We start from the raw sequence: 71933 nt of genomic DNA, 5'->3' as shown, positions 1-71933 counted from the left end.
AGGCACGTTCTGCACGGCTGGAAGTCACCATACAGCAGCAACACAACCTGCCACCCTCCTCCCAGAGGGCATTTTATCCCTTGCCATGAACTGAACGATAATAAGCAGACAGGTCAGTTGGCTGTAGGACAGCACCAAGGAACAAGGATACAGAAGATGTTGCGGGATTGTTTCAGGGAGAATTATCTGTGCAAATCTTTACTGCACATGAACAATGCAATTTAATTTGACAGTGATAAATTCAGGTCATGTATTTTGAGTGTAAAGCTCTCAACATCCTATCATCCTTCTCTGTAAGAGCCCAAATGTCTGAAACGCTACACTACAACCTCTTTCCTGGTTAAAAATCAAGGCTAAAGCATGCCTCAGACAGTGCCAGCAGAGCCTTAGGAAATGCCATGACAGGGTTCAGGAGAACAAGTATTCAAGCTCCAGTTTCTGGCATCACTCGCTTCCTCACTGCAGCAAAAAAGTGAGGCACCTTTGCCTATAAGGCTGATGGACAGGAGGAAGAGCAATATGGGAAAAAGAAATGAAACAAAGCACCACATGGAAGAGGATCTTGTAGCTTAACTAACCGAACATTGGGATGCTACACGTCGGCATTGCTCTGGAGTAGCACCCACCTTGTCAGCTGGGCATGCAGCTTCGACTCTGGACAACAGGAGCTGGAGTCACGCGTGAAACGTAGCCAAGGGTGTACTTGAGAAGGAAGCAGAAGCACAGGGTTGAACTAGACATAAAGAAGATTAATTAAGAAACATGAATCAAATGAGACGCTGCACTTGATTGACACGTTCATGATGGGGGGGGAACATCCCCATCATAGAAAAGCCCAACACTCCCCAAAATGCAAGGTCACGTGGCTCTCCAACAACATCCATCTTTCTTGTAAGGCCTTCTTTTTGTTGCATCCAAAAGACTCCGTGTTTTGCATCCATGCAACCCACACAGGTTTGTTACAAAATATCCCATCACCTGAGTTTTCCACTTCAGGCTTGACATATCCTAGTCAGCAGTGCCATTCTCCCCTCCATGTCTGCAATATTTTCAGCCCTGGGGAGGTGGGTGGGAAATGGCAGTGAATCAGAGAAGCCTGGCACAAAACATCCATGCAAAGCAAAACCCCATTGGTTCTGGAGCCAACAGTGCTAAGGGCAGAAAGGCAAACAGAAGGGAATGTAGGCCTTGTTGCTAGATAGATCATTTATTAAAGTGAAATTCAGCATTTTATCTTTGTCAGACAGTACAGAGTTAAAGTCTCATACACAGTGGAAGCAGGACATTTCCTACACCTCAGAGAAATGAGTTCTACAGTTTTTGCTATAAGTTACTAAGTTGCTTTAACAATACACAGCTATATTACACAGTTAAAAATACAAGGTGTCCAAAACATTTGGCATAAGATCAGCACAATACATGGAGGCCAGAAACAGAAGAGGGAACACAGTTTTTCTCTCCCAGTAAGCCCGCTAAGACTCCAAGCCATTCTGCAAGTTACCTGCTATTCCCCTGCCCTGCACTCTAGCTGCCGAGCAGAGAGCTGTGGCCAGGACAGAAGCAAACCCAGCCCCGACAGGGCTCAGCTAAGTAAGAGGCTCCTGGAGCCTGCTGATGTACAGGATGGCCTGCAGAGTTGCTTGCAAGGGAAGTTCAGGTTTAAGGCAGGAGCCCCCCCCTCTCCCCACACTTTCTTCAACCATTTAATTCATTCCAAACAGATGTGTTCACAGGCAAGTCAAAGACGCGAGACCAGGGATAGCTGTGAAAAGTGCAAGGAGTATCTTGCATCGTAACAGTACATTTGCGCTTTGAAAGTGGAAAATGAGAACTCCCTAACTTGGTAAGCTAGAGATGGCTAAAGGGCACCAGTGACAAGAGGAGTGAGGCACAAGAACATTCCTTCACCTTTGGGACTCTTCAGTCAATACTCTGGGCAGTACAAGGACTCCTTTTGTACAGGAGGCTAGCTTGCCTTACCCACTCTTTTAAACTGTAGAGGCAAAGTGACTCTAGTGCTCTGGGGAAGTATAACGATCTGCAAATTTAAATAAACAGTCCCCCAGCAGACCATTTCTCTCCCGTCCAACTCCCTCTTACTGCTGAAGATCTCCCATTGCTATTTACATTTGGCTCAACCAAAAGACGTAAAGTGCACAGCTCCCCCCTTCTTCCCCCTCTCATAAAACATCCATTACAAGAGCTAACACAGAACAAATCTTCCTCCACGTTGCTAACCGTGGAAGTGTGTTTTGTTCAGTCTCTGTGGCCCGTGTCCTGTTTCATCTTCTCTGTGCCATCGTGACCCGCTTGAAAACTTGCACTTACTGTGGATTATTTTGGCTCTTGATTTCAAAGCCTCTCTGAAGCCAGCTTGCACTTAAAAGTAACTTTAAATGCCAGACTTGATATGTTTTGGTCAAGTCTTGCACTCTAGACTATCTAGTGGTTTACAGCCACGTTTCTAAGGAAAACTGGGACACCAGAGTACTGGGGACAAGTGGTACAAACCTGCCCGCTCTGCTTTTCTCAGGCTGAGCATCTGAAGTGCCTGGCAAAAGAAACATTAGCTTTTAACGCAATTGTTTACTTCAGTTGATATACAATGTTCTTTCATATGCAGAAATTTAAAAAAACCTGCATTCTAACACATCCTCCTTGGATATATTTGCACTTTTCAGCCATCAGATTGCCACCAACTCAGGTCTTCGCATGCTTCCAACTCCCTTCAGTTGAGCTCAAGCCAATAACTACCAGCAATGATTTTTTCTTCTTCTTCCCTTAAAGTGAGCAGAGGGTCAGCATACAGGATGAAATTAACCCCGGAAGAGATGTTTCCGCATTATTTGGATTTCATACTAATGGCTTTGGATCTATTCAGAAGTGTAATTAAGTTAATGCAACTCTTCAATGAGAATTGAATTAGGCTATGTAATTGAATTAGGCTATATAATGGCTGGAGGGCTTCAAAGATGATTCCTCTGCCCTAGGGTGAATGTCACCTATGCAGGCTTGTAATAAATAAGCTTCCACTATTATAAATGGAAGATGACATCTGGTCATTCTCCATGCCCCCAAGGCTTGTGCTCCATGGTTCAAAGCTAGACAGAATTTAAGGCCCATCTGTGAAAAGCAAAATGTAAAGGAAAAAAAAAATCTTATCATACCAGCCAAAGCGATTTGGGTCTTCCACCTTTCCAACAAGTTCCATCTAAAAGTGCTGAGAAAATGTCCCACCTCATAGCTTCACAAGTGTGAGGTTCAAACACATTTACTTTGAAGTTTAAACCAAAAAGTTGGAAAGTCTTTTTTAATTGGCATGCAGCATAAGGAATCAAATACACAGAATGGTATTATACAGAACGACAATTGCATTGTTGCGTTTTCTGGTTATTTAGACACTAAATGCTTTTCAAGAATCACAGGCACCCTGAACATGGATATTGCTACTGAATTGACATGTGATTTCAGTTTATAGCATGGGAGCCAGAAAGTGGCTAACCCTTCCAACAAGACATCGGCTTTCTTTTGCTCAAGGCGTTTTGCTCTAGCTAAGTTGAGAACAAGGTAATAAGGCATTTGCAAAGGTTTATAAGGCCATGGGGTCCGACAGCCAAAGATTCTTCTGCTTCTTTGGTGTCTTCCACCTTATAAACAACTGCTAATGGCTGGTAAACATCTCTTCATCATCACGCTTCACTAAGAATTTTTTCAAAAAAGTATAATTGCTTTAAGAGTGAAACCAACAAGGATCACATTTCATATCAATTGACCATTTTCAGGAAAAAAAAAAAGTTTCCTGGATACCACCTCTGCACAAAAGCATTCCAGTGAATACACCTGAACAGATGGAACCTGCCACCATATTTCCTTGAAAACAATCATTTTGCTGCTGGCTGCTAAAACACCCCAACAGATTTATTTACTCTTAGAAATAAAAGAAAACAAAATACAAGAACAAAAAAGTAAACCCCAAACAAACTACATTTTTACAGTTTTGGTCTAGAAGTTACAATGAGGCATAACCCTCTCAACTCAGAAACTCATTTTCCCTTGGTAATATCCTCTGATTACATGAGCACTTTGAAGATTAACATGCAGTCAGAGAACATACCCTTTTAGCTATCTGTCCTGAATGAGAGAAGCCAGATCATGTCGACTGATGTGGGAATTACTCCATCCTTTCAATAAGGAAAGGACCAGTGTAATTAGGAAATTTTTAAACATTCATGGAATACCGACGCAAAACATTCTCTCCTCATTCCTTGAACCTCTCTCCTGGCTGATGTTCTTAAAATCCATACAGAATCGAACAAGGAAATGCTGAAACAATCACACTCCCCAAAACTTCACAAATGGGACGTGTACCATAACGGAGTATTTCTGCCTATGACACAGGACTTAGACATGTTGAAGTTTGTTGAACATGTTTTTGGAGTATTAGCAAACACTTCAGAGCTGATGTGAACAGCTTGCTTTAAACTGTGACTTGATTTTTAAAGAGACCCTGGGAGAGCTTCAACAAGAGCTTCACTACGTGAACCCTTCAGGCCTTACAAAACATGATGCAGTACTAAGCTGGGATCATGATCTGTGTGTTTAGCTCTTCAACAAAGCTTCATCCAGTTTTGGAATATTAAAACCTGCCATTGACAAAATGCTAGCCAAAGTTTTCTACTGTTCAGTTCGTTGATTAAGGCTTAAGTAATACTCTCTATGTGGAGTCTTGGCATCTTGTAACAGAATGGAGACATTGGTTAGGACAGCAAAGAAATAGAGTGGTGCTCTAAATCATGAGATCCCCTTGAATAGAATTTGAGGTCACTGGAGAACAGTCAGTCACGACCAACACTTTTATAAGCTCCTTTTGCCAAAATAACCACTGTGTTATTTGTAAGGACACCTTGGCTTTAAATAACAAAATCAGAGCGATCTCCTCCTACAGCGTCCCGTTAAAGAGTACCAGCGTGCCACCCTCCACTCACACAGCTCTTACGAAAGCACACGTAATGCTCACAAAAGGCAAGTGCTTCAATACTTTTTGCCCTCTGCAAAGACAGGTGAAATGCATCATGCTCCAGTCAGTTCACTACCCCAGTTATGGGGCACACCCATTAGCATTAGTCTGCTTTATACTAAACAGAGACTGCTGAGCCCACTAATCCACACAGCAGTTTTGTGACACCTGCTAAAGACTAGCTTCAGTATAAAATTCACATTACTTGTGACTGATACCTGATCTGACACAGAGATTAACAGACAGATGTCTTAAGCCATTGTTTCACCTACTATCACCGAGCCTTGAATACAAGGGAAATACATATAAGTGAATTAAATGAGCATTTCTACCAACATGATCAAACCCAGCAAATAAGCTGTATTTGCCTTAATACCACATTCTGAGGAAATGCAGAAGTTTTTAAATGCTGACAGACAATTAGTGAGTTCTTAAATAAAAGAAATTAGAAAAAGAGATTGCAGAGAGTTGTTTGGCATCCATGTCGGAAGGGGGCGGGAGGAAAAATGGTTAAAAAAAAAATCTCAATTTTGGACTAGTCAAGTAGTGTACACTGGAGTAGATTTGGTGAGCTGGAGCATTTGTAGAAGTTTGGGACTTGAAGCACTGACTCAAGGCAAGACAGAGCATGTGTAGGTGGGGAGCAAGCTTCAGACAAACTTCTGACCCATGCACCTCAATAATGAATTTTATCTCTGCTACTATTCCAGTCCTGCGCCAAGACAAACTGCATGGTGGTTTGTGATGCAGTCTGAATTCAGTGAAAAATTTCCATCTGTGATCTGAATTGCACTGAGATGCAGATTTCCAGAAATGGTTTAAAACACTGAGTTGACAAACTCCACAGTCCTACAGGTTTACTTGGTTTCCCCATTATCCTCATTTCTTTATTCCAATGCGACTTTGAAATGAGGGGAAGAAGTCTTCAGAAACATGCTGGGCACATGTTTTCAAATAATCCTGATAAGAATGTCTGTATCTTTTTTGTATCCAGACTTACTGCATTTTAAAAAAAATTTACAATATACTTCAACAGTTTTTATATACCTAAAATGCACAATACCATCTGTTCCTTCAAGGTCTCTCTTATTCCAAGTTATGTTAATCTTCATTCTAGTTGCTTGCTACCTTCTGATTTCTGGTCCAGCCTGCTCTTGTTGTTCTTCACCATATAGATGAAATATGCAAGCGTCTCTTTCTCATTCACAGGAATATTCCTGAAGTGACGACTGACAGTCTAGAAGGACAACATGTAAAGAGACAGAAATTCTGAAATTAAAAAGTAGAAATAATCAGAACAGGGTTTCTCTTCACTTTCCAAAAACGATTTTATGGTCACTGAGCGTAATATACTTTTAGTCAAACATGCACCAATTCAAACTGTCAGTCCTCATTTGCCTCTCTCTCTTTACAGCTGGAATGTGTGTATGAACATAGCACAGTCTTGCTATGTCAGCAGTATTTGCAGCCAACCTACAAGCGGAATTTGGAAGCCAGAATGTCCTCCTGCCAAAGCAGCATAGCCTCTCCTAAGCGGCATTTCATGCTGAGATTATTTGGAGAGCAAGTTTTCCCTGCATCTCAGTATTTTAAAGGAGAGTGTCAGAAATATTGAAACACTCTGCTGTGTGAACCAGATGTAGCAAAGTTTTAGAGTCCAAAGGAAAACACACTGGATAAGTTTTCACTGGAAGGAACACCAGGGGCTTTGCAATGGGAGGGTTAGGATTTGGTTAGGGCTACCCCTCTCTGACACTAGCATAAGCCCTAAACCATTAGCTGCTTTTTCCTCAGAAAATGAACGTAGAAAACATGTTGGAGCTGGATGAGATCTGCTTCTCATATGGAAGCAGTTCTTTTTTGGTACCCAACACAGCTCCAGAACTGGATGTTGATGCAGGCTGAGCAATAAGTCACTCCAAGAAGATTTATGGAAGTTTGAGTTTTCCTTACGGTGGGGTAGCAGCAGGAGTCTAAGAGCCTCAGGCAGCAGTGATTCAAGCATGGGAGCTGGACGAGGATCCAGCGTAGGGTCAAAGCTGCTCAGACTTCACAGGAAATCTGGGAAGTGTGTGACAACTTTAAGTTAGGCTCCCTTTATTTTCCGCTTGCATAGTAGTTTTTTTTTTTTTTTCCACTCCTCCTGGGCACATTCATGGTAAATTGCCTAAGTAAGTAGTCCTTTTCGGCAGGAGGTAGCTGAGAGACTATGAACTGGTTAGTTAGAACATGACAAATCAGAACTACTAATGAGGACATACACCCACCCTGCTTCATTCAACTTACTCCTAATGCACTACACTACGCATTCTCTATATTCTGTATATTCATTCCCTAGTTTACTTTGAAAGGGAGCAAGACAGTGTCTTGCTGTCTTTTTTGGTCTGCCGATTGTTGTTCTTTAAAGCAAAAGCAAAACAGTTAGTTTTGGGCAGACAGTTGTGAAAGCCTCAGCTTACAAAAACAACCTCGTTACCATTCAGTAACTGCTACAGTTTTTTCAAGTTTAGAGAAGACTTTTCCCACAGAATGCCTTCAGATCAAGTCAGGAAAGAGAGCAGAGCAGATGCACACCAAGCACAACTAGCCCAAATAACAAAGAGTTACAGAGAGTTCCTTTTTAACAAGTACCCCATATGGTGAGAAAGCAGCAGTAGAGGCCGTTAAGGAAAGGGCCTTTTATTGACTTAATACAGAATCATAATACATCAGGACAAGGTAGGGAAATAAGGAATCTGAAGTCATGGTCAGTGGTTTTGCCTTTAATAAGAAGCAATTCCAACCAGTTCAAGTGCCTGTGAGGAAAGAAAAACTAATAGGGGCACTTAAAGTGACTAGTAGTGCGTAAGTCTGAATTTCACTACAACAGCCATCTTCAGTTAACACCTAAGCCACTAAAAACTAGGTTCTGCTTCTGCTCCCTAAAGGTAATGGATTGTGGCTATGAACAAGGAGGGAAAGGAAGCAGAGAAAAGCAAGTTACTAAAACATGCTTTCAAAAGCCAGCTTCCATGTATTCCATGACTGTCTCAGGTGAAAGAAAGCACTTAGCTTTCTGTTGGCGTCATCCCCTGACACCTTTCGCAGAGCACACAGTACATACTAGCGAGAGAGTCACTACAAGTATTAGCGTCCAAGAAATGTGCACTTCAGCAGACGAGATAAAAAGTTTTTCAATAACAGAGATGATACTACCTCTGTCGTCACTTACTTCTGCTAGCTGAGCCTTGTTGAGTCCAGGCCTAGTCTGCAACTTATAATGTCTCTTGTAACGTCGCAGAGTGTTCACTTGGAGCTGGAACAAGTCAACCTGGAAGTGATGCAGAGAAGAGGGGATGAGCACTACCTTTATCTTCTATTAGGCAGAAATGTAGAATTATCTAAAAATAACTATTTCTTCCTCAACAGGACTGCTCCTTGCCTGCATTCAGAACCACATCAGCTTGCCTTACTGACAAATCTAAGTATATTTTGTATTTGTTAGTGCTAGAGGACCAAAATAGCCTCAGGGAAATACAAAATTTTGTTCTGGTTCACATGCTGTCAACAGAATTGCTGGCCAATTTCTGCTCTCAATTACACCTCTGCAACCTCCAAGCAGAGGGAAACCTTTTGTTCCCACAAGGTTTAAAAAGCTCACACATGAAATACCAATTTAGCAGGCACTGAACAAATGGCTTTTGACATAAAACAGAGTACAGAGACAGAGAAGAAATGAAATTCAAATACTTCAATGGGAAGTGCACTGTTTAAAAGCAAGGGTGGTGGTGGGGGAGGTTACAGGAAGGAAGATGAAGATCATGTGGAAAACGCCAGGTTTCAAAGACAAAAGGAATCTCTGCTGAAAACCAAGAAGAAAATGACATTAAAACTGACACACTGCAGAGTTCCCTATTCACCCTATAGGTGACATGCATCCCTCAGTCTTTAACTAACAAATACCCTGCATGCTCTACAGCACTAACATTGTTAGATGCCAGCTGGGTTTTCACCAATCATCCCGGCAACTAAACGTAAAGCCTGTATGGGAAAGTTTTGACAGATAACCTTGTAGAATGGAAACACAAACAGCTACAACAAAAGGTCAGGTATCCTTAAAAAAAAATGAATCAAAAACTTGCTACTCTTTCAACACCTCCACACAGCAGGTGTGTGGACACAGCTTTGCTGGTAAAACGATTCTTGGTGGCTTTTTTTTCCAGAAATAAAACGCTTTTTGCCAATAGGGGTGGCATTTCCAGCAGAGGGCTCTGCTGACATGGCCAGAGCTCAGCTCCTCCATGAACATCACCTCTGCACAACTTTTTGCAGCGTCAACAGTACCAGAAACATCACCAAAGAAAATACAGAACACAGTGGCACAGAGAAGAGATTATTCTAGAGTTCTGCAACACAGAAAAAAAAACCAAAACAAAACAGGCCTATTTCCTGAAAAAAAAAAAGATGTTACGAATTATTTGAATGTAGTTTTAAATAGTGCCAAAAATACCATATAGGCGAAGGTCTGGAAAAGCTTAATAACTCTGGATATCATATACCCAAACATAGAGAGACTGACCTATTGGATTCTCTAGTGCATTTGCAAAATGATGCATGCTAGGTAACAAAGAACCATATCAGGGCCTCAGTCACCACTGAAAATAACTTATTTTTACTTTTAAAAAAGAATTAGTATCAAATACTGTTTTAACAGCTCTCTGTTTGGAAGCAGTACATACATGAAGCTGTGCAGTTACCTTATCATACCTCTTTTTATAGAAAACTTTACATGGGCAAAGAACTCATACAGAGATGAAGGAGAAAACTAGGATATTACACAACAGAAAAAAGTCATCTTGAAAACCGGGAGAAACTCCATAGCAGTTTCAGTGGAGTTGCAATTTAAAATTTAAATATTTCCCAAAACATGAAAACATCCAAGTCAAAATTCAACATGCTCAAAATTGGTAAAGCATCCTACGCTCACTTGGCACCTACTAACCTCTGGGACATCTGTTTCGTGCTCAGGAGAGTCACCTCCATCATCACTTGTCTTCCTCTTTCTTTTGTTTCGGACACTTTGAATGAAGTTCTTGTGAAAGTCACAAATATACAGATGTCTCACCTAAGAATCAGAAGTGGTGAAAAAGCAATCAGAACAGGTACTGTAGAAACAGCATTCAACAGCAGCCACTTAGACACCAGTATCAGAGAGTGCATCCCTCATGACAGGCATGATTGACTGCCTCATGACATTAAGGAATTTCTAATCTTGAACTCCAGGACTGATATCATACTCTTGTGTTAGAAATAATTTACATTACAAAGACTAAAGGCAAGGAAAATGAAGGACTCAAGAGCTCCAGTTGAACCTGAACCTTTGTAGATAATATATTTCTTTTTTATGGTTGCAATCACATGTCAGAAAAAAAATAGGTAATTGTCTGGAGGAAGTGCATTTGCTTCAGGACTTACTATCAGGTAACTACCAAGAAAAACATCATTCTGTTCCACTCTTGTGAACTTTCTGGTTTAAATAGTACATAGATATTAATGCAAGTGTTTCAAAATCTAGATAAAATAAAAGTTGGCTAATTACCTCAATTAAAGCAAGCAAACCAAAAGCAGAAATCTCTTTCCTATAGCTTATCCTGCCATGGAACCCCCTTTTTAAGAGATACTATCTCACTAGAATTAGCATATATACAACAAAGGACCACAAAAGATCAAAATTATTTGGTACCTGTAAGGCAAAAATGTCTTCAGATGACACAGGCACCCTACATTTGAAATCACTTTATGCAGCCCGCTTCATACTTACCCTTCATTTTGAGTTCATTAGTCTGATTTCCTCTTTTTATTTCCAAAGCCTTACATCTGTCAACAAGGAATTATTTCTAAAATGAAAGAAATGACTATACCACTAGACAAATCTGCTGAGGACTACAACCAGGAGAAATACTCCATTTTTTAAGAATAAGTTTATATTTCAAATCGAGTCACTCTCTTCCCGTGACATGATGTATTTCAGCTGTGCAAAAGGGACCTAATCAACTGGGGAAGCTGCCAGACAGGCTGACTCAAAACTTCACCTTTTTTTTGTTTTTAATGGTTTTAATCTTTAAAGATCAGGTACGAAAAGCATGCAGAGCAGAATTCCATTAACCGAGTCACTTCTGAGACACTCCTTCTGTAGTCTTGACAGGCTGCTCTGCTCTAACTATTTCATTACTCAGCAAACAACCTGTTTCTATCTTGAGCTGACAGCTGTCACTTAATGTCATTGAGCGGTCAGCAGCAAATTGGGCTGTTTAGTGCCAACCAGTAAACAAGCGTGCAAGTGCCCTCTTTAGGAGGAAGCACACCTCGCCTTTCCAGTTAGATGCAATAGTTCATTTTTAATAACCTGCTTCACTAGAACATGAATTCTTACCAATTCAAAAAGTAACATCAGTGACACCTAACTGAAATAGTAACCCATATCGTTGATTTCACCTAGGAGCATCAGCGGTTTTCAATACGAAATTGAAATTAAAATACTACTGCTGCCTCTGAAACAAAGACGCTCCTTTGCTCCCCTGAACAGCACCTGCTCCCCACCGCATGAGAGCTTTCCTCCAAACACGGTTTTTAGTGCTGCTTCATTCAGCCTCACGAGATAATCAGTGCCATGAGGAAAAGCCGCATCTTTACCCAGGCATGTTCTCCTCTTACCCTAGCGTAATATCACTGAAGATAGGAAAACGGGGTCCAGAGGAACCGAGTTTGCAACACAAACCACCGCACCACGCACCCCCTCTCCCCGCAGCTTGTAGGGATTAGCGAACCCCCAGGGCAATCGGAAAGCTCAACTCGCCCGGCGATCAGCAACTTTCCGCCGCCCGCCCGCGGCGCACGGAGCGCGGCCTCCCCGGGAGGGACCGCAGTGCGGTGGCGGGCCGGGGACGGCGAGGCGCGCCCGGCCGGCCCCTCGGCGGGGCTCGGCGGCGGCGGGCAGGACCGGCGGAGGCCGCAACTCACACTTTTGTCGATGTCCAGCTTCAGCTTCTTCTGCGAGATGCTCTTCTGGATCCTCTTGCTGAAGGACGCGTTGCCGGCCGGGCGCACGCAGCGGTCCCCGTCGTCGATGAGGCAGCAGCTCTGGCCGTAAAAGGGGGCGGCGGGCGGCCCATCCCGGCTGTCCTCCTCGGTGCTGAAACCATTCATCGCCCACCTGCCCGCCCCTCACCCCGCCCGGGGAGCCGAGAACCGGGGAAACAGCCGTCGCCACCGCCGGGCCGCCCCGCGCCCTAGGGGGGACCCCGCCGCCCGGCGCCCCCGCGGGGGCCCCCCACTCTTGCAGGGGCCCCCTCAAGGGGGGACCCCCCTCAGCGCCGGCGGAAGGGGCCGCGCCGCCGGGAGGGACGGAGGGAAGGCGGGCCGCCCGCCGCCGCCCCTCAGCGGTGGCCGCGGAGGCCGGGCCAGGCCGGGCCGCCCAAGCGCCGCCGCCCGCGGGGGAGCCGGGACCCCGCTCGCAGCGCTCACACACACACACAAAAAACCGCCTCCCCGGCAGCGGAAGTCCCGCCCCCCCGCCTGCAGCCGGAGCGCTGGTTGGGCGGGGCGGGGCGCTCTGCCGCCATTCCGCGCGTCTATTGGGGGGAGGCTCTGCCAGTCTGCCGCCACCGCTCGGCCCCGGCCCGCCTCCGCGTTGGCACGGCAGCCGGAAGGTCGCCGGCAGAGTGGCGCGCGAGCGCGGGGAGGGGGGGCGCGCGCCGTTGCCAGGGCACCGCAGTGTGTGTGTGTGGTGTCCCGACCGCGGCGGGCCTGGCGGGGAGCGGCGAGCCCCGGCCGCTCGCCCGCCTCCTGTGAGGAGGGCTGGGGAAACTCGGCGTCTCCCTTCGCCCCGGGCGCTGCCGGAGAGGGTGCCCGGCCTTGGCCGTCGGGGACCGTCCCCGGCCCCGCCGGTCTTCGGGCTTCCTCTGCTCCCCGGGGGCCCGCATAGCGAAACACAAGCCTCCGGCCGCCACACTCCCCCGCCTCAGCCTCTGCACCACGGGCTCCTAACCCGGGTTTCTCCAACCGACCAAAGCTGAAGCAGTATCGCTCCGGTAACAGCGCGACAGCCAGCCAACGGCCAGCCTGGAGCGGCGGCTCCCGCCCGGTCCCTTGTAGGTAACTCATGTCGACACACTCCACAAATGCCTGTTCTTGGCTACATCATCACATAAGGCTCCTGACGCCGTGTAGGTAGGAGTCCCTGGCTGAAATATTGCTAAAGATTTTTTTTTTTCCTAATTACAAGGCAGGGATAGTGAAAAGAGTGGACCTGGAAAAGTGTTTCCTAAAGCAATCTGACTTGAAGCTTTGCATTTCTTTCACCTTCAGGAAAAAAAAAAGTAAAAAAGGGGGAAAAAGGGTGGGGGGGAGAGAAGTGAGGGGAAAAAGAAAGAAATTCCTGCTGATCTGTGGAGAAAACATGCTACTTCTGGAAATGCTGTCACCTCTGTAATACCAGACAGCATATGCTATTGTCAAAGGTGCGTGGGCAGCTGTAAAAGGAAAAGGATTTTATCTTCCTGAAGAAAAGACTTTCTGCACAAACAGAAAAAAGGTTCTATAAACTAAAATTACTTCAAAGTCTGAAATCCCGCACGTGGAACAATGCGTGTTAGCACGGGATGAACTGCTGAATCACACACACAAAATACCTTTGCAAGAAAGACTCCTCAAAGCCCTTGGTCATCAGATCAGCCTGCTCCACGGTAACACTGACACAGGCGTCTTGCAGCTGTTCTGCCTGCCCCACAAGAAGACTAAGAAAAGCTAAAACATATATTTTCCAGGCAGTCCTTGCAATACCAAACATGTCTCAGAATAAGTCTGGAGGGCAGGGACTTAATACTCTTCCTCAACAGTTCTGCCTCTTAGTTTTTATTGCTGGTACACTCAAGCAATTACCTATTCCTGTTTGTCCGCGTGACTACTAGAGAACCACAGTGCTCTCTCCTGGGGACACTGCTCCCAGAAGTCAGCCACTCCAACGGGAAGGTGGTGGAAACAAATGACTTTATCGACAGACCAACAAGCAGTTAGCGAAGAACAAAGAGATTTAAAAAAAGCAAGATGCTTAAGCCCCTGGCCAAATTGCCTGGGATCTGCCTGCCTGAAGTAATACCCTCCTGGCAAAAACCGTACAGATATTCCCTTGGTTTTGGGAAAGGGAAAACACCAGGAGGCTGACAGTGATAGAGCTCCCGATAGCAAGCTTTCTAGGTTTATCTTAACATTACAAATAAAAATCAAATGGCAGGCTGAGGAAGTCTTGCAGAAGGACATTCGGGAAGCTGAAAGCACAGACTGTAGGGACAGATGATAATAGCCGCAAGCAAGAAGATAAAAAGGAACATGATCATGGTGTTCCCTGGACTATTCTTTGGGAGCTGGGAGTGGCTGGAGAAACAGGCACCATCAGTGCCAGAACAGGTTGGGACTTAACCATCAGATTGTATTTCATCTTTGGCTGCAAACTCTCATCCCATGCAAATGAAAAGATTTTAAGTTGTTTTGCAATGCCTACTAAGAAGAAAAAAAACACCTGCTTTTGTCACTGTCTGTTTGCTAATTCAATGCTAAGTACCTCTAGCTCAGGCTAACACAATGACACCTTTTTTCAGTTTTTCAAAAAAGAAGTGCATGGAGGTGTTCATATGATTGCAGTTTATTTCAGCATATTTATCCTCATGGGAACCCCAAGATTTCACAGTCTGCTAGTCCGGAACTAGCTTGCTGTGAAATAAACTGCCTCATAGAGACATTCTTTGTTAGGTATCCATCACTAACCTGATCTAATAATTCTTTGTGGGAGCTGCAATGAAGTGAGAAACAATGTTTCATAAACCCATCAGCACCCAGGCAGCTTTAGTGCCTTTGAAGCTGTAATAGCCTGCCCATCCAAGCCAGCCCTCTAATCAAATTAGGGGAACCTGCACAGGCCTTTAAATCTCAGCTGCAGCAGCACTACCCTCTAAAGAGAAGTCTGCAATGTAGCTGTCATCTGGAACTTTTTTTTAGTGGAGCCGTTCAGGGTTCTTGGGACAGAAATGCTACTCTCCAAAAGGTCTGTGCTGCCAGAGATGTCCTGGGAAGAAGCCCTTTTTATTTTTTATTTTTTTATACCTCCAGTCAGAAATTAGACCGTTTCTTTTCTGTACCTTGGGGGCCAATGGAGACTCTGCCCTAGCGCCTTCCGCCAGACTCCCACTCTCCTCAGCATTTTCTAGGGTGGCACGTATTGAACCTGCTAAAATGCTTAAACTGTCACAGCTTTTGGCACATATTCCCCCTGGGAAATGTTCCGGTGGCCAAGAATCACAGCACAGTCTTCCCTTAGGAGCATGCCCTGCAGTTATCTGCTGGTCCCCCAGGAAAGAGCCTTTCCGTTCCTTCACACATGCTGATTTTCACACATGCAGATCTTCACACATGCTATTGTTTGTCTCCCCCCTGTTTATTTCACTGTTTTTCACCCCATGGAGTTAAGTAAAAGGGAGTGCTGGGAAGGCCACAAAAGAAATGAAGTGGCGACAGTAGAAAGTGCTGAGGGTCCTAAATGGGAACATGGGACAGGGCCATGAGCAATGCTTACAAACTTACCTTGTCTTGGGCTAAAAGAACGCTCTCCCTGCCCAAAGACTAGAACACAAAAAGGGCAGCGAGCTGTTACTCTTCCTTGAAAACCAAGGTGTAGGATGGATCTACCAGCAGTTGCTCTCAAGGCAGACACGCAGAGAAAGGAGAGTTGACAGCTTTGTCCTGCCCTAAGCTGGGCAACAGCTGTGTGATGCTGAGCTCCCTCAAACGATAGGAAAAGGTAGTTCAGACAAGATGCATGTATAGGCTTGGGTGATTTTACCATTTTATTCTCATGGCTGTATCTCTCAGCAGGAAATGCACAAACTGCCTTTGAGAAAAGCTTTTTGTGTTGCTTTGAATACATGGCTGGTGACACTCAGGGAGGGAAGTGTCCTGGGCATGGTGGCTCAGGTGTCAGCTCTCAGAGGGCCTCACCCGCAAGGCCCATGCTCCAAGGGTTACCATCTAGGTGTGACAGGAAGGAGGACAGCAAGAGGGCCACCATCCACACTTAAGAACATTGCAGTGTTTGGTCAGGGGGACAAGAGTGCCTGAGACTCCACCCCAGCCCCTCCTCTGAAGTACTCACCCACACATAGCTCCTCTCTATGTCCACATGTCCTTACATTTCTCCTCACGTGTCTCCTCCCCTCGGGGCTGCCGCTCTTTGTTCAACTTGTCTGAGCTGAAGTGCTGCAGGGTCCTCTGACGGGCTGGAGTTTTGGGGCATGGTGGGTTGTTCCCGTTGATTTCAGAGCTGGCTGGAAGCAGCTCTGAGGGGCAGATGGGAGTTGACAGCTCCTGCCCCACAGGCATCTCTGCAGCCCCCAGTTGCCTGAACCTGCCACGTACGCCCAACACAGCACTCAGTAATGAGCTTGGTGGCTGCTTGTGCCTGAACACAGTAAACCCTGCAATTTATACCAAATACCTTCAAAGGGCAGCTGGGAAAGATGTTTCCCAAAGGGCCTGGAGGAGAGCAGTGCGTGACGTGGCAGGAAGCCTATGCTGAGGAAACACCAGACCAGGGTAACTAAGCTTATTCTCATACGTAGTAGAGAGAAGGGAAATCAATCACTGGAGCAAAACAGGCAGGGACAGTCATTTCTGCACACACAGTTTCAGAAAACACATTAAAAATTTATTTTAAATATATTATAAAAGGAAGTCCATTCAACTTTAAAAACACTAGGCATTCTATTAATGATTCCCAATTTATGAAAGCTACTACATTAAAGTGCTACAAGTCCTTTACCACCCCCAGATATTAGGCTGTTTGTCCTAATACGCACAGAAATAAATATACACTGACTCAAGAGGCACCATCCAGTTTTACAGATAAAATGCATGCAGTATAAGGAATAGACAAACTTAGACCTTATCACCAAGATCCTGGAGAATGCATTTTGAAACCAATTCCCTTCTCCACCCTAGAGGCTAAAGCTATTTGTTATTGTTATCATAAGGGCTACCGTTTTAGCCTATGAGCTTGATCAGTTTTTATCTCGTTTTGTGGTTGAAGTTCACATTTGCTCACTCACTAATTGGGATTAGGACTTTTTTCTTAGAGTTGAACTAGTAGATTTAAGACCACATAGATCCAGTGGCTTTATATAAAACTCCCAAATCTCTCACATCTGCTGAAATCATTGAAGCCTTTTGGGTCATACAGAAGCATCAAGAAAGCTCAAATGCAGCAAATAAAGAAGCATACTCAGCTAGCAGAGGCAGAGTCAAAAAACAGACATAGGATTTTTATTAGGATTTCCATAATCTATCATTGCCTAATTTCATACACAGATCTCCAAGTTAAAGTGTGACACTACAAAGGAGCAATTGGAGCAGGAGGTGAGGTTATTTTAGTTACATTTTAAATTTATAATGTGAATAAATCAATCTGGTTAATGAGGAATATGAGATGAACTGACAACTGTGTGTTGAATGCTGATAGATATTTCAGATCTCAGCTTTCTCACTCTCCACCCATTGCATCTCTCCCCTCCACTCCAACCAGATGAGGACTTGCAGCTTGTTTTAAAATACGGACTCAATGCTCATTAAGTCAACAAATAAAGCACTTAAAGTCTTACACAGGTTGGGAAATTGCAGCACACAGACTTTCCTTGCTTAAGATCAAGTAATAGGCCACTGGTAGACTGGGAGCAGGACCCAGTGCTCCTGAGTCCCAGCCCAGCTCCCCTTTTGCTGTGAAAGGCCTTTTAATCCTACCCCCACAGACTCAGACATTAACCTAAAGCTACTCACCATGGTGGCAACAGTTTGCTAACTAGAAGCTTCTCATGCTAAATGATTGTTAAAGTGGAAACCTAGATTGCCGCTTGTCAGATAAGGACCGACTTAGGCACCACCAGACTCCTTTGTTGCAAGTGGTTAGAAATACAGCAGGTGAGTAGGAACATGAACCACAGCAGCTGGGAGTGAACGTGGGATGCAAGGCACACTTGAATCCCTTGTGCTAGCAGAGCCAGACTGTTTCAGACACAACTTTACCAGGGCTCTTTTGACTGAAAGCATGACAGGCTGACTGCTAGAGGCTGGCTGTTCTCTCCAGTCAAAACCATTCAAGTGTCTGTCCATATCTTGAAAGACAATTTAAAATAAAAGCTTCTCTCTTTTTACCCAGCAGTTACGTGATTGCCCAGTATGACTTTTAGGAGATCTCTCTCCTCTCCCCTCAGTGATGTAAGCCAGCATAGCTGCTATAACGATCCTACAGTAGCTATGAGAGCACTGTGTTCTTGCAATGCTGGTCGCTGGTGGTGCCTGTTTGATTTTCAGTACATTGATGTCTCAGTGCAGCAGGGAGGAGGAAAGTTTGCTGACTGGAACTCTCCAGCAAAGGAGAGCAAAGCCCCGTGCATAGACTACCGTAAAATAAACCAGGAATAAAGTTAAGCTGAGAAATTGCTTTCTTGCTACTTCTGCATTAGAGATTTGAACACACCCTTTAAAAGTTTCCCAGTGATGGAAGGCATCAACTTTCAGACAGACACTTCTGCTACAGATTTTATATCCCTTTGGGACTATTTGTGATTTCTGATTTGGATACTTAGAAAATAAAATGCAGGATCTTGCATGCTGGTGAAATGCATGAGCCTTCACCACAAGGTGAAACATCCAACAGCTAACCAAGACATCCTCTGGTCTAGCTTTAGTTGTTCCAATGTACCAAGAAGAAACTGTCATCCTTTACCAAGAAGAAACTGTCATCCTTTCCAAGTCCTCCTATTAGGAATGACACCCGACCCCCCGACCCCCCCCCCCCCCGAGTCATTAATGATATCCATTTAAACAGAGGAAACCCAGGAGCTTTTGAATTACTGTAGTTCACACAAATTTTGCACTTAAAGTCAGACATTTTAAAAAACACACACAAACACAAACACTGCACCAGTCAAGCTTTCTCTTACATCCTTATCTCCCAACTCCTTCCCCTCTTCTCTCTTGTCCAGCAAGGCACTAGGAAATGGTTCAAGTTTAAGCATTTGCTGTACATTTACATTTAAAAAGGCACATCTTTATTTTAATGACGCTGTATTCCCCCTTCAGTAAGGCCCACACATTCTTCTGTTACGGTCTGGAAAAGAAAGTTAATTTCCCAGGCATGAAAAAAGACATCTTGCACACATAAGAGCCCCAAACCTATTACTCTGTTTGTAGGCCTTAGAGATTAGCACCAGTATAAATCAACAAGAGCTTCAAGAGCAAATCAAAGTAGTATTATGCGACATAACACACATCCAGGGATCCCCCTGTTGTCTGGGATTCTGATACTTAAAAGCAGCAGAATTTATGCAGCCTCGGAGAGAAGGGTTGTTTGAATATTTTTTGGGAAAAAATATGAAAACATTTATTTTGCATTAGATAATCACTGGTATTTAATCTCCAGTCTCGACTTGCATGCAGATGTGCAGATTTGCTTATGTATTCATGCTTTAGCAATTTTGCTTACAAATAACCAAGAGTAATTGGAATAATTAACTAGATTGCCCAGCAAAGGCTCAATTAAAGATGTAGATGATGAAATACAGCTTCTATTTCTCAATCAGTGGATGGTTGGCTATATTAAGTCTTCTCATTAGTCAGCAAAGCCTCTAGGGTATTGAAAAGTATAATTGATGTAAATAAATTAATAGCTCAAAGCCCCGTGAGCCAGTCAGAAGCGTACAGAATTTGTGGGGCACTTACCACACTCGGATCCCAAACCTTCAGAAAACAGATCAGATCAACCATACTGAGAAGGACCCAGTAGGACCACTCACATTAAAGCTCCAATTTCCATGTATTGGTTGTCAAACAGGAATTGCCTCAAAAATTACCTAATCTTTTGGTGCATACTGCTATGAGCTGTCCTATCTCTCCAAATTAAGATCATTAAGTGGTAAAAGACCTGTTCATTACTGCAGTTCTCTCTGAAGCAAGCATCCAGCAAGCCAAGCAGCTAGGACTCTCTTCACAAGGTGAGCCCAAACAAGCCATGCATTTTAGAAACAGAAGCTAATCCTCTCATTAGAAAACTAAGACACACAAAGCGGCAAGCTGCAAGCAGAATGACCTACAGTCCATTTATATCATTTGCCGATTGTGTCCCAATTATAAAAAAACTAGCACTGTTCATGGACAAACAGCTTCTTGTTCCACAGGTATTAAGACATTCATAAAGACATCTAGTCAGGCCATCTAGCGATCCACAGTCAGCACTACCAGACTAATGAGAGCATTAATAACTTAAGGAAAGCAACAGTCAGACACAAAGCACTGGAAAGTGGCTCTGTCTCCCATAGAAATGAAAAGGGATCCCAATGACAGACATATTGCAGTTACTGAGAACATAAGATGTCAACTCTGTTTGACACTGGTCTCACTTCCATAGCAATACTGCTGCAAAACTGTCACAACGAAAGCCTGCAGCTTCTTTCTTTCTTCACTCCCAAAATGTTAGACACCAACACATTTGGCAAGCCCGGTCCCAGCTGCAATGCAGTCCCCATGTTTCCCTTGCTTTGTGACTGCATGGGCCAGGTAAGTTGGCAGAACAGGTCAGACATGGCCTCAGTTGCGAGGACGAGAGGTGGAAATGATTTTGAGCCTCAAGTCAGACTTGAGAGCTTGAGAGGCAGCTAGTTGTGTCCTAGTCTGCTCCCAGTTGACAGACACAGCACTACATGGCCTCAAAGACATCTGAAACATGGGCAATGATCCCACAATTGGCAACATCAGAAAGGGCTTCTTACTTCTGGAGCTCTGCAGAGGGAGCCAGCCTGCTTGTTTCCTGACACTAGGCAAAAGTCTCCTTGCCTTCACAGGAGAGAAAGATACCCCAGAACAGAGCTTCCCTGCCCCTCCAAGGAGGGGAAGTCCATTAACCGTGCTTTATCAAGAGTTACAGAAGGGTGCCCTGCTCCTACCCTGAGTGTTCCAGCCTTTAACTCTCGGAGCTGGCTGCACTCCTCAGCTGGACAAACTGCAGAGCTGAGCAATCATAGAATCATAGAATCGTTTAGGTTGGATAAGACCTTTAAGATCATCAAGTCCAACCATTAACCAAGCACTGTCAAGTCCACCACTAAACCATGTCCCTGAGCACCACATCTACACATCTTTTAAATCCCTCCAGGGATGGTGACTCAACCACTTCCCTGGGCAGCCTGTTCCAATGCTTGACAACCCTTTCAGTGAAGAAATTTTGCCTAATGTCCAATCTAAACCTCCCCGGGACAACTTGAGGCCATTCCCTCTCGTCCTATCGCTGTTCCTTGGGAGTAGAGACCAAGACCCACCTCGCTACAACCTCCTCTCAGGTAGTTGTAGAGGGCGATGAGGTCTCCCCTCAGCCTCCTCTTCTCCAGGCTAAACAGTCCCAGTTCCCTCAGCCGCTCCTCATCAGACTTGTGCTCCAGGCCCTTCACCAGCTTCGTTGCCCTTCTCTGCACATGCTCCAGCACCTCAGTGTCCTTCTTGTAGTGAGGGGCCCAAAACTGAACACAGGATTCGAGGTGCGGCCTCACCAGTGCCGAGTACAGGGGCACAATCACTTCCCTAGTCCTGCCGGCCAGGATGCCATTGGGCTTCTTGGCCACCTGGGCACACTGCCGGCTCATATTCAGCCGGCTGTTGACCAACACCCCCAGGTCCTTTTCCGCCAGGCAGCTAGTTCCCTGGATCCTCCTTCCGGCCCTTCTTGTAGATGGGCGTCACATTTGCTAACCCCCAGTCAACCGGGACCTCCCCGGTTAGCCAGGACTGCTGATAAAGGATGGAAAGTGACTCGGTGAGCACCTCTGTCGGCTCCCTTGGGTGGATCCCATCCGGCCCCAGAGACTTGTGTGTGTCTAAGTGGTGTGGCAGGTCGCTAACCATTTCCCCTTGGATTATGGGGGCTTTGTTCTGCTCCCCGTCCCTGCCTTCCAGCTCAGGGGGCTGGGTACCCGGAGAACAACTGGTCTCACTATGTGTCCCTGCTAAAAACATTCTGAATAAGAGGCAAATTTGGAACCTGATATCCAAAGGCTCTTAGCAAAAATATTCATCTTTAAGAACTGTGCTTACTTAAAAACCCTCTGCTAATCTTTGACCTTGAAGATTCAACAGTGAGTGACAAACTGACTGCAAAGTGAGTGGACCAGAAACCCAGATTCCTCATCGCTAGTAACTACAGCGATACTCCCAACACTTGGCTGCACTTCCACAAGAGCTCATTCCTTTATCAAAGCTATGATTTGGAAAGTAATAATACTCAACCTGTTTGAAACATATTTTGGTTTAGGGCAAAAAAAATATTCATTTCATTTTACATTTTGATGGCCCTTTTTTTTTTTTTTTGATGTCTATGACATCTGAGGATTAAATCTTGTGTTCAAGATTTTACTTAGATGGACTTTGGAAGATAAAGCACCTATGTGGGAACGCTTCAGCGGGTAGTATAGCAGCTACAAAAAGTCCTGGAGGGTCCCAGATAACAAAATCATTTAACACCAGACCCAGGTGGGAAATAAAACAAAACAAAAAAAGCAAAAAAAAAAAAAAAGCAGTTTGAATCACATTCAGACTCCTCTAAAAACAGAGTTTCTGTTCAGTCTCAGCACAGAAGTGGCTCTGGCAAAGCCTTTAAAATTCCACCATCCCCAGAAGAGAAGGATGCAGCATCTTCGCAATAAAGACTGGCCTGCTAGTTAACCTTCTCCTGAGATTCTCCCTTTTACCTTCATTAACTGTTTAAAAAAAAGTATTCTTAAAAAAATTTTTGTAACCCTCCCCAGTAAAAACTATAATTGTAAAATATATAATTTTTTTTCTCAGTCTTTTAAAGATCAAGATTTCTGTTAAATTTTTCCAAGACAGTTGAGTTTGTATGTTCAAATATCCACTGCTGTGTTGGAGATGAAGGATTGCAGCTATTCATAAAGATCTTTCGGTCACTCTCACTGCAGTCCATACAGCTGCTGCTTACTGGATGGTAGAGTGTCTTGTCCTGGAGAAGAGAAATTTTGTGTGAGGTTGCTAAGCAGTGAGGCAAAGCTGTTTCAAAACCAACAGAAAGAAGTCTTAAAAACACGGCAAGCTATTTTGGCACTTGGATGTACCTGAAGAAGTTGTTCCACGCTTAACTGGTTGGCAAGTGTCAGGGTCCATTCCCACTCCTTGCAACAGTATCCAGCACAATCCTCACATCTGCCCTAGGAAGCTTAAAAGCTATGTCTGAAGCCAGTTTCTCCAGCCTACAGGCTCACATCCTGCTGCAGTCACGCTGAGGCGCTGTGCATGCAGATTGCAAGGACTAGGACAGGACATTTAGTCAAGAATTTACTTACCCGTTGGCCACAAAAGCATGCTTAGTAGAAGGATGAATAAATCCTTATCTACCTTTGGCATGATCATCTACTATTCAGAACAAACCAATAAACACAGCACACCTCTCTGCAAACAGGTTTTGCAAGGGTGTTGCATCACCTCACTGCCAGCTGTGGGCAGGACTGCAAGGAGAGTGTGTACTTCTGCTTAGCAAGCCCTGGAGAAGCAGCCCTCACCATTTCTAACCAGTGGGAAGAGAGGAGTCACCTCTTTCTAATCAAGGGTAATTAATGGCACAATGACAACAGAGTGCCTGAAGATTCTCTTATCACAAATACATGAACAGAGGAATAAAACATGAGTGGTGACACTTGAAGGAAACTTAAGTGCCTACAGGCAATTTGACTCCTTAAACGAGCATATGCGTACACGTGCACGCATGCACACTCACTTTTTGGTATCTCCAGAGCTGGTTCCCCTTCATTCCATGACAGTCATAGAGGGTCACAGGGCTGCTGTGGGAAATGGCATCCAAACAAAACTTCTTGGTGTGCTGAGGATCCCCAGGACGGATGTCTTCTCTCCAGCTGAACGTGAATACCTGCTAGGACAAACAGGACCCTCGGGATGGCTGGTGCTGCGCACAGTGCTTTCACCAGCAGAACGACGTTCCCTTCTTTGCCCACAGGGTGGGGATGGCTTCAGGGAAAGGACAGTATCTTCTAGAGAAAAACTACTTCCACCTCTGGGGACAGGGACTGCTGACTAGGGGACTCTGTAACAGCTACCCCGCGGACTGCCACACAGCATGCTAAATGAGACTGTGCTGCTGCAAACAGCCATGCTAGTTAGCTTGGGTACTAATAGCAGCCTTGAATGTCTCTGCAATGCAGACATACATCATGGATTAAGTGAGCAGCTGACCAATTACAGCACTTCACAGCCAGCAAAAAAGAGCTACAGGAGCTCCGAGTTAAAGCTGGCAGTAAATACCCGAGTCTGCACAGGCAGCCTGCAGTCACCTTGAGAAGAGTCTGTCTCACGCCTTCTGTGACAAGAGACCAGGAGGCCCACAGCTCCCCACCCCGCTCCACAGGAGTGTCAGAAGGGCAATCACTAGGGCAATGCTTTCTGGTGCTCTCTGCTACTGACCCTGCAATGATCTCCCAGCGCTTTCAGGTGAAATGAAAGGAGGGATGCTACAGAAAAGAAGAGAAGGGGTTTTTGCTCTAGTAACTAGGCGCAACCTGTCAATGCCTGGCAATGCTGTGGCCTTGATGAAAGTTGCTGGATGCCAGCACATGTGGCCTGGAAATCCCTGAGCCACAGGGATTGGACCACAGGAGGACAGTCGGTGGAAGTACCACCACACGCGTGCTCTGTTCCTTGCACTGCCCCTGTGGCATTTGCTTTTGGCCACAGCTTGAGATAGTAGCGTGGTCAAGCTGCATCTTCAATCTGATGATCATGGCTTGCTTTTGACATGTTTTAAGCATCGTAGGACTGAATCCCACAAAAGATAAACTTGTTTAAAGGCAGGCACTGCTGTCAAGCTTTTGCTTTCTGCTTTGACAAGGACAGCATCTCTGGCAAGGGTGCAAGTGTCCTCTGTGACCAGCACTAGCCAACGTGGTTTTGCAGGGCTACTAGCCAGCACACCTCTCTCTCAGTGCCCGAGGGGAAGGGCTGTTCTGGGGGCTCCTTTTGGAGCCCGGTGGAGGAATGGTCTTCTCTTCAGAGAGACCTCATGGGGCAGTAAGAAAGACCAGTAATGAGCAGGGTGCTACTATTTGAAGCAGCATGGCCAAAAACTTTTGCACAAAGAAGCTACTTTGTTTCTGTCTCTCTTGGGAGAGAAATTACCACAATCATTTAGGCTCAATGCTACACAGAAGTTCCAAACACATTCTCCTAAACATAAGCCAACACTAATTGTTCAAGATCCTCCTGACACAACAGAAGCTTAGTTTTGGACTGTGCCCGAGTAAATTAGTTTTGTTTCTAGTTTTCATGCATCAAAATTGATATGCAACAACCCTCTGTCTCCTACTACTGAAGCCATTCCCCTGAAGAGTTATGCATGGCTCTGTAATAGAGGCATTGTTTTCTTGATCTTTTCTCAGCTCAGCTGCTACAGTTTAGACAAACTAATATTTCCTTCCCTTCTGTTACAATAAAGCTGTCGTTTCTGGCACCTTATATGTTGAGAGGGTGAATCTATAGCCTGGCCAGTTTCATCTCTCTCCAGCAATGGTTGGGTGTTTACAATGCATTTGCCTCCTGTCAGAAGGATGATAGTAAGCGGTTATTGAATGCTCCTGCAGGTTCATTAATATGCATGATGCTCCTCTATCACTTCTTTCAGCACAACCTTTGAAGTTAATATTCACTTTGTTACATATTACAGCTGCCTTGTTACTGGTTTCTTTTATTATCTTGGCATATTGTTTTCTTGTGCTTTCTTTTGTTCACCCTGAGAACTTCAAAGCGGAGGTAAAAGCTCTGCAAAGTCTGCCAGCCTCCAGACCCTGCCACAAGCACAAGCCACATCCTGCTACAAGCCCATCAAGTATAATTAGCACATGAGCCTCGGGGTGCACAGCACCCTCTGTTCACCTGACATAGTTCTGCAATGGCCTTCCTTCTCAAACATTTGTTCTTATAACTTGTCCCTCCCCAAATTTATTTAGGGGCCAATGATTTATCAGAGGGACTGTTACCTGCACGTTGTTCCATGCTGCCTCTCCTCTGTCCTTCACGCAGTTTTCCAGCCTCAGTGGGGATCCCAGGGCTCCATGCTTAGTATCCACACACAGTCCAGTTCCTACATTGCGTATCTGAAATAGTAAATTAGTCACTGAATCTCCTACTCTGTCCAAGTGACAGGAAAGAAGGCTTAAATTGCCTCAGATAGTGGCAGTATTTGTATGAAGACAGTTTTAAGATTCCTCACTTAACTATGTAGCTGAGCTGGCAAGATAACAGCTAGAAGAAAGCACAGGAACTCAAAATGGGACACAGCGCCAGCTGTACAATAACCTCCAGGACACAGCAAAACCCATCAGCTACAGGACTGCAGAGCCCGCTATGTTGTTGTGTGTAACAATCCACAACTTCACTCCTGGGGTGATTCTTTTCCCAGAACACAACTAACTGACTTTCAAAAACAGGGATGGTTTTCCTGGCTTTCAGATGGGAAAGCTAAGGAGCACAGTAGCTCAACACAGTTGTGTAGCCCTTTGGAAATACAAGATTCCTACTATTGCTCAGCTGCCTCCTCTCCCTAGTCCTCGCTGTTGGCATGTTCTGCCTTCTACTAAATACGCAACATGCAGAACAAGCCAAGTCTCTATTCTCTTTGTAGCTGTGCACTAATAGAAATGGCTGCCTAACTACCTTCTTTGATCAGGCTAATACAATGGCAGAGGAGTTCTGGTCTTTGAAACATATCAAGCAGGATCTTTAAACACGCATTTGCCACCTGACTCACAGCAAACCGGTACTGGAACATGTGGGTAAGGCAACTTTAAAAAAACCAAACCGCAGCCTGTTTGCCCACTGCAGATTTCAGAGCACAAACTTGCCTCTCCCCAAGCAGCTGCTGGAGGCTCCACTGGTGGGTAAAACTTTGGCAAGTCCCATGCGACCTCGTTCATGAACCACTTGAAGCTTTTGCAGTTGAGGTTGTTGCGAAGTTCCTTCTGAGCTGCGACGTCCCCTGCAGAAAGATGCCGGTACTCTGGTCTACGCTGGTATATGTACTCTGCATATTCGTCCATCCACACCTCAGCTACCCGCTTCAAGTTCTGTGTGGGTAACAGCCACGTGTGAAAATGAGAGGGGAAAATGACCTGAGAACACTCTGCACAAACTACTGACATTAGCATTCAGAACAGCTCTCGTGTTTTTGCTCAGAAAGGATTTTCATTCACATCCACTCTTTCTCTCCAGCTTCAGGACGAAGATTATTTTTATTATTCTCTAGTTCCAAGGGACTTTTAGAAAGATATTTTCAGCTGAGGTCAAAACAGAATCCTGGCACTTGGCCATTATATCTAGTTCCTTGTGGCTAAGAAAAACAACATTAATCAAAAGTTTTTTTTTTTTCCTGTAGAGAAGCTAGTCAGAAAATGATGCTGGTAAATACCACTGGACATTCAAAGGTCCCTGACAAAAAGCTGCTTTCTTAAATCCTTCTTATTGCATCTTTTATATCCATCTAGGAATGGGATTTGCAGTACTCCCTTCTGGAAAGCTTCAGTTCACAATATTCTTTCTTACCACTATTTTTCCATTTTCTTGGGTAAAAAGCTGTTTAAGAGAAACTCTGAGATACCGCAGGAATATGGAACTTTCAGGTGATGACCCTTCAGAATAGAAGCAAAGGGTTTACTTTTTGGCAGCAGTATATTTCACGTATCGCTGTAAAGCTTAATCCACTGTGTAATTCCAAGACAGCAATGAACATCACCCTCTCGAGATACCTGCCCTACTGCTTGTCACAACACACTCAAGAGACCCTTGGACCTTGGACTGTTCTCTGGCAACATCAGGTACATTCTTGGTGCCACACAGTAACGTGCCATGTGCAGTCATGACTTCAGTGACCCAGCAGCACTGCCCACCTTGCATGAAGGTGGTCAGTCCAGCAGTGGTCATTTACTATCAAAAAAATTAGGACATTAAGAATGAGCAGTGTGCTGATCCTGCCCCAAATGCAGCCTATACAGCTATACAACAAGAGCAGGTGTTCATCTCATGATGACCATACTATCTTAGATGCCAAGAAACAGCCTTTCCTACACCTGTTTGCCATCTCCTTCCAGCACTGAGGGAGTATGCAAGAGCCAAATACTGAATCAAAAGAAATACAGCTCCTTCCTGAAGAGATGCCACAGACAGGAGAACACTCTATCACTCTGACAGGTCATTGCTGGGCTGAGTAATAAATCGAAATCTATAATCTATAGCGATACTATTAAACTGGGAAACATTTTAACACTGTGCAAGCCGTAAGACTGCAGAACAGCAGGGTACCTTTTTGTGTTTTTTAGTTTTGCAGCCTTCCTGCTCCTATGACTTTTTTCTCCCACCAGAGGGCAATACAATCCCTTCTCAGTTTGGAAATTAACTGCAGAAAGCTAGTGCATGATAGGCAAAAGCTCTTGCCTCTTTGGGCTACACTAGATTAAGAAATAAGATGGCACAGAACGTTCCATCGTGGAAAATTACAGCTTGCCCATTCAGTGGTCTGTGATGCTTGAAGTTGAGAGGTCTTTCAATCACCAAAACACATCACCACGCTGAAGCCTGCTGCTCTTGGAAAGCATAGCTATAAAACGACTGAAGTATTATACAAATAAAGCCATATCTTGTTTTTATTGGTGATTCCATAGCCAGCGCCTGATTGCAAAGTCCCTTCCCAACACCTAGCAATGGCTGATGTCTGGAGCATGGCAGCTGTCTGCACTTGAGTCTGCAGCTCCACTAGGCTCGCTTCCCTTTGTGCTACACATCCACCACTGCAAAACGGCTCAATTTGACCACTGTACAAGTACAATTTATTGACTACAAAGCCTACATTTGTCTCCCATTGTGGGGTGAGAAGAGACAACAGCATGGTCACATTGCAGTCAGACATCTGTCACGGGGAATGCCATTGCCACTTACTCTCGCTAGGCTGACTCCTGTTGGAACCTTGTATGGAACATATTTTCTGTAGATATGACCAACTCTAGAGCAAGGGATGTCCTCCATGCGACCTCCACACATCCATACCTGTGGAACAGTAGAGATACAGATTCACTCTTGGTTATATGGAGAAAAATGATGAAGAAGAAAAAGAAAGACTTTCAAGTCATGAAAAACCTTAACCCAGATTTTTTACTTTAAAGTACACTCTCTTCCAAATACCCTCCTCTCCTTGCCTTAGTGTCAAATCCTATAACTACCTGCTTAAAGCCATGCAGCCAGCCTTGATTTAGCACCAGTGCTATCAAACCCAATGGCTAAACACTTCAATTTTGCATTCTGTAGAGGAAAGAACAGAAAAAAATCCAAGCACCCAGGGAACAGCACACAGCACACTTTAAATTGCTATATGTTATTATAGCAATCATAACCACAACAGTTAAACTGGACTGCCATATAAGACCTGGGTATAGGTTGTATAATGTTGCTGTAAAAGGGAGGCCATCTCTGTAGTACAGGTCATGTGTTATGCAAAACACTCCAGGGAATTCATGAGCCTGTTCAAGTGCCAGAAACCAGAAGAAATTGCTACTTTTTCCCGTGGTTATCACTGCTCTCATATGGTTTCATTGCTAACATGCACTCATTGCTTTTGCAGCCTTACAATTAAGTAGAAATCCCTGCCTGGTGAAAACATAATTAGCTTTAAAAAAGCCCTCAGAAAGTCACTGGAACACACTGCTAGTTGAAGAAGACTACCTTGATGCTTGGTTAATGTCTACATTAGGCCCAGAAGTTTCTTTCCCCATCTGGGAAGATTGTACTCTGTGCAACACTCTGCAACAACTTTCTTTTATTCCTTATTTATGGCATGGATGTAATAATTTTGTCCAAGTGAAACCAAAGGAGATGTTTTCTGAACCAGCCAATCTACTTCATTAGGTTTGAGAAATATATTCATATGTGCTTCCCAGAGATATCTAATCAATACTTAAAGAAAAAGTATCCTTCAGTACACAAAACAAATGGCTTTCTGAACTCTTGAAGCACGACACTGTCTTGCCCTTCATTTTGTCCCCAGATCTTATGTTAATGCCCCGAAGGCAGCAGTATTTAAGAAGGTCCGCTGGTGCTGCAGGCTGGTGCAGTGTTCTTGATCTCTCCATTCACTGTGGCTAATTTGAGCCACCGCAGTTCACTGTACAATGAGCTTACTCAACAGCTTCACACAGAGCAGGCAATTCCATTAATATTCTACAGTGACAATATTAAATACTTAGCTTGGAAGCGAAATATTTGGCCAAGGCTGCTGCATAATTATTAGCTCTGACACTAAAGTCCTCTGGAGTTTCAGCTCTGTCTACTGGCCCTAATAATTACAGTCATTTGCTGACTGCGTATAACTTAATGGAGGTTGGTTGCTCTCAGTTAGAGGAATATTTTTCACAGGCAACTTCTAAAGTTCAAGGTACTTAATTACATGTCGTTATGGTGAGAGAGACAAGAAGAAAGTTGACAAACACTCCTTCTAGAGAATTTCATTCCTTTTGTCCCTGCTGTGTCTTGAGAGGCTGCTACAGAAGAGATGAAGATGAAAAAAGAAACCAGCACTCAGCTTCTGTGAAGTTTCTAGTGGAATTAGAAATGCTTCTTCTGTAGCTGCTGTGCTTTTTGCTGCAGAGAGCCACAGTGTAATTTCTCTGCTAGGAAATCAACAGGTAGACTGGGAAAACAAGAATTTGGGGATGTTTTGTGTTTCTACGACAGAAATGGTTTGTGCAAGGCTGTAAGAGCTGCAACAGATCTGGGAACTATAAAAACCTGCAGGAACAGCTGAAGAAGCCTAGAGCTCAGTTGCATAGACACACACACTCCTCAACAACCCATATTCTTACCCCGTGCACCGCACCCACAGAAGCTCTATTGGTTCACAAGCAGCTGCATTTTCGTGTAACACAAGCCTGAATAAAAACAGCAGCTTGTTATCCTTGCTGCCTGCCCACAGGATGCCTTACCTGCCCTTGATCTCTAAGGAAAGGCTTTCAGTCAGGCCACTGAATACACATCTCCTCTGAAAACACGACCCCTAAGTAACGTGAGAAACAGACCCCTGCAGTCAATATGCAGCTAGAGCGGAGAGCACTGTCCTTGCACTGCAGATCTTGTGAAGCAATAATACAGACAGCACTTATCTACTGAGTGGTACATTGGAGAGGCAGGGGGTATGGGAAGCTAGACAGAACAGATGATATGTTGGGCCAAGAGCTGGTACAAGACTCCAGGCATGGAAGATGACATTACACAAACACATGTAATGACATGATAAGAAAAGCTACTTGACTGAGTTACTGAACAAGTGAAATCTAAGATCAGTTTTACGTGCTCTTTTCCTAATCATGCTTTAAAATATTTACTCCCAAATGGTGCTGCAATTACCAGTGCTGCGTGGAGGCAACGGAAAGCTTCCTAATTCCTGCTAGCAGAGCTCAGTGACCCTTTCAAGGTACTTTGCCAACTCAGTGCCTTTTTAACATTGTCTCATGCTGCAAGTGACAGTGTGGCACTTGCAGTACAAATCTAATTTCAAAAGCATGCTTTCCATTCATTCATTGCTGCTTTGATTTATTTTATTAGTGAGCTCCTTTGTGTGGTGACAGAACTCATTACAGCCTCCATAAAGACAATTACCAGTCCTTATCTATAAAACTGGAAGAAGGGGGAGAGGGAAAGAGCGTGACATGCATTGGTAAAACACAGCTAACAAAAGCATTAGAAAGCTAGAGTTAAAGGTCAGGGGAATCACATCCAAGGGTCTGTCAAGGAATAACTGCAAGTTAAGCAAACCCAGAATAGCTGCATGCTAGCTGAGAGAACGCTTCCGCTCAGTTAGCAATATTTGGTTGTTTTTAAACAAGGGTACAGTTCACAGGCACGACACACCAGAACTTACACTGCTAAAAACCCAGCGCTGTCAAACAGCTGAAACAGTGCTGTTCTGTGGGGCAGCACCTTATGCCTTCACGGTGACACTGACTGTCACTTACTGTGTTCTCCTTAGGCCAGGGGAGCCAGTTTCTTCTTCTTGTTGTTGTTTTACAGAAGGGTGAGATGGTGCCTCATCTCCCTGGCTGACACAACAGTAAACATCAGAGCCTGAACTTGACGCACTTAATTTCAATCAGCCATTTACTAGAACGCCGTAAGAACAAGAATTAAAGCTGGTCAGGCAGGCAGTGCTTTATACAATGATCTAATCAGATCTCATTAGGAGAGAACAGGAAATTTCTCTTCCTCCTCAGGCAGAATTTTACCAATCTACAATTTGAGCTAGGAATCTAGCAGCTGACAGATCTGCTGGAATTAAGAGAAAACCTGGCTATGCTGAGGTCAATGAGCATACTGCAACAGACTTTTCTAAGGCCACAATCTCACCCTAATAATAAAGCCATGTACAAGAGAAGCAAAATAATAACACCGGTGATATTACTTCCATCTTCTCAGTGGCCTAGAGAGCTGTAACTCCATATTCATAAAGCGACTCAAGAGCCTTTGACTCAGCTAGCGTGCTATGAAAGCACAAGATAATATGCCACCTATTCTCTACATGGGAATGTTATGCTGATCCAATTCCCTTTCTGCTATTTCAGAAAAAAATGTCACATAAGACAGCTGAACTTCTCCTCTCAAACACACAATACAATACCACAGTTGGTGTGCGAACACAAATTATCTGGGTATACAAGGTTTAAGGTCTTTTCCAAAGACTGCACCATGATGAGCCAATGCTTCTCAAGAGAGGAAAAAAACCACAAAGGAAAGAGTCAAGCCTTGAAAAGAAAGCTGCTTCTGCAAGCCACAAGAGAAATAAAGACCACGGGATGGACCAATGGAGAGAAGCTGGCTGGCTGTCTGAGCAAACACTGAAAGGTGGGAAGAAAAGGACTCAGTGGGTAAGTCAAGGGGGTTCTCTGCATAACAAGGTGGGTGAGAGGATGAAAGCGAGGGTAACCAGTAACTCAGGAAAATCGTAATCTCTGCATTGTAAGCATCAGCTGCTATTGCAGCTGGGACCTACTGCTCTTTAAAAGATTAAGGTAGCTCAAAAGGCACTGGGATCTATGTATTTGCACAACGCCTTCTCTCACACAACATATACCAGCATGGCCCCTCCTTACCGTCTGGAGGATTTTAGAGGAATGATAGCACTTTCCGATAATCACGTTTCAGAGCTGTGGGGGGGGGGTCTTTTTTCCTGCTGCTGCTTGGTGGGAGGCTACTCTGGAACCTGAACCAAGCACATAGGGTGAACAGAGGCCAAAAATTCAGGTCAATGGTCTGAAACTGATCTCTGCATCACCAGATAGGAAGGGAGAAAGAAGCCACCCCGTACTGCAGCTGAGAGCCTTAGAATTAAGCAGCATGTGCTGGCTTAAAAACAAACCACACAAAAAAAAGCAGCAGAATGCCCGGCCTGTTTCAGTGTGGGCAAACGTGAGCTGCTGGAAAGTGGTGTGAATATGTGCCTGGAATAAGCAGTGGAGGCTCACAATCAGCACTAACTTCAGCAATACAACTAGAAATGCTGTCAGAAGTGACCCCTTGGCAGCTGCACCCTAACTACACACCTGCCAGGAGGCCAGTGGCAAAACGTGAATCGGAAATGCGCTGTTGACATGGGGCAAAGGAGATGGATGCATTAGATATGTGAACAGAAGCTGTGGAGCCCTTGGATTTGTTGGAAAACATGTAATATGTTTTATGCTATGGGAATCAGGAGAAGCAATCCCTTTTGACGCTTTGGGAAAATGATCTAGAAAAATGTAATGATCTAGGATCACCAGAATAAGTGCAGTGGATATTTCCTCTTGGTGAAGCAAGGAGTGAAGACCACGAGTACTGCCCATCTCTTTTGCCTCCCCCTTAATTGTTCTTTTCAGGGCAACTGTCGATATCGCTTGTTTGCACCAAGACCTTCAAATTTTATGAAGGCTTTACAATCTCTAAACTACAAGACAAACATTTCTAAAACTGAAATGATCTATCACTTAGTGAGGGGCATTCCAGATTCTCATTCTTTGCTCTTGAAGTACAATGTATAATTAAAGGATTGAGAACCACACCACTCAAGATCCGAGGTACCAAGTATATTTATGCCTATACAAGTCAGAGACATCACTTTTTCCTCCTCTGTTTCCCCATACCCAAAAAATCAGAGACTATGTATTTATGGAAGAGAGGCGTGAAGCAGTTTAGTGAGGATTATGTAAGCCAAACAGAATAGAAGCTACAAAAATACTGGAAAAGAGGCAATATGATCGCAAATAAAACTGAGCGTAGATAAATGCTGTACAGAGTAGCATTTGCAGAAAGGAACAGTTTAAATGCTTCATATATACTGCTCTGAATTAAATACGTTAATCTCAAAGAAAATGAAGTGGTTATGTAGGCAGCAGAATGTAGGTATTTTTTGAGAATTCAGGAGCATTCAGAAAATCATAGCTATTAAGTTGTGTTTAGAAGAGGAAAGACACATTGTCACTTTGGGTAAAGTATTCAATTTTGAATACTTGAATTGAACTTTCAAGCATTGCAGAAAGATACAAAAGACTAGGAAAAACTATAAAGGAGAGAGGTATGGAAGTGACTCCCAAAAAGCAAAAAAAAGCCCTCAGAAAGTCCCCTGAACAGAGAAACTAGGGCTATAGAATCAGGGGCAGCAGAAAGGAAAGGTAACAAGTGCCACACAGAAATAGCTGAGCATGCTTGTTTCCCTTTCTCCAAAATACAAGAATGTACTCAAAGTTCAGCATCTGGTAATCCACCAAGATGGAGGAGAACGGTTCTTACACCACGCAGATCTGCAGATCAGTTTGCCTGGAGCATTCTGCAAGCCAGGTTCATGAAAAAATGAGGCTCATTTGAACAGGTGTAATGCCTGCAACTAAAATTCAAGACTGCAGTCCTCCTGTTGCATCTGATGATGACCTGAAATAGGAAGACCCCTGATCTGTAGAAGTGCTGGGTTATAGGCACTGAGCTATTCTGGATATACACAGGTCAAGAGAAGGAAGAAGCACATATTTTCTGCTTGAATATGGAATAGATAGATTGACTCCTTCATTTCTAATCTAGAAATTTCTGTTTTAAGGGATTGAGAAGACTCAGAAAACTACAAACCAGCAGTTAGGGTTAGAAAGTTTGTTTCTAATTTAAAGTTTACCTAAATTTTTTTGTCCCTCCAGCATGCTATGTTTTCTAGTGATGCTTGGTGTACACATTTCATACAAGGAGCAAGGCTTCTATTAATAGACTTTGATCCATCCTCTGGCTAAATGTTTTCTGAGGTGCTAAACACTGATGGTTTCGCTGTTGGCTTGCCTTCAACCTGAAAGTTCCTTCTCAGAAAGAAGCAGAGCCAGCTGATGACAGAAATACATATGATCTCAAAGCAGAAAGGCAAAAGGCTCCTAAATAAACTTGTTTATTTCAAGTCTCTCAGCAACAGAGCCCTGGATTTTAAAATAAAGGCAAAAAACTGTAAAGCACAGTCCATACATGGCAAAAAAGGAATATGCTTAAGGAAAAAAAAAAATCTACTCCTGGTGAGGCTCGAGAAGGCCAGACATGATGCAATGGATCAAAGACCAGTATTACAAAAGAGTACATGCACCCACAACTCCCAGGCACAGAAATGGATTCTTTGTTAAAGCCGGGCTGTAAATTTGGCACACTTAGAATCTGAATTCCCATTAAATAATAAATAATGTGAAAGCAGGTACCCCACGTCTAAACTCAGAGCTTTAAATTATTTGACAGTGCCCCTTTAACTACAAAATCTCAGTCTGCTTCTAAAGGTAAAAATGTAGCTCTAAGCTCGCCAGGAAATGTCATAGCTTCATAAATTCTATGAACAAACCTTCTATTCTTGCAATTCCAGCAGAATTATTAAATCTATCAGCTACAGATGAATGTATCAATTTATCTTAATTTCTGAAAATACACTGAGCCTCTTTCAGTTAAAACTTCATTTTTCTGTTGCACAATGAAAGAAAAAAGGGGGTCTTTGCAGAGATTAATTAAAGCAAATTTATCCCTCCATAAATTACCATCTCTGGACTGAAATAAAACACAGTGTGTTTCAGAGAGGATAAGCAAACAGATGAATGAAGTAGTCTTATTTCCTGCAGATCAAGCAGTGTGACTGTCTGCTGTGGCATTGGAGACAAAGGGCTTGCCCAGCCACTGTCATCACTCTTGGAAACCAGCATTTTCAAAAAGGGCCAAGGAAAAGAAGCTGAATACTGCCGCCGCCCCTCCTGCAGAGAATGACATTGTTACACAATTTCATTACATGCAACACAAAGAATAAATGGCTCTAACCGTAATGACATCTCCAAAGAGGGTGCCCCCCCGTCCTTCCTGCTACAGTTACGGAGGACAAAGGACCTCCAATGTGACTTTATTACTTAGGTTTTTTGTGAGCCAACAATGCAAGAAAATACATTGTCTTGAAAACAATGTCTTTTCTTGCATTGTTTGCTGTACAGTAGTACATGGTATGTATGTATGGTAACACGGCTTGCTGAATATAGTTTGATATGCCTTTGAATTGCATAGTGGCATCAAGAATTAGGAATCTGTTTTGTGAGAGAACAGCCATGATTTGTTTGTTGGGGAGGCAGATGAGGAATTTTAGCCGCCAAAGCTAAATCATGCACTACGTTAGCATCGCTACCATCTTCTAGCCTCGTGCTGAGACCAACTAGCTTAGTTCAGTAGCATTCAGACACCTATAAGATTACATATTCAACATCTGAAAGAGAAACCACACAGTGGCCCAAACAGCGTTTAACGTAGAAATCTTTCTCGATTTGCTCCAGGCTATGGAAAGGATTCCCACCACTGAAGAGAAGACTAGCCACCTGCCTTCAGTGGTCTGAGGACATTCCAGTGGGTTTCCTAGAATGGATTTCAGAGTGCCATATTCCAAGATAACACAGGTACCAGCGGTCTTTGTGGTTCACAGTGACTTGTTACTATTAGTACCCTTTTCTGGTCAACTGGCTAACTGCTAACTCTTATTTTAAAGACCTCAACTGAACAGCTTGGTCAATCAGTAAGTAACAGAATTGTCCCCAAGTCAGGCAGATAATGATCTGAAGTCATTGCCAGCAACAGCTTTATTATTCCAATTGTTGAGGATTTCTTACAGGGTAATTAATAGTCTCAGTTCCTTGCAGCCAGGAGTCAGATGGCTTGACTACAGACAGTAAGTTACTCTCATCTCTGGGAACTCAAGCTCAGGACTGAGGTAGTCAACTGGGCAAACACTGAGCTGCCTGAATCCTCCTTCCCTCAAGAAGGAGGATATTTCAGCATCTTGCCAGGGTAAGTACTAAGAAGCCTAACAGTCAGAGAGAGCTCCGTGCAAGCTGACTTACCCTTGCTGGGAAGAGCACATGCATCTGAAGCTGTGACCACAGAACAGGGGACACCCCAGCTAATCATGCTCCAAAACTGACCCTCACAAATGACTGGTCACATGATTGCTGTTTCTTCTGTGTACTATCTTACTACTCCCAGCTCTTTCACCTTTAGTCACACGCAAAAGCAAGGACAAGATAGATCATTCACATTCTGCGCTTCAGAACAATTCTTACTTTTCAAAACAAAAGTAATTTCCAGAGAACATAGCTCACCTTAAAGGATATTTCATACTGCTCTCCTCCCCATATCTCCAGACCTGCATCATACCCTCCCAGCTCCCAGAACCACTTTCTATCGACTGCAAACAGTCCTCCAGCCATTACAGGAGACCTTAAGGAAAAACCAGACTCCATATTACAAACACATTCAAAGATTCAGATCTCTAGCTAAACATTTAAAAAACAAAGTAAGAGTTGACAAATATTCTTTTCACCACCCAGTGTTCCGGGTGCCTTTGCAGCCCTTTCAGAGCATCAAACAATTGTTTTTGCATTATCTGCTGATTTCCCACTTGCAAATGAGGAGGACCAGACTAGGCTCCCTTCAGAACCAGCCAATGCCTCTCCTCCAAACAGGCAAAAGTGTTCACCATTAAGTGACAGGACATAACCTCTCCCAGAGAGACCCATACGCTGCACGTGCGGTGCTCTGTCTCAGTAGTACGATCAAGTCATTAAGCTTGACTTCAAAAAGTGTTTTGTTGGGGTATTTTGGAACACTGCAGAGGTATAACGGGCAGCAGAACTGTCTCAATGTTGGCAAGCACAGCAACAGCAGAACATAACTTGATCGCAGATTTACTTCTGCAATGCATTGCAATCATCAAAATTGCTGTAATTATTCTGCTAGGTTTTCTTCTTCTCCCACCTGGGAATGACATACAAGCCACCATTGGTTTGTTGTTTTTGGCAGAGCATTAGGGATACTAAGTTATGTTTGAAAGATCTCAGTAATAAATGACCACATTAAATGTTACACATTACAGTTTTAAATGAAATATTAACTTCTGCGGGAATTAACGTGGCAAAAAATAGCACTGAAAAGGAGAGTGTTCATAGCTAATATACAATGCATTTCTTTTAAACCAACAAAGCAAACAGCTGCCAAAAAGCAAGTACCTTGACACCAGCTTCTGACTTTTACTACACTGAGGTGTAAACCAACCCTATAACAGGGTGTTACTTTGTTAGCCAGCTCTTAGCACGCTGCATTTCAGTAACTTACTCAAAGGGATCACTGGGATCAAGTTTCTGTAACTCAGGAGGAATAGGGATCCTCTTGTAATACATCTCCCAGTCAAATGCACCTCGCATTGCGTCTCCAGCCTGAGTCTCATATCCAAAGTGGTCATGATCAATAACATCAATCATAGGGCAAACGATAGTCTTGCGGTTTCGGGCAATGCGATCTGAAGATTGGAGAAACATGTTAGAAAACATGCACCAGTTGGTTCCTTTGACGATGAAATTACAGAAAAGAGCATCAAAATATGAAGTTGTCCAAGAATGACATAGCTTTCTTCCCGTTCATTCTCTTTTAGGCAGGTGATCCAATTTATATCAATTTATCTGGTATTTCTGCAATAATTGAGATATTCAAGCTAGAACTATTGAGATAAAAACACCAGGCATTCATGCTACAGTGACCACCACCCAGAAGCAGAATAGAAAGACACAGCCACACTACCACAGATACCTAAACCACCAGGATAAAACCAGACAATCTTGTACTTAGTGAGCAGTCCTTGTATTAACAAGCGACCGGGATGTGAACCCCTTCTGCACTGATTCAAAGCCAGGGCAATAACCCATTGTACCACCTAGCTTTAATTGCTATGCCAGAATCTGGCAGGAAGCGATTCAGACTAATGGCATAACTACTCTCAGCAGGCTCAAGAAATGCAAGTGTACCTCCTCCCCTCAACCTTTTCTTCCAACCAAATAATACAAGACAGGATTAATTCCTGCATAAACATCTGGAACTTCTTAAATACTTTATTACTGAGACGGTCTCTTGTTGGAAGTTAACTTTCAGAGCAGAGGTGACAAATGATGTTTCAGCTTCCAATACATGTCTATGCTTTAATATTGAAGCATACTCTACGTGTTCTCATTTAAATGGCATTTGAGCTAATTCTGTCCTCTCTCCCTAGGGCTCATGAAGCTGCAAATGCGCTATCGCCAGAAACAAACTGTAGTGAAAGCAACCGTATTACCATCCAACAATTCTGCTGACAAATCTGACCAGTTTTTCTTAAACCTCCACTTGACGATTGTTGCCACAGTTTATCTGACAAAGTCACACCTCAGAGAGAGCTTTGACAGGTCACTTGCAATAGGGTTGTAAAGGAGTTTGGTAATGGCCAGAGGCATACAGGTACCAGAAACAGAAGGCACTGCCCTTTCAATTAGTCACCCTTGAAAAGAACTGACATTGTAAAACTGATGCCTCCTTAAAGATGAAGCACTGCCTTGGAAAGGACTGCACATGTTCTACAAATACATATCAGCAGCTGACATTCACAAGAAGTATTTTCCACAGGCTTGCAGACTATGAAGTTAAATATAGTTATACAGGAGAAAAAAAAAACCCAAAGCTACTTAAAAACTGTATGTAAAGATCTTTTCTGTATCATAAAGCCATTCTTCCCTGCAAGCTGCTGAATGACCATGTGATAGTTTACTCTTCTAGCAAGCTGTAAATTATTTAAGATTTCATTTAGTGAGGAAACAGAAGAATATGATCTCTGCTCTTTAATTAAGCAAAGCATATGATAGGGTTATTGTACAGTGCAGGACTCTAGAACAGAAAAAAAATTATTGTATTTAAGGCTACAAGTTGCTAACAATTCACCTAAGTCTTGTGGTTGGTTGGTTTTTTAGTTGGGTGGGTTTTTTTGTTTGTTTTCCCTTTTAAGGCATTTCATCTTCCTTTTGTCCACTTACAGCATGAGGGGAGAGCAGCAGGTGGAAATAAAACAAATTCAACACCAACATCTGTTGCCAGCTCTTTAGCAGTTCAGTCTTCAGCCATGTACAGCACCACCCGCTTACCTAACAGAGGTGGCAGCCAGTTCACGTTGGCCTCGCAATGGGAATCCAAGAAGGTGATGACATCCCCTATTGCCACAGAGGCCCCCAGCATTCGAGTTCTTATCAGCCCTTCTCTCTTTTTGGTTCGGAGGATTCTTACGTTTGGGAACTGGGCCATATAATCTTCCAGGCGTTTCTTCAGGTGTTCTGTATGAAAATGAGAATTTTAAACACTGTAACAACTAATTTCTTAAAAATGCAGTTTTTTCTTTACCAGAAGGAGATGTCTTTGGACAGTCCCGAACAGTTAACAAATGCAGTAACAGGAAAAAGGAAGTAAGAATAATTTCTTTTAAATCCAGGGTTTAAACAAGCTTAACCAAGACTTCTGAAGATGTTCCAAAACCTTAGAAGCAATAAAAAAAAGAGGAATGAGGAGAAGATGGAGGAGTGCAGGATGAGAAAGAAAGCAGGACAGGAAAAGGAATAAAAAGCCAGCTAGCAGACCTCTGGGAGAACTTTATCAGAGCAGGGATTCTCAGACACTTTTGTGGAAAACCAATGTAGCTTTCAAGAGACACAGGACAATTTACTTTCAGAAGTAAACTGCACTCAGTGCATTTAAGTTGCGTTTGGTTTCTTCAAAATACACAACATGACCATCTGCTCATGCATAAATAAAAAACAGCAAAAAGCCTAGTCAGACATGCCTCTAGGCCGGCAAGGCAGGCATAGCCACTGTATATATTTGGATGGCTACGTTAAATGCTTATCAGAGGAGATATTTTCATTTAAATATGGAAATATTTATGCCACTGAATATGGACTGGAGCCACATCTGAATTAGCACAGACACTTGTAGTCACCACGACTAACAAGAATTCAAACAGGAGAGCTGCAGAAAAAGATTACTGAATCATCAAAACAATGGACAGCTTGTTTAGATGTGGAAATAAAAAACTTAGTCTACATAAAGAGTGAGGGGCACACAGCTGTCTTTACATCAAAGAGTGAAGCACCAAAGAAAAACCTAAAAATAGTTTAAGAGCTGACGCTGGCCTAATCACTAATGGGTTGATCTTTAGGCATCTGAAGATTTGACTTACTTGACAGCAAACCCCATTCACAGTGTGCCAGGGTCTGTTCATTAATGCACCATACTATCAGCTGCCGTCAGCGACTGATCCAGGAAATAAGCCTTGCTAGGCAAAAGCTAGTTTGTCAAATTTAAGCAATTAACCAATCTTAAAATCTCACACAACAAAACTTGAACAGAGGCAATCATTCAAATACAAATAACCTCGCAGGTTTATTTGCCTTGACTATAGGGAACAAGTCCATTCCATTCTGTACAGCAGAGTCTTCCTTGGCTTCTAAAGCAGGCTGAAAGGTCGGGGCTGAAAAGGCAGACAGTGTGAAAGCACGCCCGAACAGGGCACCAGGGAAGCCGGGTATTGGAATATCTCTCTAAAAAGAACAAGGGAGCAAATAAACTTAACTAAGTTACGAGCTCTCCCACATGGTGCTGACCCAGTAATTATGCTTCAGGGTTTTAGCTACTGGAGGAAAAAAATGGGCAAAATCCGTATGACTAACACACGTTCTGCACCTTCTCTTTGAAGCAGTCATCACTTGCCTTCCTTCAAAGATCACCCAAATCAACTTCTTTGCTTTTGAGGTATTCCTAGCAAGCTTTTTGCCTTTTTCAAAGCCTGTTTTAACATTCCCCAGGATTTTTTGCCCACAAATGCATTTCAGTGTTTTGCCTGACAAGTCTAATTGTCCCACAATATCTACATAGGTTTTCCTGCTCAATAGAGCCTTTAGTACTTCTTGCTGTCTAGCACGCTTTTCCCTCATCCTTTTCAAGTCTTTTCGGAATAGATTCTCTCAAGCAACCAGAAATTTTGTCCACTCAATTACAGATTTTTCAAATAAGGGCCTTCCACAGAGATTAGATATATTATTAGCGCAGCTGCCTTCCTCCTGAGGCAGTGGGTAGACTTAAAAAGCAAAAAAAAAAAAAAAAGAAAAGCCACCACCACTGTTCTTTAACATCACAGCTCATCCCTTGCCATTGTTAGTTTATCACAAAAGATTAGTTCGTCAGAAAACAGAAAAAACAATCCTCACTTCAAGCATAAATCAGCTACCAAGCAGTACCAAGCCAGGAGGTACACCTTAGTTAATCTACCCGAGACAAGATAAACATGAAAGTGGCTGCCAGTGCACATTATAATAAAGGAGGTAACTATCACACAGAAGCTCTGGGTCCGATTCCCCTAACAGTAGTCACAGATACTGTAGCACTTGCAAGATCAGACCCCACAATATTTACATTATCTAAACCGGACCTACAAAGCACTGCAAAGTCTTAAAAAATCCAAAGCTCCAAACAATGGAAAATATGTATAGAATTTTTGCCACTCTTTATTTTGATAGAAACAAGATGTGAAAGATCCCAGAGGTTTGTCTTACACCTGTATGCTGGTCATCCTACGTTTTGGCATCATATATCTTTCTGAACTGTCCTGGTTTGTTGTGCAATTTCATCTGTGGTGACACCTGAAGGCAGCCTCACCAATTCCTCCAGGGGTATGAGCGTGGCCCAGCTGAGCCTGCTACTAAGAAACACTAGCATGTTTTTGGATCTGGTCTCACACAGGAAGACACACACCAGCAAGTAAACAAAAAGTCACTGGACTTGGCCATATTTGTCGTGAATATGATGGCTGCTCTGCTACACACTAACTGAAGACAGGTTGCTTTATATCTATTAATGAACAAGCAGTTAAGAACTGAGAGATTTCCCCATTTTTATAGTGTAGCAGGAGAAAAGGAGGCATAGGAGCCACAGGGTTTTCTCAGGTGAGTACTCTGCAAAGAGACAGCAGGAACTCTGATCTACTGACTTTCCATTCCATTCCCAAATGCTGGGTTTGGTTCTTTACCACTTCTTTACTACATTTCCATAGTAAAAAAACCCAAAGCATTTCATGCTTGCAGCGAGTAGCCTGCTCTACGCCGCATTGGTAAGAAATGTCTCATATATTAGGAATCTTCTTATGTCTCTGATGGCTGGAAGAAGCAAGGAAAAGCTACAGGTACGCCATCAGCACCCATGTATTCTCACTGATGCAGGGGACACACGTACCAAGTGCTGTCCTTGGAGCTAGGAGGGATGATGCTCAGATAAGCTGTTCCCGATTGCTGCAGAAAAATCCATGCTTGATCATTGCATTTTATAAAGTTAAGACTTACGTATCATGAACTGCAAGCGAGCAAATTTTATTGTATCTACTTTCCCTTACTAAAGGGTCACAGAATTCCATGCAATCTCACAAACAACAGTGAAACATACTTTTCAAGGACAAGGTTTTCTTATTTCCTTATCCCTGTGCTGTTCCTGCCCCCCAGCCTGGCCTCCACATGCCTAGACAGAAAATATTTATTTCATTCTATTATAAATATTGTCACAATTATGTCAATTTTTGCTTTTAAAAGAAAATCTCAAAAAACAAACAAGTGGCATTAACTGCTACAAAATTTTATGAGGCTTTAAAAAATATATGGAATCTTGTCACACTGAGTAATTTTTATTACAAGGGCAATTTTCTTTAATGAAAGTTGTTAGGTGAACTGGATGGATTCCAATGGCTGTGCCTACGCTGGGCAAAGTAATACAGCCCAAACATATAAATGAGAGTAAGGTTATCTGCAGATTAAAAACTAGGCTGGTAGCTTGCTAACAGACTTTGCAATAAACTTGATATGCGTATACATTAACAGTACCAGTTGAGAACTACTGCTTTCTTTATTTTGAGCTGTAAATAAAACTGTGCGAAGATAGAGGAGAAGCTTAACTAGCAGGCCTGCTTAAGTCCCAAAGCTTTCCAAAATAAGACTTTTTTTTCCTAGGTCAAATTCCTGTGGTGGTCTTACTGCACTTCTTCCTTCTGGCCTCACCATCCAAGCAGAGCTGCTCTCAGATGCCATTAGTCTGGTGACTACTTGTAGCATGGCAAGGACTTTCCAAGACGGGAATTTCTTAGGTCCAGCTGAGTTTTCATTCCAGCCACTGCACACCTGACAATCGAATAGGCACCTAAGAAATGTTATCACTTCAAAAACAAACATATGCAGAAGCCAGAGAAGGACAGAAGGAGCCGAAGGAAATTTTTTTTTACAGCTTAAAGAGGCAAACGCATGAGAAACAAGGCAACTTGGACATGGATCTGCAGGACTGGAACCGCTTAAATAGCACTGCAGTCACAGGGTCCATGGGACTCAACTGTTCAAGTCAAAGCAGAAGTTACCTCAATATATCCCTTCATGGCAAACTACCAGGCTGTCTCCACCTAGCAGTGTCTGGATCCTCCCTGTCTCTCACATCCCACTGCCTCAGCTCTGTTTTCAGAGGCTTGTGCAAAATCATCAATAGGTTTGTAGCCTATTTCGATTCGATTTGGCTCTGACCAAAGTCATTTTCCCACAGAAATCAGTGGAAGCGATACAGCAATTCTCAAGCTTCTAACATGTTTTTAAGTAACGTCTTGCCTGCATGCTTTATTCCCCTCAAGAGCTGCTCTGCAGTACAAAGGGACCTCATTCCCTTCAGCTCACACAGCTCAGTTTTGCAGACAGCAGCAGGCCACTGTAGTCACAGCTCACAGATGAAGCCCGGCCTGGTTTTCCTTCCCACAAATCACACACCAAGACCTAAAACACCTGCGTAGAGGCAATTGCATATGGGGTGGTTACCTTCCCCATAGACACCTACAAAACCCACGGCTACATGCAACTAGTGCGTACCTCCCTCACTAGGCAAAGTGGACGCACGTGCTAGGCTGCTTCCCAGGAGGCTGGGTGAGTTAAAGAAAAGTAGTTACATCAGGCCTGCTGAGAACTTGAGAGTTTGTTATGTTATGCAGCAGGAGACACTGCTTAAAAGACATGGAGCTGATGACTCAGGTCATTCTCTCCTGACATGCAAAGACGGGTGTCGTTTTGAGGAAGTCTCTGGGCTCTTTTAGAGCGGACTCATGTTCTGGTGGCACTTTGGGACTCTCCAGAACTCAGATGATTATGAAGACCTCCACCTCTGACTGCAGTGAATCGTGGGCAGCTGCAACTGAGAGGTGCTCACCACACATTTGCTTTCTGTACTTTGAAGGATTCTTGAAGGATTCAAGTTGAACATTTTGAATAATGTGGCCATTACTCAGGCTTTTGAGCTGTTAAGGTCATTAATTGATCCCAGGGCTGAAAAGACAGCAGATTTTTTTGGTCCCGTCCCATGAAACCTTTATTTTCACAGATATTTGAACTCATTGGAGCTGCAAGCAAACCCTTTACTTTCACTCAGGCAAACTGTCCTCTGCAGAGGAGGACAGGGTAAGGCTTTTAGGACTCAACACAGTTTGGCAGTAACATGGTTGGCATAAAGTCTTTTTATATATGTCCCTATAACATCTCTGCAGTATCTGACAGGGAAGGGAGTACCAACATTTGTGATCTTGGGATAGAAAAAAATTAACTGATTTTAAGTACCCATCAGGACTTGAAACTATGATACAGATTTATGTCCAGAGAAAGAATCAGGAGGGAAACATTTCCCCTGTCCTAGTAGTGCACCGTTTCATGGTTCATGTTACTTTAGACCCTATCAGCTTTGGTTTCTGAATTTTACACTGTACAGCACATCTGCAACTCTAGTGCCTTTGCTCGTATGAGTACCATCAACCCAATCCAGAATGAGCAGCACTGTAGAAATCAGAAACATTCACAGACACCCTCCCGCATTACTCAGATGCCACCGGTGAAACCAAAGTTCCCTCTGCCTTACAGTATCCTGCCTCCTGCCGAGTGCTTTGCTTCAGTTTACACACAGAAGGTTGAAGACATTAAGAAGGTGGGAGAGCCATTGCAGTCTGGAAATTCAGGGAACTTTCCCCCTCCTCCTGAAGGGCACATGTCACAGGAGGAAACGACTGGAGGATCTGCAGAATTCCCTTTTAAGCAGACAGGGCTGCAGGTTATTTTGGCTAGTTTCCAATCACCAAAACCTGAAGTGCAAGTCCTCATCTGGCATTTGTTTACAGGTTATCCCAGCCTCCCATCTCTACCCTCCCACACACAGACATGCTTGCTTAAGATTACAAATGAATCCATTTATCTTTACTTAGATACTTGGCCCTAACGTGCTGTTTAACAATTTAAGAATGAATTATACTTCTCCTGAATCTATCACAATGTGCAAGCCAGGCCTCCCTGAAATAGAAAGCTCTACATCATTGAAATTAACTTCTCTCCCTGTTTTGGTGCAGATGAGTAATCTTTTTAAATAGCAAAATGTGCTGTTATCCAAACAGGCAGCACTTACACTAGTTTTAATTTTCTTTCAATGTTTTCACCCTCTGATCACTGTAGTTGGTTGGGAAGATAATATTAGGATTTAATAAATCGTATTATGAACACCAGTGCCAATAATAATAAACTGATTAAGCTGATCACAGCCTTCCAAGCTGAATCTTCTTACAAACAAAGAGGAGGAGGCCTGGGAAGGGAGAAAATCATATCTGTTGCTTCACTGATTATGGTTCTGTGGTAGACTCTTAAAGGGGAGGGGTCCCAGTTTCCACTGCCCATTCCACATCAGCGTACCACCCCACTTGCTAATACAACAGTCATCACTGTTTAGATTGTAAGAAAGATTAAAATAATTAGGTTTCTGGAAATCTTCTTGATTTCGTTCTCTTTCTAAATGTTTTAAAACCAAACTTCCATTTTAGGTACAATAAAGTGCACAAAAGTGAAAGTGTGGGACCTAAGAAATAAGCCAGACTGCAAGTTGCTGGGGCAAAGACCACTTGTGCGAGCCTGTGCTGTGTGTTCCGATAAACTCAAGCGCATAAATTTCTGCTGTCTTAACCTATATCATCAATTACTTCCTGAATTTGCAAAGGGAACTTTCTCATAGCTTCTTCCACTCTACAGCTGACATCCAAACCCTGCTCAGTTATGGCTTCAGCAGAAACAAAGGTGTAATCTTAAAATGAGAAAATTCACGTTTACTAGCATTAGCATATAAATACACCCAGACCCTAGGGAAAGTTTAGTAGGCTGCATTTCCAAGCAGGGAAATACACAGGGAGTAATCATCTTAGCTGCAGCATAACCTCTTAATCTCTCAGGAAAGTTTCATTTGTAAAGGAAGTCTATTCCAACTGTTTCTTCCTGAGGGAATCCAGAAAAATCCAATTACTCATCCTTCCTTCATGCTGTAAGGTTTAAGCACCTTTTGTTCATTAGGAGCAGTGAAGCCAACCTGTGGTGTATGCATCAGTTCTTAAGTCCTGACTCCCTGTCAACCCACAACATCAATTTTTCCTCCTGTGCCATAACCCATCTTTCCCAGGGGGAACAGTCATTCTAGTTTACTCTTCTCCCTTCCTATTTCATTAAATAGGTATCAAGAGTAAAGCAAGATTAAAACACCCACTTAGGTTTTTTCCTCTTCTGTTGACTACATTTGATCTAAAGAGGTGATTTTGTGACTCTCAGTTATTTCCTTGTTGATTGCTTTTAACATCAGAGAGACTGTTCTGCTGACATACAAACTAGATAGCTGCAGTTTTTGGCCTATGTAGCCTTCGCAGCAGCTGAAACAGGAGTGAACTCCTTGTAGCACTTAATATTCAGCTCAAGTTTGATGTAGCCATGGTGACTAGTAGGACGGGCATTACTGTCCCAAATACTGCCTTCAACCTGGGGAATCTGTGCCCTCATCTTAAGGTCAAATAAGTGTTTTTGATTATCCAAGTTGTTTAACCAAGGGAATGTCTGTACTCCTGTTCAATGCCAACACACTTCTACTATATTGATAAACACTGTATGGGCAGGTGAAAACACTGAAAAACATTAAGACAAGCCATCATACCAATGGCATCACCGCTTCCAGCAGTCCGAGGCTAATATATGCACCACACACTGGTTCAGGATCCTGTGAATTAATACTCCACTTTCTGTACTAGAGTTAAAAATCATGAGAGACCAGATTAGTCTTTAACTGCCTTTACATCATTGACTGCTTTCTAGGCACGTGAGAGACAGCAAGGGTGCAAAAATGTTTCAGAAGTTTCCTCATAGGACAGAACAAACCCAATTGAACACAATTCTTCTCCAACCCACAGGTTTCAGAACAGAGCGGGTGTACAGGGACTGAGTCAGAACAAGCTGCTGTGCTAGAGGGGTTAGCTGTGTCTACATCTGGTGAGCATGTCAGTGTACATTCACTGTTGATAGCGACGTACTGGATAGGATATCATGACGTGAACCTAAAGCCTACGACCAACAGCAAGAACAAAACTTGCCATCAGTTGGAGAGATGCAGGCAGATGAAATGTTAAGACATTTCATACTGAAACATTGGAACATATCAAAGCTGTGAGATTAAAGCCTTAAAAGTCACTGAGTTTTGCTGGGGGGGAAAAAGAAAAAGCCAAAAAAAGAAAAAACAACCCAAAACAAACCAGTCCTCAGAGATTCAGCTTTGCCTTTATCAGCAGTACTCATGAACAAAGAACTTCTTGGCCTGAAAGTATTTGCTCTGTGCAAAACAACAAAAAAGGAAAGATTCCAGAAAGAGCACAAGAATTAACAGAAAATTCTACTCTGGACTTTTGTCTTGTTAGAGAATACGCCATTAGGTCCAAGATGTAACCCGCTTGAAAGTTGCTTTGCTTTGGCAGGAATGCATCCCTTGAGTCCAAAGGCTTTGATCTCAAGTGTCTAAGTGAGGAAGAACAACTATGAAGCCTAAAATTAATAGCACAGACTTACAAAATTTTTGCTTTGGGGTTGCAGCCAAATGAAATACTGGAAAACAGCTGATAATCCTTCATTCCTACAATAATGCACATACATTAATAACCATGAATGACAAAGCAAAAACATGTTTGTCTTGTAGTCTGTATGTCAGAGAACAGAAAATGAAGTATTTGGCAAATGAAAAAATTATAAATACAGCTGCAGGAAAAATACAGACACATTTGACTTGCAGTAACAAACTCTGGCATGTCAGAAGTATATCTTACAAACGCACACTACGCTTTTCTTCTAGACCTCTTTGCCATCAGTTCCCAATGCTCTTGTTTACTTCATTGGCAGGAAATGCAACTATTACAGTAAGTTACTGACATCTGCCAGAAAGGTGAATAAATTTATTGAATCCTGAAGCACAAATCCAGGACTGTTTACAGCTGTGTTGATACCAAAACTAAAACATCTCATGGACAATATTGTTCTCACCTGACACATTTGTTTTAGTTGGATGACAGAGGGGAGAGGGTAGTACTGATAGCTGAAGGTACCCTGCTTTTAAATCTTGAGCCTTGGATTCTGCTGTTCACCATGGTAAACTACCATGTTCCAATGGAGACATCAACGCATACTTAGCTTATGGGTAATAGGCAACAGTGGTCCTCATGACATTTATGAATAAATGCTATATTGAGAGAATGAGTGTGGCATTTTTTTACTAAGAAATTATAAATGCAATTAAAACTATATAGAAAAGGAATGTGGTTTGGATTATCCACTTTTATTTTTAAATTGCAGCAGCGTTACCTTCCAATTTTCTCAAAGTGAAGAAGTTTCCACCTTTATCAAAGCCCCTATGTAGGAACAGCTGCTTTGTCAATACCACCCAAAAAGCATGCTTAAATAGCAGAAACTATGATTACCAATAATAGACATCATATATGAGTACTGGCAGAGGGTGTTTAAATAACATTTCTAATTAACTTCTATAGAGCAGCAGCTGTAAAGCATTAAAATGCTGATTTGCAGCTGGCAGATATCTAGATTTTTGACTCCTAGCAGGTGAGGACATGTACTTTGAGGTGAGGAGAATAAAATTAAAGCTGTTTTCCTGCAAGCTTCCACTAATAGAAGCTACATGCATAGGGTTTCTTAGTAGCAAGCAATGCAGTTAGATTTATTTAATGAGCTGTAATGGAAACTCTGCTCCTCAATTATTTATTTTTCTCAAACTTTAGTTTGCCAGCCATCCTTCACTACACAATAATTAGCTTAGAAAGAGGTCACAGTAAACTGGACCTTTTTAAGCCACCTCGTCTGCTTTCTAGAAGAATCCTTCAGCCGTAGCAACTGATCTTAAAGTAATAAATACAAGATGATGTAAAGTAAACTGGTTAGTTAATTTAGGCTGTCACAAAAAAAAGCTGAAGTAAACAACTACAATGGGCCCTCAGGTCCCTTAAAACACTAGAGAATATATTTTTAATACTCTCCAGCCACTGCCTAATGAACAATGCAGGTTTTAGATATCCCTTTATGAAGGGTATACACAAGCACTGAAATGATGTTTAAAGACACATTAAAAATGAATAATCAGAAAAGAGAAACATAAAGTGAATCCCATCCACATTTCTCTATGGATCCAAAGCAAGCTCTGTCACTAAGAGTTGTCTAAAGTATCCCACGTCCACAAGCCTTGGCCAGAAATGGAGATAACAAATTACTCTCTTTTCATAAACTAAAATTGGACATCTGCATCAGGTTTTATTTTATTGTTCCACTCCATTTGGTGCTCACTACCTAACAGAGTATGGGCGAGTTCACAAATTCACTCCTACACCAGTATAAATGCTCTGCTACCTGTAAGTCACACTGGAGCTTGGGTAACAAACATCACATCTAGACTGTGGGTCACAACCACTTAAATGACTTTGAAGCCTGTTTCTCTTTGTAATATTTGTGCCACTACCAGCATCAGTGATATTCACCAAAGTCAAGTCACTTTCTACATGGAAAAATGACATCGGCATTGGCTTCCATCAGGAGCATTTTAATAGTGAAAGTCTTAGAACTTGACTGTAGCCTGAGAACTGCTCACTGTGACTTTATCCATCTTGTGGCAGTGTTAAACCACAAGACAAATGACCAGGCCCAACTGGGCATCATCAAGAGCCTGAGATTTAATGAGATACAGGTATCAAAACGAGTATGTTTCATGACATTTGTTTTCTCAGACTTCCAAGTTTCTTCACCTATAAGAACCAACCTTCTCCCGCTTACCCAGGAGGAGATCTTGCTGACAGTTACTTCAAGGCTGTTATTTATGAGAGTCTAAACAGACCTGAGATAGTCCACAATGAATTCTAACAGCAAGGAAAAAACCTCTTTATTCTGTGACTTAATTTACAAAAATAATCTTTTTATCAGTTGTTTGAGACAATAGTTACCACAACTTCTACAGACCTTGAAAGCAACATTTAAGAAAAGGTTGTGGAAAAGCATACTTGCCTAAGAAAAGCTTAGCTTTTTCTTTTTTTAAATATATTAAGGTAAAAAGCTTTAAAAGAATCATATTCAAAATTCAGTAAGACAGACTGTCACCACTTTGCCCTAAGCACAGTCACTCCATATTCAGAGATTTACTAACCAGATGTACTTTAGCACATTTAAGAGAAAAAAAAAAAAAAGACTTTTACAATGCATGTGCCTAAAGATGAAAAGATAATCTCTTTAGCTGCATAAATCCTTTACTGTTCCATTTAAAGATCAAAAAGAATTCAAGTATTAAACTCTTTTCTATTTCAGATACTAAGAACATGATTTCTTTCAATTAAGTCCTGGCAGATGTGGTTAATGGAACAGAGTTGTATTTGCTACGTACCTGATGCTGCACCAAATGACACATTAATCACCCCTTGCCTTCTCCCTTCAGTACACTACTGAGTGACTTCTGCCCTCCAGACCAAATTATGCTGCTTGTGGTTCAGCCAAGTAGCCTTACCCACATTTGTTTTTCCATTCAGATTATCCCATATGGCTACCTCCAGAATTACTTGTACTGCAATATAAAGAGAGATTTAAAAAGTCACAGGGGTTTATCTTTAAAGGGGAAAAAGGGGATTTGGCTGTGGCTCCCTCTGTCACTCGGTGAACGGATGGGCTCCGAGACTCCCCTGCCAGTAAACTCTCAAGCAAGCTACAGGACGGCGTGGAGACAGCACAATGGTGCAAAGCAAAGGAATACGACTGGCCCTACACAAGGGGAGAGGGCAAACGAAAGGAAAAATGTTGGTCAAAACCAAGGGCTGAGACGACACTGCTTGGAGAAAACACTCCTTGGACTCCTTTACTAAAAGGCCCAAAAGCTTCTCGCTGCCGTTCAAAGATGAGCAGTGGCCACGTGTCAGAGTCTGGGCTCACGATGCTTTGCTGTCTCCCAAATGTCAAAAAGCAGCTCGAATTCTTATTGCACAAAGTCCTGCTGAAAACACACAACTAAGAAAAAAGTGAATAAAAGTGGGGAAAGAATAAGAAAAATTTAAAAATGGCTGAACAAATACATATTTTCAGGATTCCTAAATAGATATAATTTTCACGTATTAAAATAAGGCTCAAGGAAACAGGGTAGTCTTGGAAGAATGATGAAGCTGAAACCCGGAACCTCCCTAACGACCCCCCAAGGGAAAATAAGATACCATACACCTTGCTTATAACAAAATTTTCTCCTCAAAATCAGATATAGCCAAGTATGCGTGCCTCTTTGATAACCACATCCTAACGGTGTTCAATCTAAAAGCCAGAAGGTTGACTTTGCAAATGTCATTGTCACGTTGGGCTAAATATATTCAAGTACTTCAGCTGAAACTGTTACTGCCTCCCAGTCACAGGTGCAGATTTTGACTGGTTACTGTAAGAAGGATGTTAAGTCTTCATGTATTGCCACTGTACAGACATACAACGCCATAAGGCAGACAGCCCAGCTGGGTTAACACTTCCAGAACGATCCTGATGTTTGGAGACCGCAGTATTTTCAGTGCTGCCACATTCAACTTTATTACTGTATCAACATAGTGCTTTGCATATAACGCATGCTTTAGAGATGACTGATGCTGCTGTTCTCATTCTTCAACATGGGACAATACTTGTTCTAAAACACTGTCATTTAGACAAAAGTAGTCTTAAAATGAGTAAGAACAGGCTGTCAGTCAATATGCAAATAGCTGAATGCTGAAATGTGACTTTTATATGAAATTTAAGCACTTAGCGACAATCACTGATTTCTGTCAAGCTAAGCCATAAAATAAGATATACCTAAAGTACTTCTGAACCACCTGTGCGGCATGTACATTTTCCTCTCTGCACATAGTTAGCCCCAAGTACGTGGCAAGATGTTTCTTTTAAATGACATTCAGCAATTAAGTCAGCCTTCTAGCACACAGTAAGTTTACAACGTCTTGAATAATTTAAAATTTTCGATTGCTGCAAAGGGTGAAAAGGTAAAAACCCTACCACGTTTTGCATTAAAGGAAAGGCTGAAAAATACATGATGCCAGTTTGTTCCAGATAAACACACAAATGCAAAAAATTAATTTAAGTTTTAGAGGTACTAGTGTTCCCTAGATAGTTATACCTTTCGCTGACTCGACAAGGGAATTAGGGCATTGGGGTATATAGGATGCTTGTGCAGCCCATTTTATTAGGTCTACTCTTCTAATACATTTGGATTCGCTCATTCTTAAGTTTTTCTTACCTATAAAAGGCATCTTGACTTTCAACACTGCCTCCCCATAACATCCTCCTGGACAAACTGATGAAATCCGGGCTAGATAAGCAGACAGTGAGGCGGACAGAAAACTAGCTGAGCTCTAAGGGTTGTAATCAGCAGCACAAAGCCGAGCCGGAGGCCTGGACTGTCACTAGCTGTGCACCCCAGGGGCCAATATCAGGGCTAATACCATTGCACATCTTCGTTCAAGACCTGGATGACGGAACTGAGTGCACCCTCAGAAGGTTCACAGATGATACAAGCCTGGGAGGCATGGTTGACTTTGACAGGCGAGAGAAATGGACCAACAGGAACCTTGTGAAGTTCAACAAAGGAAAATGCAAATTCCTGCACCCGGGGAGGGTAACCCCATGCACCTGTACTGACTGGGGACCCAGCAGCTGGAAAGAAGCTTTGCAGAAGAGGATCTGGGAGTCCTTGGGCACAAATTGAAGTACAGGAAACTCTGCTTAAACATAAGAAGTTTTTTTTTTTTTTTAAACTAAGTCACTGTAAGAGTGACTGAACAGCAGAACAGATTCCCCAGAGACGTTATGGAGTCGCCATCCTTGGAGATTTTAAAAACTTGAGTGAATCAGATTTCGAGAAACCTGCTGTAGCTGAGCAGAGGGATTGGGTTAAATGATCTCCAGGCATCTTTTCCAACCTCAACTATTTGTGATTCTGTACGTGTTCCAGTCCAGTCTCCACCTCAGAGAGATCTCTTCTCCAAAACAGACAGAAGAGAGGAGAGTTTGACTTCTGTCTTTCACCCAGTAGTAATATATACGTGATGTTCCACTGCTGTACAGAGCTACCAAATATGTATCAGGTGAAAAGCAAAGAACATTTAGACAAGCATCCTGCAAAGAGAAAATGTGGCATCCTCTGCCCTCTGTTCCTTCAGCTTAAGGCTGTTCATTTATCTAGCGAGACACAGAGGACAGCTTTATGTTTGTTCATGCAAACTTAGAGATAGCTTATACAGCAGAGGTATCCATAAGCTACAAGAATTAAATGGAGACCAACAATCCCTTTTGTACAAAGCAGGCACTAGAGACGAGTGGCTCGATTTCTCACAACCACAGCCAGATTCAGATTGTAGGTCTAGGGACTGAAGCAGACCCTGAAGAATCATGAACTGCCTGTCTGTTATTCGTTGCCTGCTATCAATAAAGAAATGCCATCAGAGCCGATACAAAAACCTGCAGTGTTACAAACTGACCTGCATTTCAACTTCTCTTCCCCTCCTCCCATTTCTATGATATAATGGAATCCACCTACCACTCAGCAGCACTGTAATTAAATAATCAAAAAGCAAACGAATTTCACATCTGACAGTCCCCAGGAGAAAACTGATATACGTGAAAAAAGCATTTTAGTTTACTTAGGGCCATTCTGGTAACAACAAGCTCAGAGGGATATAATTAGTACCCTGCAAGCCAGCATATGAAAAGGCTTAACTTAACTGAGATCAGAACTAAAGAATAGCTATAGAAATTAAAAGTGAAGCCACAAATCCACACAGGACTGCTACAGCTAAGCGTTTTTATGATCAGGAATTCTAAAGTCGTAATTCACATGTACTGCACTCTGATTTTGCTTATCCAGAAGGGTAGGCGTTATTTTGGACCACCCTGAAATAGCTGAGGTTAATCTGAGGAGGTCAGTCTGTGGGTCTTTAGCAGTTCTCAGTAGCACACAGGAAGAGGCACTCAACACCAGGCAGGTTAATTCTTATTCTCCAAGTCTGCTGAATGGGTGCCTCCCTCTTCAATATAGCCTATATTCTTCTGCACATTAAATCCCTACAATTGTTTTGAAATGCTTATGGTCAGGAGAAGAAAGTCCTTATATCACAGACATCCCAACTGAGTTTGTGAGGAAAAAAAGCATAAGCTATCAAAGTCTTACTAGAAATGCTATGTTGATATTGGAGATTACTATTAGAGAAAATAGAAAATAGCCCCACAATATTTACTCTGTTGTGACCAATGGCACATACTGGAAAGTAGCCTCTTTTAAGTTAACTTAACCTAGCAAGGGAGTCCCCACAAAGAAAGATTCAAGTGTCAGCAAAGACAGCTGCTGGAGGTGATAACATGGACCACAGCTCAAGGCAAACTGGATGCTACCACTGTACTGCATTAGACTGACCCCACTGACAGGTAGCCTTTCCCAGAGCACTGTGGCTGATGTGGAATCCAGCACTAAATTTGTTTGAAGTAAGACTAGATTTTGATCATTTGCATTATACTACAGGCATGCAAAAAAAAATTCAAGACAGGAGGTTGTTCCAGCACATTTTGATTTTTCAAATACAAAGCAAAGGAAACATTTCAAAAACATGACTCAAAGCTTTTGCTGCTTGCTGTTAAGATTTGCTGTCATCAGGACAGCCTTTTTTGGTTGAAAAATGTTTATTGCTAAAGGTCACAGAATTGTCTCTCTCAAACAAATTAAGAAATAAATGGCTGTTGACACTTCCAGATGATGATTCATCTGTCCAAGAGCTCCAATAATGCAAAGCAACACAGCTGTCTCTCAGGTATGCTGCAGACCACAGGAGCCACCAACTAACCCAGAAATCTGTTTTCACTCTCCTATCACTTTGTTAGCCAACTTCTCAACCCTCTTCGTACTCACACCAAAAATTCCTTACTCCCAAGCTTAAAAACAGATGAAAAACATATGAAAGTAACATCTGTCAGAAAAAACACTGATGTATGCAGTAGCCAGGTTTCCACGCTTACTATTTTTATTATTAGCAAAGTCCTCTTTACTTCATGTGAAGCAAAGATTCTGCATGTATGAGACACCGGATGAAAGAGGCTGATGGATTGGCACTAACATCACCACCTACAGAAACCAGTGCAATAGCACAATGAGAGAGCAATGCTAACAGAACCTCAAGGGCAGCTCGATAAAGCCCAGTATGTTTAACCCCAGCACAGGTCAGTACACAAGAAATGCTAGCAAGAGAGATATAGCCTCCTTGCCAGGGAAAGCCAAGTTCTTGAAGGTTAGCCTTTTCAAAGAGTTATTAAAGTGCTAGAGGTCTGTTTAGACAACCCTCGAGTGAAAGGCCATCATGAGGTACAGCAGAGTATATCTGATATTTTATCTTGTCAGGGTAACCTCTTGATAAAAAAAAATTAATAATAGATTTTTATTGAGCGATTATCCTTTTCATCTTTTGCTTTTCACTGGAGTTTATGATGACTATTTACTGATCTCTTTGGGGAAGAAGCTGACATTTACTGTTCATACTATGCCTCTCTGTTCTCAAATGTAGCCTCTACTATCACCACTTCCAACACAGTGATTCCATAATTTTAGAAGAAAGATGCTGTTACAAATTTATGGGACTAGCATTTGAACACAGAAGCACAGCATTCCATCTTGCAGACAATGCAGAGGACTAATCATTTACAACTTTCAAAGAAAATCAAGAAATCTCTCCTCATTCTTTTTACTGCTTACCAGTTCTGTGGCATAGCGGTGATGATCATCAGCTCGGACACAGGGTTTTTATCACCTGCGCAATTTAATAATGAGAAACAGATAACCAGAGAGTGGCTTAACAGTCCAAATCCAAGAATGTGTCCTTTTCAAAGATACAACATGCGAAGTAAAAGTTTTCCTGGGGCCTCCGCTCCTTCACACAGTTCAGTTTGATGCATTGAATTATCAATTCTCAGGTATCAGGTTGAAGTGTTGTTGTTTTTTTTTTTAAATACATACAATGGATAAATTAAAACCAGAAATTTGTAACCAGCAGCTTTTCAAGTCAAGAACACATGTTTAGGACTTAACAGCCTCCTGAAAACTAAGGATCTATTTAAAGGCAGGAAAGGATGTGGAATCCAATCCCAGTGTGGTTAAGGAAGAACGCTGTCTGCTGGAAAAGGAGCAGCAGCCAGCAGGAAACGCTACAGTGCAGATACAGAACTGACAGCAGTGAAGGAAAAATGTTTCGTCCTAACCAGTAATTGTCCCAACATGCATAGATCAACTGAGCTAGCAGGAAAACACTGGTTTAATTAAAAAAAAAAAAAAGAAAGATTTTTATTAGCACTCTCTTTGCCTGTGTGTCGTTCTCTTCCCTTGACAATTTAGCTCACTGTCCAACCCTAGTAGTCTTTTATATCCATCTATAAATAGATGCCACACACAAATTAATCTTAGGTACTTCTTGCAACCTTTCTATGAAAGATGGATGACTGACGGAGAAGAGCTTGCATCTTATCAGAGGTAGGTGGAACACAGCAAGAGCGAGCTGGGTGGACAAACAGCACATGTACAGACTGACAAGGAGCAGAGGTGGGAGAGCCAGGAGTGCTCTCTTTCGCCTGGTCAGCAGGACATATCTAGAGAACAGGGAAAATAGATCCACAGGAAAACAGATTTCATTATTTCTACTTCTCTCAAAAGAAACTTGTTTGTACAATTCAGCTGTGGTTACAGCATGAGCTTGTCTAATTTGCTTCTAGGCTGAGTAGCAATAAAGAGACCTTGTTGGGAGGGTGGTGTGTTTTTTTTTCCTCCCCAGCTTAGTCTGAAAATCCTCTAAAGAAACACTTATTTCATATAACATTGATTTGTTCAAACCACCATGCCTTGCTTGCAAACTAATTAGAGACGTACTTTACAACAAATACTATAGCTATTGGATAGTGCTTATGTGAAAGTCAGTATAGGTCAGAACACTAAGTACTCATGAGCTTGTTTCCAAGCTCATTTTAGGAGCTTCCTATGTATCAGATTTTTGGAGGTGTATCCTTTAGTATCTATGTAGAGAGCTCTTTTCCCCCAGTTGAGTAATTTCAGTGGCAGGACTCTTGAACTCTGCAGCTGATAAAGCTAAATAGTCTTAGTAATTTTAAAGGAGAAAATAGAGTTGCTAGATCTGATCGTAATACCTTAAAGTCACTGTACCCTCTTCAACACAAGAGAACACCAGCTACTTCAGAGGACTTTCCATGCGATCTTTCTAGCTATGCAATGTCTACATGATAGAGGTATTCATTCCTCCTTCACTTGATGGCCTTTTCCACCATAGCAAGGGTGCCAACTACAAGACAAAGTAAATTCTAGCTTAATTTATATCACATAGCATTTAAATGGTTCAGAGAAAAAGATCCTTTGCCTTTCTGCTACAGAACAAGTAAATTCAGCAACTACATCTACACATTGCTGCTGCAATTACAAGTGGCCGTTCCATTTGTGGTGATGCATTACGCCAGCGACTACACGTCTTTGCATGTAGCACTTAAACCCAATCTCAAATGACTATTCCTGGCAATGCAGTACAAAATAAGGAGTGTAGTTGCAAGGAAGTCAGCAAGCAAGAGCAAAGTTTTGGATGTTGCAGATTTACTTTTCAGGAGCACAAAATTCAGGAGAGAAGTAAGCCAAATCATGGGCAGTCTGAGGTGGAAACCTTTTACCAAGGCTTCTTTTACCATTTTCTGTGCCTAGAAAAAAAAAATGCAGAATGCGAGGAGTGAGCTATTCCCCTCTCTTTTTTTTTTTTTTTGTATTCCAAATGTCAAACATTTAACCTTGGGGTTAAATGTTAAGGGCTACACAGGCCCTTAGCAGAATATTAAAACCAGCTTCCCTGTTTATTCACATAGTCCAAAACGCAGGACAGCCCATACCATCAGCAGCTAAACCAGCACAAACTGAATATGGAACATGAGATTTTTTGCTAGACTTTTGGCCTTTCAAATGCACTGGAGCAAGGTTCACCTGAGCTCTGCTGTTGGCAAGTAAAAAAACCTCAAGTCATTATACACACATTTGCAAGTTCATTGATCCCTTAGGTAGGTAAGCATAGGTAGGTAAACATAGGTGGAGATGTTACATACGAATTATCATACCTCTGTCACTGAAGTCATCCACCAGCACTATCTCTGCTATCAGCTCAGGAGGGGAGCGGTTTAGGACACTGTGCACTGTCCGGAGGAGAGAGGACCATCCTTCGTTGTGGAACGGTATTATCACGCTAGTGTTCGGAAGCTTCTCCAGGTACAGCTTATTCTTGCAGCTGAACACAGATAGAGTAAATCAAAAGGCGGTGCCAAAAAAACACTAGCACTTCCATATTAATTACCATCAAGTAATTTAGTTCATTCTTTACTCCTCAGATTGATGCAAAGTGCCTGAAAAAAACCCACCAACTTTCAGGCCTTATCAAGCCAGTGTTGACCTAATCTAGTCTACCTGGCCAAAAAAAAAAAAAAATTCCATATGAAGTGGGGAAGTTAATGGCCAGTGACACTTAGCAACACAGAAAATCAGAGGGATCTATTAGGTGCTGAAGCTGCTTTTAAAGGAAACTCCAGTTATAGCTTAAGATACAAAAGTCTCTAAAATACTTCTTGTCCCTGTCCTTGTACCTCAAAGATCACTAGGAAGAGGAATTTCTACAAAGTTGTTTCAGAAGTTGAATGTATCTCTTCTAGGCATTATCAGTACATTGGTTTAGCTCACTTATTCCCAGTTTTCAGTGAAGCAAATCACTCTAATCACATGTATAACTGTCATCCAAATTTTTTAAACAAAATGTGCAGGAAGTAAGGATTTTGCGGGACAGCACCTTCCCTAAACAGTCCCAGAAGTTCAAGATATTGTGAACAATACACAGAAGAGAGAGGATAATAGCACAGTAAGAACTACTCAACAAAGAAATCCACTTCTCTCAGTAATAGATCAACCTCCAACCTCTACTAAAAGCTTCCTTTGTCATGCTGGACAATTATTCAAATCACACTTTTCCTAAACAATTAATCTTGTCTTCCTCATTTTTCAGCAGGTCTAGTTTGACACCTGGGATCAGTTCTGCAGACAGAAGTGAGGAAGGCTGGGCTTTGAACTCAAAGCACTGCAGAACTTGGATGAGCTGGAGAGTCAGGTCTGCAGAGACCCGACATGGACCCCTTGAATTTGTGGGTATTACCCCACAGCATTAATCATAATTTTGAAATAGGGGTAACGCTCTCTTGCCTTGTGGGGGTGTTTTCAAGGTAGCTTCATGAAGAAAATTTGAACTGCAGCAATAAGTGCAGTGTTTATTTTCCTGCAGATATGGCCCTAAGTGGAGTTTGAAACTTCTTAAACAGGTAACATCTAAGGCCATAGTGAGCAATTGTAGTTAAAAAATACCCAGCGGCTGTTCACTAGGGGACAAAAATCTATTCCATTCCTAGAACCCCACGTGTCCAGTGGCTACGTGAATAGAGATTTTTAGAATATATTAATGACACTGCCAGCAGGACAGGCTGCCCTCTTTCCACTAGCAGGGGAGGAAGGTCATACTCTGCTCCCTGCCCTGCCACAACACTGGACCTCTTGCACAGCCTGCCCCAGAGCCGATTTGCAGACTCTCTCCTGCCAGGCACCCAGCGAGGCTATCACTACGTGCACAGTGCAGCGCATGCACACACGCAGTAATTCCCTCCCTGTTCCCGGAAGGGCAGATGGGAATGAGAGCGGCTCTGGCAGTGGCAGCTTTTTCCTGGTACCTTTCCCAGGGAATGGAGAAGGATGCACCTATGTTATACAAGCTCAATAAATCTGTGGTTACAGGAAGTTACTCCGGTGCCTGTGTGAAAGGACAGTAGCTCATTCTGCGTCTAATGAATTGTCTTGGGGTGCTGCCAAGAGCTTGCAGGCTATTGTGGCTGCAATCCACAGATGCAAGATGCAAAATAAAGCTGCATGGACTGCTTTCATCCAGCCCTTGGCATTGCAATCTTAACCTTCTTCCGAGATAGCTACTAGCTATAATTCTGTTCCAATGTGAAACAAGAGCCCCCAAATCTCTTCTAACTCTTCTTAAACTGGAATTCTCATTTTCTGACTAACTTTAGCTATTAAGTTTAAACATTAAACATGGAGAGAAATCGTTTCCCTCCAGCTACCACATCTACAATTGCTTTACAAGACTTGCAAAATTAGTATTTAATATTAAAAAACCCAGAAGCACTTAAAGGAAATGTTAGCAGGGGAAGACACGACTGTTGAAACAAACAATTGTATGTGTGCGCCAGGTAGATCCAGTACATGTTCTCCCCCAGCCCCTTGATTCCCACAATTAACAGAAAGCAGAGGGGACACACTATTTGGTATATAAAGGTCCACGCAAACGATCTCAGAAGTGAGCAAACACATTGGCTGCTTCTTTGTCCTTCCCCACCCAGGTCAGCTGTTGGGGAGAATCCCAACTGTGGTTCCAAAGCTTAGGACAGGACGATACTGCATTTTTCCCCAGTTCACCTTCTCCTTACACTCCCCACTGTCTGCAATGACATCTCCAAACGACAAAGTCTCTATTATCTCTTACCATATGTAAAAGGCTAGGTAAAGTAAAGTGCTCTGAAACACAGCTCCTTTCTTTCTAGAATGCTCTTTATGGACTTCATCTCAGCCTAACTTCGTTCTAAATTGCCCTCATCAACCTCCCAAATAACACAAACCATACCATTTCAAGTATATCTTTTTTAATGGGCACAGGGAATGCACAACAGACCTTTTCAGTCGTGAATTCCTTTACTGCAAATCTCCATTATACGTAACCCCACTCCCTGCCCAGCTAATCCTAGCATCCATTATACACACGCTGTTTATCCTCTCCTTGAGACCTCCACAATTATATACTTGCTACATTGGGGGAAGGGATGTGTCAAGCAACAAGCAAACCAGCTGCAGCAGCATCATTAATCACAGCTTAAGTTGTGGTGACCCAGACACTTCACTTACTAATTTTAACTGGGGACTGGAGTTAGAAGTTTCACATTTTAAAAAAGTTTAAATAGCAGAACTAGCAACGAGGAGTCAGCAACTTTGGGAAACAATGGGGAATGCGAGGTAATATATTAAATCCTCAGATGAGGAAATACTGGCATTGTCAGAACCCATGGCAGCACCTGTAAATGGAGGCCAGGTATAATTTAGGTTAGCAAACTCAAACTGTATTTCCTAGAACTTGAGTATGGGCTGATCAACAAGCATCTTCAGTTACCTGATTTATCTCTACATTTAAACATTTCAGCTACATGCCTAAAATATTTATGGAGCTATACTCACTACTCTGGTTTATGAGTATATATTGAGAAAGGGTATCCAAGCCAGTGTATTTGATTAGTTTGCTGTGACAGCTGAAGAAGTAATCTCTCAAATGTGCAGCTAACAAATTATAAAACCTGACTTGTGGAAATTATATCTCATGAATAAAGTAGATGTTGAATTCAGATTCACTAAATTGTGATAAAAACAGCTTTACACAAAACAAGCTTCCATTCAAACGTCTAACAATGCTTTCAGATTAAGAACCGCACAAACAGTATTTAAAAACCTCTTAGCTTTGTATAAACAAGGGTTAAGTCCCAACTGAAGCACTTTTGCTAATGAAAAACTCCTGGCTTGCACAAAATCCAGTTTGACACCATCCTAAGGGATAATGTCCAAAAAGAGATGAACTCAAAAGCCAGCATTCATTTGGAACTAGTTTCTACTCATAAACCCTGATGAGGTTTTTATGAGTCAGATGTCTAAGAAACTAATCCATAAATCAGAAGGATTTCTGCTAAAATAATTGAGTGGAGCTACTCAAATCTTGTTCGCTCCTGAGCATTTCATGGTCACTTCCAGCTAGTGGCCAACGTAAGAACTGGACAGAGTGTTTAGTGACAAAGTCATCATCTGACTACAGTTAGGGCACTTGTCAACTGAGTCAGACATTTACATCAGCTTCCACTAGAGGAAGAAATAGCTCCACCTTATTAGTTGCTAAAAGTTGTTGGCTACGTCAGTGGGCTCAGGAACTGAACTGTCAAGTTGTGAGAGGTGAACGAAGTAGCCACCTCTAGGTTAAGTTCAAGATCTCTTCTGCGCAGGGTTACAAGTTTTTGGTTATTTTAAGTCTTTTGGAATCAAAAGCGGATTTTTTTTCCACAGATTTGGTCTCCTCTATTTCCCGCTGCAATTACTATACACTGTCCTTTATTAAGGAGCCAGCAGGACCCAGCTGTGAAAGGACTGTATTTGATGAACAAAGGTACAAGAGTCCACAATAAAAAAATACACTCCTGCAGATATGGTAATTTAGGGCTTGTAAACTTTCACTCGCAGAAATGCAAATTATATACTCACTTTGGATGTCTGATGTCTGGAAGGGAACGATTCAGAGAAATTTTATCACTCACAAAGATATTAAAGCCATTTTCCCTGTATGCCTGGTCCACTCGTTCTGCATCAGTCATTGGGTAAGGTTTTCCCTGTTCTCCATTTCCTATAGATAGACAGAAAATAAACGTGCATCATTACTACCAATTGGTGCTTAACTGGCCAGAAAATAATCCCTATATCAAAAGAAGAGCAGTCATCTTATAGCCCTTTGAAAATTCCTTCATTAGTTTTGTGCTCTATGTCATTTTTAGCAGTGGGTCAACCATGTCAACCTAACAATTTTATTTGATAGGCAGTTTTGCTACAAACCACTCAGCTGTGCAGATCGCAGAAGTTAGAAGTCTTCCTTCCAACATCAGAAACAAATGAAGGGGCTATAGCAACGCTGTGGAGGATCTATAGAATGTTTTTCATTTCACTGCAGGAAGAATACATATGGTTTGAATACCTCATCACTGTTGCTTTCTTCAGCACAGATGGATATGTATATTTAACAACTTGGGCTCTTGCACAGAGGGGGTAGGGCCCTTGCAGACACACCAGTGTAAAGCTGTGACGTTCAAAATGGGCCCTTTTATGTGATGCAAGACAAAACCCAGAACTATGGAATAAAACTTGCATGAATGTTATAATCTAGAACATTTTTCTTATCCCTCTTCTCCATTTCTGGATCTCCCATTTTTGGGAGAGGTACAGGCATGTGTTTTTCGGTAAGTTTTTTTAAAAATCAGTACTGCACCTATCTTAGAAATACCAAGATGTTACCAACATATTTTCACCTCAAAATAGTTATTGTGGAGTTGGGGGAAAAGGCTTTAACTGGGATTAACACACAATAATCGTTGCATCACGTCAAGAACATCTTGACCCTGAAGTTGAACATTCTGTTCTGCACTTAGCCTATCAAATAAAATCAAACTAAATTACAATTTGTATTAAAACATTTTTATAGTAATCTTACATACCTACACGCTCAGAGTCCCTCCTTATAGCTTCTTTGTTATGCCAGTCCTTTTTCCTTTGTCCATCACCAAAGTAAGGGTCTTTCTTTTGTCTCACATACGATGCCTTTTAAATAAAAGATTGGATATATTAAATACACAGCCTTAACAGCCTCCCCTTCCTGTAAGAGGAGATTAAACATCTTCCTAAAGGTAAGACCATCAGGAGCAAGTAGATTTTACCCTGAAAGGGGTGAGGGAGGAAACAAGTTTTGCTTGCCTCAGGACAGTACTTTACCTATAGCTGTTAAGTGATATTTTTTTCAGGGCACCATCATGTATGCAGACCAGTATTCTTAATCAGGGAATCTATTAAAAACTCCCATTTTCATTTTGAAAACATTCAATACATCTTACATCCTATTTAATTAACAATAAAGCTGTAATGGGAGACCTATTGCAGGATCATTATTAATGAGCACACTACTATACCTGAATAAAATAAAAATAAGATTTAAAAGGTCATTTATTAAGACTCTTGCTGCTCAACTTAAAAGCAAATTTTACACAAGGCATGAGCCTGCACTGAACCCAATTAGAGCTCCTCTTTTCATGATGTTGTTCCTGAAATTCAAAAGCAATGGGTGCTTTGGGAACAAGTTAGCAAATGAAAGACGGGGTGAATTCAGGATCAAAGAGACTGTGGTGCGTGGAAAGAAAACCATGATACATCTCAAACACTGACATCCCCAAAATCCAAGGGAAATATATATATATTTAACTAGCTTTTAGGGTTAAGAAGAGAACATCTCTGAAAGCGAGTTTTCAATGATGTTGTAATATGCTGGTAGAGTATAAATGCAAGTCATTTGTAGCATCATTACTGCAGAAGTAGTTACACAAAGAACTTAGATGTTTTTCCCTTTTAATTCTTCATGACCTGCAGAGAGAACTCCACAGGCTAGCACTTCCTAGAAAGAAAAAAAAGCTTCCCTCCTTGGAGGGCAAGAGGTTTAAAGTCTCACTAATGGGTCAATCAAATCAACCAACCACCAAAAAGCAACGGTTGGCATAGTAACCTTGCAGGGTTATCAGGCATCTTTGGCATCTGGGACACAGATGTCATTTGCCTGACTAGTTAAATTACAAACTTTTCATTTTCACGCCTAGATTTGTCTTGGGAAAATAGGACATTTGGACATTTTACTTGTTATTCCAAGGCACTAGACTTCAGCCTGATGCAGTTCACCTCACTGCAGTCTGACAGATGAGCTCTGGTGAACCTTCTGTGAAGGTTTTGCAGATTATCCCCATCGCATCACACCTCTTCTACAACAGTCAGGGGGAAGGGAGCCCTGTGTATTAGCTTACAAAACCATCAGTGAAGACAGGTTTCAGCTAAGATGTCAAAGTGAACTAGAGTGGTTGAATGCAGGTACATGCTCTGCTCCACCTGCTCTGTTATGAGTGGTAACCCTTAGCAAAGGAACTGCATAAAAACCTTGAGTTGTGCTGGGTGTATTACCATGCCAAAGGGTAATAAACCAGTGGTCTAAAAGTAATACAGCTCAATCTGATTAAAAACTGGCCTGTGAACTATGAGACTTTTTTTTTTCCCCTCATAAGAGATTTTAAATCAATCTAGATCCTTTCAATCACGGATCATAAAATGAGTTACACTCAGCTTCTTGACATTTTGCAGATGTAACATACGTGGCAGAAGTCAAGTTTCATCCACGAAACCAGACATTCAGTTACACATTTCAGTTAACTAACATCAATACTCAGAGCATTCTCCTTCCTGCTCCCTGCAATTTAATTTTATTTTCACCATAGGAGAGCTGATGGGCACTCAGGATGGACAAGAAGCTAGCTCGTGATGTGAACAAGTGTTAAGGAACTTCCACTTGTGCCACCTGGAGCTAACAAGGATATTCTCTGAAACATACTTATGATGCAAGAAGATGGAGGGAAAGGAACTCTCAGGACAGCACGGGAAGAGCAGGACCACACTATGGGATGCAATTAACAGTGATGAAAACCAGACAACTGCCAAAAATAATAGTTAGCAGGAAAGGACAGTTACACCCAGAAGAAAAGTGACCACTTTAAGAAAAATCTCAATAGAGCTATATTTAGATAGTGTGCTTGATTCCTTAATTTTCATTATCTGTTCTTTTATTTTCCACTCTGATAAAGTTATATGAATCAAAAGCAATAGCTCATTTTTATGTTGTTAATTACTGTCCCTTTAGCACATGAACTCTACTCTTCTAAATCCTTCCTTCTGTTCAAATACAGAAACTGGTAGTGTACCTCCCTGAATCTCACTCTGCACCTATCAGGACATAAAATGATGATCGCCACCAGCAATCCAATGTCTTCAGTTCACCTCTGACTACATGTGTTGAAGACTTGCATTTGCTGAGGGAAAGAGGTTTCATGAGAGGTACTGCAAAAGCCTCACCGATTCCCATCATGCAGGAGAAGGTAAGTGCAGTTCCAGAGCAGCAGAGCTGTGGTGAAGAATTGCACTCTCCCTTTCTGAACGGGCTCAGCTGAACTCACCAGATATAAATATTAAACTAAATTGCTTAACCTGCCTTGTGGTTTTCTAGCCATCCCATTAAACACCACTGTTCTTATGTGAATGTCTACCTGCTGATAATGAAAAAGTACTTTTAAGTGTCAAGATGAACGTGTGAGCCAGGAACCAAACGTGCAAGAAAGCACTGAGAGGGCAAACTGAACATAGTGGACAAAAGCACTTCTGGGGAAACACTAAGCATGCAGCTATCCTTGGGTCAATCTGAGGCTGGTGTCAGCAATGCGATCACAGAGTAGCTTGAAAAACATACAGGGTATATGCCAACACCAGCCAGAAACCTAATGTTTGCTCCACCGCAGGAGGTTGCTGCTGCTTTTGCATAGCAGGTGCGAGCAGAGATGGTTTGAGATGTTTTCTTGGGGTGTGGTGAGCCAGGGCATGGCGTGGGCAAGGGGTAGGCAAACCCGACTTCAGCATCTACCCGTGGCTCCATCTGACCTAATGTTTGCACGAGTAATTTATGCAAACTCTACCTGACTTTTGCTAGCTTGTGCCAGCTAATGTGAGCAGGTCTGGATGACAGCTGTGTGACAGACAGACAGTAGAAGCGACAGCTTGGTTATTTTTGGTGTAAAAAGGATCAAATTTTCAGCACCATGAAGCAGCCACCCTGTGCTACTGCAACAGACCAGCACGTTACTTGTCTGGCCACCATAGTGGTTTCTAATTTTTCAGACAACATGCCACCCTCCCAATCATCCCCACTAAATAACTCACAGAGCACACTACCGTTCTGTCAGATTTTTGCCTGTATTTTGTAAGATCCCTGCTTTGCCAGGCCTGCTCACTGGCCAGTTTCCTCTCCAGGACACTCCCCTGCCAGGAAAAGTCCTGGAAAGCTCTCACAGACCAGAGCACCTCCTTGCCAGGAGAGTTTTGCCAACTTTCTGAGCACTAGGCTTGTGCATAAGTATCATACTGGGCACAGGAACAACTTGGCAAGTCTGAAACCTCAATATTTTAAGTCTCTTTTGTCTCTTGTTTATAGCACTCTGGATTGAATGAGCACACCAGGAGAATCGTTTACAACACCACTATCCCTTCTGCCACTTGCTGCGATTCAACACGTGTAAACCCCTTACCAGCAGTTACTCTAGAAATCCCACCCACCACTGAAGAGGAGAGCATTGTAAGAGTGTCTAGGGATTAGATCTAAAATGAGAAATACACAGGGTGACTCTGAGCCTCACAACACCCACAGTGCACATGGTAACGTAGCACCCTGTGCCAAGCCCCTATGAAGTGATCAGGGTAAGTCAGGCACCTGGGAGAAAAAGAGGAGAAAAGAAACCCACCAGCAAAAAGACATCCAAGCTACTTAACAGGGCACTGGTAAGAGCGTTTTAAATCCCACGTCTTCTTGGGACTCAGGCAACTTAAACTAGAATTGCAGAGGCACCACCCTTCCCTCTGAACTCTAGTCTGAAAAAGTCCCTTAGAAGATACCCGTCCACTGCTGCAGGTACCTGTGTGGATTGCTTTCCTTTCGAAATACACTAACGGAGAGCTGCTCCCCACAACAGCTCTCAGGAGATGGGAGACAAGTTCGAAGTATACGCTGAAGGATTCCAACATCTCCAGCATCCTCCGGAGAGAAGCCACACCACTGGGCTATCGGTTGTTTCAGGAAGGGCATCTCATGCCATTACAAAGCTGTAGCACCAAAGCAGCCAATGTTCGTCGGGCTAAGCAGCAACCTAAACGCCATTAAAAAGCAGTTCCAGCCATCCCTGCTCAGGGTAAGCATGCCCAGGCTCTGGGCTGGATTTGCCCTTGTGTTTGTGCGCTCAATGTGGGATGATGTGAACAGGGAAGTAAATTTTCTGCACAGCTTCAAGCCATTCTTCAGAGGGGTGAGCAACGTGCATTTAAATACCCTCAGAGCAAGCAACAACCCAACGCAAGAAATTTAAACATTGAGATACTGAGTGAAAGCAGGCAGTAGCACGCCATCCTCCAGTGCTGTTAAAAAAAGGAAAAAAAGAAGTCACAGAGACTGCCACTATATTACGTACAGAGCCCAAATCAGGCAGGCGGATAGCAGAAAGTCTAGTAGATAGATGTATTGCTTCTCTCAGTCCCAAATAAAATTATGCATGAAAACGTCTTTGAGCTGGGCTAAGCTAAACCCTGTCAAGGCCACACGTGTCAAGAGAAAAACTTCAGTAATTTGTAAACTGTAAATTAAGCAAGAAGGGAAACTATGGAGTACATGCATCAGTTATTCAGAACTTTCCGAACTGTAGTGTTGGACTTTGGAGGCACACGAAATAAGAGTTATCAATCCTTAAGTCCTAAGGAACAGGCTCTGTACAGCTCTCAGTTTTGGAGACTTACAAGGACCGACTTTTCCTCATGTTGGCACCATCAAAGTAAAATGAGGACTGTGTCGGGTGACTCATTATCTGTTCCTCTGCCTGCGGTGCTCATGATGTTACTGCCCTGTACAACTTAAGCCAAATGAGATTCACACAAGATAAACAGAACATTAATCTCTGTTGGATTGACATACCTCTCAAGTGGCTTTTAAAATCTTGAAGGGTAGACATAGCTGCAGATGGTCATGACAGACATGCTCCATTCTGGAGCTTTTTTGGTCTTGGGCAGAGAAGTTACATTAGTCAATCCAATTCAGAAATGCTCCATTAATTTTAATTCAGATTGGCTAAACGTTAAGAGGTTAGAATATTTCTAACTGCATCCCTTGCAAGCAAACATGTAATGCTTACATTGGTTTTGCAGGTTGCTATTAAAACATTGTATCTGAAAATTCTGCTGTGAGTCAGTGACAAGTTCTGTCAACAATGTCTGAACATTAATTTTGAAGTGGCTTTCAGTGCTAGAAAATGAATATCAGTGTCTTTGCTTCAGTGACCTTGCCAGCACCCGCGATCTACATAGCCCTGAAGGGAAGGTGTAGCTGCAGCAGGCTGATTAGCATCATATTTCTTGTTAAGAATCGCACTTTCAAGACCAACTTAATTTCAGCAGACTACCAAAAAAAGTCAGTGTGAACGATAAAACATTGCCTTCCCCCCCTCAACCGCAATTTTTATGCTCATATCATCACTATTAGCAGAGCAGTGTGTAAAGTTGCGGGCAGCATACCATTATGGGCAGAGGGAAGATATGCGTATATGTGCTCAAAGTCTCTCTCATTGTGAAAATGGGCAGGTTGTTGACATTGATGTTATTTTGGAAGCTCCTTTTTTTTTTTTTTTCCCTCTTTCTGTTTTTTTTTCCCCTCTTTGTAAAAGATGTCTGAGCTCTAGAAATCCAGACACAGCACACAGGGACCAGAATGTTGCTTTTTTTAGTGGTTTCCTTCAGGGATGCTGCATGGGATTTGACTCAATTATGCAAATTACATAACTTGATGATACCCCTTCAACAGACGCTCTAGACTGTGATATCTAAGCAATCTGCAAAACACAGCAAGTTTCCTAGGACTGACTTTTGCTTTAACTATTAAACAAGCATCTCATTTGCGGGGAGCTATGTCTTACCCATAATGCTATATTTCATGTCAATTTTCACTTTTATTCTAATTTCTCATTACTTCTAACTGCATAGCAGGAGGCATAACGTTTTTGTCCAAACCCCACCAGCACATCCCCCCTTATTTGCATTTTAACTGTGGAATACAGTGACCATTGTTTGCACGTTGCAGTTATCAATGCTGCATGGTTAGGGTAAATTGGCATTATGGATCTGGATTTCTGTCCCTATAAAAGAGGATAGCAAGGCTATAGCCTTTGCAATTTTCTGTTTTGCTCTACCTTAGCTTCTCATTTTGCAAAAATCTCTTCGTTTTTGAAATGGTCAGTTGTAAATAGCAATGCAAAAAGGAGATTTCAAAGCATGAGGGGTTCATTATGATCATCTAGTCAAGCTATCTAAGTGCATAAGCCATTGAATTTTATCCATTAACTCCTACAGCAAGCCCATAAGTTCTATTTCAGCTCAAGCACAT

General features: G+C 42.6%; 2 protein-coding genes across 4 annotated transcripts; both read right to left on the bottom strand.

The window, feature by feature from the left end:
* Window positions 1–1188: 1188 nt before the first annotated feature.
* Window positions 1189–12539, bottom strand: SAP30L (SAP30 like). Of its 3 annotated transcripts, none has more exons than XM_075164242.1 (4): window positions 12017–12539; window positions 9999–10121; window positions 8229–8327; window positions 1189–6286 (listed from the first exon to the last, which is right to left on the bottom strand). In XM_075164242.1, the coding sequence occupies exons 1-4, from the start codon at window positions 12200–12202 to the stop codon at window positions 6221–6223; spliced, it is 474 nt and encodes a 157-aa protein (XP_075020343.1). In that variant the 5' UTR covers window positions 12203–12539; the 3' UTR covers window positions 1189–6220. The 3 variants fall into 3 exon arrangements, with proteins under 3 accessions (XP_075020343.1, XP_075020344.1, XP_075020342.1); XM_075164243.1 differs by having other exon boundaries at window positions 1189–6267; window positions 12017–12538; XM_075164241.1 differs by having other exon boundaries at window positions 1189–6254; window positions 12017–12424.
* A 4190-nt stretch (window positions 12540–16729) lies between these two features.
* On the bottom strand, window positions 16730–65454 carry GALNT10 (polypeptide N-acetylgalactosaminyltransferase 10). Its single transcript, XM_075164255.1, has 11 exons — window positions 65377–65454; window positions 64376–64514; window positions 60103–60269; window positions 40654–40839; window positions 38825–39008; window positions 37813–37930; window positions 29093–29200; window positions 27007–27228; window positions 26143–26259; window positions 23874–24023; window positions 16730–23102 (listed from the first exon to the last, which is right to left on the bottom strand). Exons 2-11 carry the CDS (start codon window positions 64483–64485, stop codon window positions 22935–22937), a joined length of 1530 nt encoding a protein of 509 aa, XP_075020356.1. The 5' UTR covers window positions 64486–64514; window positions 65377–65454; the 3' UTR covers window positions 16730–22934.
* Window positions 65455–71933: the final 6479 nt, after the last annotated feature.

This window comes from Calonectris borealis, chromosome 15 (assembly GCF_964195595.1).
Source record: "Calonectris borealis chromosome 15, bCalBor7.hap1.2, whole genome shotgun sequence".
NCBI lineage: Eukaryota > Metazoa > Chordata > Aves > Procellariiformes > Procellariidae > Calonectris > Calonectris borealis.
Note: the sequence above shows the minus strand (reverse complement) of the source record. Positions and strands in the feature narration are given on the sequence as shown.

Excerpts from the sequence above, each read along its gene's own strand:
- SAP30L (XM_075164241.1), bottom strand. The coding sequence starts at position 12,202 with ATGAATGGTTTCAGCACCGAGGAGGACAGCCGGGATGGGCCGCCCGCC. Across the intron at positions 10,122-12,016 it reads AGCTGGACATCGACAAAAGT|GTGAGACATCTGTATATTTG; the intron begins GTGAGTTGCGGC and ends TCTGATTCTTAG. Across the intron at positions 6,255-8,228 it reads ACAAGGCTCAGCTAGCAGAA|ACTGTCAGTCGTCACTTCAG; the intron begins GTAAGTGACGAC and ends TTGTCCTTCTAG.
- GALNT10 (XM_075164255.1), bottom strand. The coding sequence starts at position 64,485 with ATGACTGATGCAGAACGAGTGGACCAGGCATACAGGGAAAATGGCTTT. Across the intron at positions 24,024-26,142 it reads CAGCATGGAACAACGTGCAG|GTATTCACGTTCAGCTGGAG; the intron begins GTAACAGTCCCT and ends TTGTCCTAGCAG. Across the intron at positions 23,103-23,873 it reads AGCTCTGGAGATACCAAAAA|GACAAGACACTCTACCATCC; the intron begins GTGAGTGTGCAT and ends TCTCTTCTCCAG.